This window comes from Coptis chinensis, chromosome 6 (assembly GCF_015680905.1).
Source record: "Coptis chinensis isolate HL-2020 chromosome 6, ASM1568090v1, whole genome shotgun sequence".
Taxonomy (NCBI): domain Eukaryota; kingdom Viridiplantae; phylum Streptophyta; class Magnoliopsida; order Ranunculales; family Ranunculaceae; genus Coptis; species Coptis chinensis.
The window spans coordinates 5220917-5282211 of NC_141461.1; the positions used below are offsets into that span (position 1 = coordinate 5220917).

The 61295-nt window shown below is 35.0% G+C and overlaps 3 protein-coding genes, 2 long non-coding RNA genes and 1 pseudogene across 5 annotated transcripts; 3 read left to right on the forward strand and 3 right to left on the reverse strand.

Annotated features, from left to right (window-relative positions):
- Nucleotides 1–13120: 13120 nt before the first annotated feature.
- On the reverse strand, nt 13121–14465 carry LOC147490983 (uncharacterized). Its single transcript, XR_015199623.1, has 4 exons — nt 14397–14465; nt 13754–13842; nt 13603–13677; nt 13121–13379 (listed from the first exon to the last, which is right to left on the reverse strand). It is a non-coding gene; the product is annotated as an uncharacterized LOC147490983 (long non-coding RNA).
- Nucleotides 14466–24005: 9540 nt separating this feature from the next.
- Nucleotides 24006–26693, reverse strand: LOC147490984 (caffeic acid 3-O-methyltransferase-like). The gene is made up of 4 exons (XM_086568738.1): nt 25671–26693; nt 25249–25553; nt 25023–25087; nt 24006–24510 (listed from the first exon to the last, which is right to left on the reverse strand). Exons 1-4 carry the CDS (start codon nt 26099–26101, stop codon nt 24214–24216), a joined length of 1098 nt encoding a protein of 365 aa, XP_086424864.1. The 5' UTR covers nt 26102–26693; the 3' UTR covers nt 24006–24213.
- A 4314-nt stretch (nt 26694–31007) lies between these two features.
- On the reverse strand, nt 31008–31464 carry LOC147490985 (uncharacterized). Its single transcript, XR_015198054.1, has 2 exons — nt 31298–31464; nt 31008–31196 (listed from the first exon to the last, which is right to left on the reverse strand). It is a non-coding gene; the product is annotated as an uncharacterized LOC147490985 (long non-coding RNA).
- Nucleotides 31465–35122: 3658 nt separating this feature from the next.
- LOC147490986 (18.2 kDa class I heat shock protein-like) lies at nt 35123–35598 on the forward strand (annotated as a pseudogene).
- Nucleotides 35599–44213: 8615 nt separating this feature from the next.
- Nucleotides 44214–44690, forward strand: LOC147490987 (uncharacterized). The gene has a single exon (XM_086567154.1). It carries the CDS (start codon nt 44214–44216, stop codon nt 44688–44690), a length of 477 nt encoding a protein of 158 aa, XP_086423280.1.
- A 1818-nt stretch (nt 44691–46508) lies between these two features.
- On the forward strand, nt 46509–47292 carry LOC147490988 (uncharacterized). Its single transcript, XM_086567155.1, has 2 exons — nt 46509–46813; nt 46965–47292. Exons 1-2 carry the CDS (start codon nt 46509–46511, stop codon nt 47290–47292), a joined length of 633 nt encoding a protein of 210 aa, XP_086423281.1.
- Nucleotides 47293–61295: the final 14003 nt, after the last annotated feature.

Genomic DNA, 61295 nt, shown 5'->3' on the forward strand with positions numbered 1-61295 from the left:
TTGAAGGAGTTACACCCTTCGGAAGTTGGCACGTCATAATTTTCTGACTATAGAAATCCGGTCTGTGTCTGGTTTGGAATCGAGTTTTTATATAGTTAGGATCAGATTCAAACTCTCACAAAACATGAATAAGTGAGTGTTTTGAGTCTTCTTTCCAACCCAATTGGCCTCGTCACATTCTGAGGTCTGTGGAGATAGATATAATGTCTGGAAGTTTGGTTGACAGAAAATAGTGCGTCGTCAGAAATCAGTTTATGTGCACTATGTTCAAGTCCAATTTTAAAATAGTCAGGGTGAGAGTTAGAATTTTTATAAAACATAAAAGAGTAAGATCTAGAAGTATGCTTTCTATTCCAATTGGCCTCATCACATTTGAAGGCCTGTGGAATTAATTATGACGTCTGGAAGTTTGACTAGCATAAAACAGTGCATCAGAAATCAGTTTCTGTGCAATGTGTTCTAACCTAGTTTTCATACACTTAGAATGAGATTGAGTATTTTTGTAAAACATAAAAAAAGTAAGTTCTGTGTGTTATCTTTTCAACACAAAAAGTCTCGATGTATTTGGAGACTTGTGGAAAGAGTTGTGTCATTCGGAAGATAGTCCATTAGAAATCCAATTTGCTAAAAGTATGATTTTTACCGTTTTCAACCTAAGTTTTATTTTAGATGGGCTGAGGTTGGGACTTCGAGTTCTACATGAAAAAGTATGTCTACATACCCTAGTTTCTAAATAATTAATTTACATGTCATTTGAATGAATATAGGAAAAACTATAGCATTGACAACTTGGCTAGAAAACCTACAGTGTTATTCTTTATGTGTATAAACCTATTTTGGGAAATATGTCTAGTAATGAACTAAGAGTCTCTTAAACTCTTCTTGGGTGTTTTATATAGTGTTTGTAGTCTCCTTTTAGACTGTGGTTTTATTTGGAACCGACATGGTTCATAAGATCGTTTTTTCTAGAATCAAAAGTAGAAAAATATCCATTTGTGAGTTTTTGGATTTAAAAGTTCATTGTGTATCTCTAGGCATGAAAGTTTACGTATATGATAGTGGGAGTATTTGAAAATTATTGTATGTGATTCTATATAGTATAAATTGTTGTTTTCCTTAAAGGTACATACACGAATGTTGATATTTATTGGTTAAGAGCTATGTAAGACTTGATTCTAATCTTGAAAGATTGGATACGTAGGCAGCCTTATGTACAGGTGCAGCCACTATATTATATATTATATATTATATATTATTTTTGTGATAACTATATGTGTATATTGTTATCATTTAATTGTGTATGTGATTGTGGCTGTTTGAATTGTATTTGATTGATGACCATTCGTGTTGCGTTCCATGATATTTAAATATGTGATTGATTTGCATTGATGCATGAAAATAACTATGCACGTGTGATCAATTGTTGTGTATGATTAATGCTAGTACAATGATAAGTGAGCTGAGAATAATATTTTCAACGAGTCGACCACACCTTTAGAACTCTCCACGCCTCAGGATTTGGTAATGATATATTATGACTTGAGATGTCATGTGATAGGAAGGTATTCATTGAATGTGCCATAAATGACCTGTTAGTGTTATGATGGGTATTCCTTGAATATGGCGGGAATGACCCAAGGTATTCATTGAATGTGCTATAAATGACCCAAGGTATTCATTAAATGTGTCATGAATAACCTGTTAATGTATGATGGGTATTCCTTGAATGTGGCAGGAATGACCCAAGGTATTCATTGAATGTGCCATGAATGACCTGAGATATTGATGCCCATAAGAGGCTGTGTTTATGCAAATGGAAAGCCCAGAGATGGTTGTGACTCACAAGTTACGAGTTTGCAAGATATAAATATGTTCTGGAGGCGATATCCCCGCTTGGGACATATGTCTTGTAGTGGTACTCGGTGTGAGAGAGGCACACGGGTATGTGTGATTTGGCAAATGTGTGAAGTACAAATCGTGGAGTATGAACTAAAGGTGAGATCAGTAAATAAGTGATTAATAAACAAGATACATTGTGGAATTGAATGAACTAAAAGTATGTGAATTTGTGTGATGTTATGGATGTGAAGTGTGACTGTGAATAATATTAGTGAATGATGGTGATCTTTTATGTGATTGCGAAATGACTATAACTTGATATGTTATTATGAAAATATTAATGACTTGTGATAGTCTGAGATCTATGGTTATGCACGCAGAAACTTTATGATATAATGATATCATGTGAATGACTACCCTTGATATAAGTATTATGATAAGTGGTATTCCCCGAATATGCGGGACGAACCAAGTTGTATCAATTAGACTTAAATGTCTTAAATGAGGTTTGGTTATGAATGGAAGTTTGACTGACTGAGATAAATCATTTTATTGTGATGTCTAACTCTGTTTTGCAGGAAGGTAGGATCTATTAATCTTTTATGCAGGGACATAAATATCCTACCCTAAGACGACGTGTTGGCTTAAAGATAAGGTGTATCAAACTCATATTTAATTAGGTTATTATATGTACATTTAATAAGTGGAATGTAAGTGGTAATTTAGTTATGAGTTATTTTGGAAAATGAGAATGATGAGTACTGTTATATGAGATTATTGGAATTTTATATTGGGGGTGAAATCTTACTTGGGAAGAAACTACATGCCGTTTTGAGAAAACGGAACTAACTTGTCTTCCAAGTTGAAATGATTGTAATAGTATATTCCTTTATTTGAAATATTGAACATATTGTTTTTATATTTTTAGTCTTACTCATACCAGCAAATTCAATTTGTTGACCCATGTTTGCTTTGTTTTGCAATGTGGGTGTGTTCTTGGAAACATAGATGGTGGAGTGCAGTGGATGAGGACACGTGATTTGGATTTGTTTTTGGAGTCTTCTGGTTTAAGTTTTTCTGAAGTGTACGGTTTTGTTTTGAGACAGATGTAATAAAGTTAGTTAGTTTCTTTGTAGTTTAGTAATGTGATTGAAGGATTGTTCCTTTTGGTTTTAAATTTGATCTCATATTTTAATATCGTGGTTGATAATATGTTATTAGGGTTTCGTTTCATCCTGGGTTTTCAGATAATTGAATAGGGTGACGATTGAGATAATTATATCTTGGATAATTCCCTATTTTAAATTTTTCTGGAAATTTGGGATGTCACATACAAGTTGAAGACGAAGACCCTATTGTCTATTACCATCTAACACCACTCATAAAGGGAAAATAGGTCGCCACTAGTATCTAAACTTGTGCTACGAATTCAAGTTTAAAAAGTGTATTCTGGATTAATTGACATGTTTCATGAAAATGCTCAAAGTTTTAAGAGTCTTTAAAAAGCTTAACCTTTGAAAAGACTCGCTCATTTCTACACTACATATATAGTAAGCTTCATCGCCAAGTTTTGAAAACTGAAGTCGTCATTGTTAGAGAATAGAGACTTAATAGAGGAAGAAAATCCACTCTCAACCATTTAAAAAAGATGTTCTTGATCATGAAATGAAACTGCATGGATGTGTTTATAATTTTATAAAAAATAAAAGAAAACAAATTATTGTTGTGCAGTTGAGACATTCACAATAGATACAAGTGTGTGTGGAATCTCCAGCCATGATATATTGTAGAGTTTTGGCACTTACGATAAACATGATAATAATGAAATTTTATTATTGCTAATGGAGAAGAAAGTTGAGAGAGAAGATAGTTCGGCTTAGTTAATCTTCAACCTCCTAACACTTTTCTTATATAAGAAAATAGTATGTTTACAATATTAAAAACCTAAAAAAATCCGATTCGTGGGGATTAAGGATAGCGAAGTGTCCCACCTGTCACGACTTAATTACAAAAACTCTAACAATAATAATAATAAATAAATAACAATAACCGTAATAAGAATAACATTAATACTAATCAAATCAAACACTCATTTTAAAAGTGGTGAAATCAAACAAGTGATGAGTCGTATGTTTTGTTTGTTTGTTTTCCTAGCTTCCGGAGGTTGATTTTTTCTTTTTTCAATGAACAACATGCTTTCTAAAAAATTTGTTTACCGACAATGTGAAAATGGCGCTCAACTCAACCACATGCCTCATCAACAAGTTCTACTATTTAAGTTAAGATATATATATGTAGCTATATACAATGTATATACCATTCAATCTAGTAATTGTACGTAGACACCTTGTTCTGACTTTCGAGTACTCCGTAATGGTATAACGTCAATTTGCATTGCAATACACGCATTAACATATAAATCTATACGAGTAATAAGTAGTTATCAGCTAGGGAAGCTGGTTTTTAATGTATTGGTAAGTGCACTCTTTGTTGGAATTTTGAGTAGATTCATTATGTGAATGAAAACTCACTTGATTCCAAGGGCTGCACCCTTCGGCTCCCACGTGTCTTTTGGTGGTTAGACTTAAAAGATTTGTCTTTTGGGTTGTACCTTTTGGAAAAGTCCTATTTGAAAAGGTGTGATGCCTTTTCATAGAGACACCTTTGGGAAAGTGTGGTGACTCTTTGAAGAGACACTATTCTTCTAAACTTGCATTTTGCACTTAAGAAGGAAGAGAATTAGAAAGCAATCATCATACACAATGTCATCTTTCTCGTGTCAAGTTCATTAAATTTCTATAAGTTTTCCAAAGTGTGTGAGAGCACAATAATGGAGAGTTCGCCGAGACATGTAACTTGGAGTACCCCTTTGACATGTGAGATTGTTTTATCCTAGGAGGTGGACGCCTGACGAATCTGTGGTACCGTAGCAGGGGACAAAATTCACTTTAAGGAGAGCGTGTCAAACACGTGACTCAATCTACAATTGATAAGTTTTCTAACTTTTCCTTTTCATTGTTTTTGTGAATTGGTTAAATGTGATTTCGCATCTTCAATGAAACCGATCCCTTAAATTTATCTAACACTCTTTGTATCTTTAACATACAACCAAAGTGGTACAATTTTTGGAAAGCCAGGAAAAGAATATTTTTGAGAACGCAGCAGTCAACAAGGGTAAGCATTTCATCAAGAATCAACTACTCTTATGAGTTGATCCTGCTGCATAAGCTGAATGTCAGGTACCATGCTCGAGCTGCACATCAAATCAAACAGGTATCGTGGATACCACCTGATGGGGTTCGGAGGTGGTGAAAATCAACACAGATGGCTCCTCAAATAAGGTTGTTGGTGTCTTAGCCCATGGGTTTGGGATTGTGACGACCAACTTTGAATAAGCTAAGCCATCTTACGTACTAGTAGTTGAAGTCGCAGTCCAACTGGCATAAGATATGGATAGAGTCTAAGATCAGGCGCAATAGTGGCAGAAAGTATTGTAGTACCTGATGCAAAGATGGAGTGTTATAATACCATGAGGCACCCAAGAGCATGGGCAAAAGTACACAACTCAGAATGGCGTGAAGTATGATACTGTTTGTGGCATATACAATAGTATTTTTGTTCATCTCAATGACACCGAACAGAGGAAGATGTTTTCAGAGCTTCAAGAGGTCGGCCGAAATATGTCATCAGAAGTGGCATAACATATAAGTATGACATCGAAAGTGTCATATTGACCCATAAGTTTGCAACCCACTATACAAGGGACTTAGGGTTGGACAAAATATATTCTTGGAAATCCTTTCATTCTTGTAAAGAGAGAGAGACCCTTTACCTTGTAAAGAGAGAGAGAGAGAGAGAGAGAGAGAGAGAGAGAGAGAGAGAGAGAGAGAGAGAGAGAGATCCTAGTGAGTTTGAGAGACAAGAGACAAGAGCACTATAATCCTCCTCTATCCCTTTCTCATAAGATTATTGCTCTTGTGGATGCAGACACAATTGGCCGAACCACATATATTGTTTGTGTTGTGGTATGCTTTACTTTATTTGCTTTATTATTACTTGTTTGTGATAGTTGTTGATTGCTTAGAAAGTTGGTTTAGTTTGTTTGATTGGTGGTAGTGAAAGGTTAGACTTTTATTGGAGTTAGAGTGTCCAATAAGTATAAGCTATCTTAGTGGAGATCAATTTGTATTGTTTATCTCAACATTGAGAAGGGCCATTAGGTAGCTGCCCTTGGTTAGAAACTTAGAATAACACAAATATACCTTTAGGTAGCTGCCCTTGGTTAGAAACTTAGAATAACACAAATATACCTTCAGGGAACTCAACTTTGTTGTAGAAAAGAGAGGTGCAAAGTTGGCTAAGAATGTCTCTCTTTGGAGTTGTTGTAGGCCCGACTGAGTTTGTAGCTCAATTAGAATGTCCACATGGGGTCCACTTTAGGTTTTCCCAATGTGCTTGATGTTTTAAAGGAATCTTACCTTCTCCATGTAACTTTTCTTCCATACCATTGCCTGAATCGGCCATGATAAATCCACATTGTTCTCCAACCGGCCATGCCTTCTAATTTTGACTTTTTTAACGGGTTTTTGACCCTTTTGCCCTTCCATACAACACTCTCTTTCCTCTACCACACTCTCTCTCCTCTGCAACACACTCTCTCTCCTCTTGTATTTCTGATGTTGACATGCACAGTGATAATTATCCGTTAGATTCTCTTAGTGATACGTGCTAGCAATTAATGACCGTTGGATTTCAACCCAACAAAAATGAAAACAGACTTTAGCTATTATGGGATCAGGAACCAGCAACTTATGGATCTAATATCAGCAACTTTTACGTTGTTTTTGTAATTCAAAGACGAGACAATATTTACCTTGTTTTTTGTGCCAACCTCAAAAAGTTTTTACAAAGCTCCAAAGCTACACTTTTTTCTCTGGGTTCTTCTTTTTTAATCCTCTACTCTGTCTTCTCCTTTTCGATTTTTCTAAGGATTGTGATGGATGAAAAGAACTCAAACCTCGATAATTGTCAGTTTTGATGTTTATTTAGTTGTCTTTAGTGTTGGTTTTGTTTCTATGTAGGTTTATGTTTCGGTTTGCTTCTTTGTAGTTTTACGTAGAAGTGTGAGTGTTTTTTTATAAGGTTTCCATGGTGGTTTACCATCCAAGTTGATTTTGTTGTCATAGTTATAGTATTTATACAAGGGTTATACAATGTCATAAATGTAGAACAATAAATGAAAGAAATTTACTGTCATTTTATGAAAAGCTCCTACTTTTTATTGTGCTAACTTTGTATTTTTTTCAGGTTCATTCGATATGCTTATTTATTTTGATGGCGAGATGAAATCTGACAAGCATGGTGTGATGAAGTATCTAGGGGGTGAGGTGAAATTGAGAGTGTTTGATATGGATACTCCCTTTGAAGGATTCATGTGTCTTGTTGAAGCTGTGTCATCACGCATTAAATTGGGTTTTTCTGTTAGGTATTTGATGAACAAGTCCCCTTGTAGAATCAATGAAGAAACCGACTACTTGAACATGATTAAAAAGCAGAAGAAGACTCCAACGAAAGCAATGAAAGTTTGGGTTATCAATGAAGCAATCGTCATCACACCATGTGGTATAGGAGCAAGACAAATTATAAGATCAAGTCTTAGACAACCTACTGTGAAGAACAAAAAAGTTCGTACTGAGCGGTTTAAAGTAGATAGTGTTACTCCTGGAAAAGGTGGTGGACAACCTAGAGGGGAGAATAAACCAGTTAGTAGTGAGCTATTTAAACAAGAAATGGTTAAAAGTGCAAGTCCTGGATCAAGTTATGGAATTCCTAGTACGAAGAAGAAACAAGTTTGTAGTGAGCCGTTTAAACCTTCTCTGCCAAAGAGTGCTTGTCCTGGATCAAGTGGTAGAGAACATTTTATTAAGAAGAAACTCAATGAAGAAATTCCAATTATTGGTTCTCTAAGGAAACAATCTTTTTTGAAAGAAAAAGTGCTAGCTCGACAGAAATATTCTTTCAATCAATTTAAACTTGTGGACGAACCAATAGTAAATCACTAATTTTATTTTAGTTATTCTTAGTTCCAATAAATGGTTTGGTTGCTGATGGTTATAAATGTTGTGTTGCAACTCGTCAATTGCAAGATGTGGAAAATGAAAATATCGTTGAAAATGTCCCACACAGCTTGGAGACGTTCGAAAAGGTCATGGCAGGTGAGGGATGGTGAACAAGTAGTACACCTGTAAATATGTTAGTTACGCATAAATGTCTGTTCAATTACTCACATTTAGTAAACGTTTTAGATTTGTTCCCAAAGGGAAGCTCAAGTGCAGTTGGTAGTTGCAAATCAATAGAAGAAAGGATACCTCTTGCAATTGTCATTGAAGGTGAGCAGTATAAACATTACAGGGGATAATTATAGTTTGAGTCACTGATAGTCCGTGCACTAATGGTTGACCTATTATAATGTAAAGGATGATCCCACCGGTATTGAAGAGGCTGATCAACCAGACTATGAAGAGTTTGATTCTCAAAATCCATATAGAGATCAGCTGACATTCCTAAAGAACACATAATTGCCAGTCCTCGAAGTAATGAGGAGGTTGAATTTCAAAATGAAGATGAAATTCAAATACTAAATGATTTAGTTGATGCACCTGACATTCCTAAAGAAAACATAATCGGCAGTTCTCGAAGTAATGAGGAGGTTGAATTTCAAAATTAATATGAAGATGAAGTTCAAATACTAAATGATTTAGTTGATACAGATGACATTCCTCAAGAAAACATAATCGGCAGTTCTCGAAGTAATGAGGATGTTGAATTTCAAAATAAATATGAAGATGCTGCTGCGGGTGAAGTTGTGGTAGTTGAAGATGATGAAGATGATCAAGTTGAAGAATACGATAGTGATTATGGAGATATATGGTCGACTCCAAATCGAAGTCAAGAGTATTTGTGGGGGGACACACTTATGACAGTTGTGAATGATGGCGATGAGGAAGGTGAGATTGATTTCAAATTGGAGGGAATGGTTGATGCTAGGGTTATTGGTGCTAAAGATCTGAATTCTGAAGACCTTCGTCAACGATATGATCCTTTGTGTGGTTCTCATAGTCCAAAAACCACTATGAACCAAAGTGAGGTTGTAAATCCTTGTAATGAGGGATTGAAGTTTGTACCCCCTAAAGTAGGTTGGCATTACGCCACTCGAGATGATCTTGTGAAGGACATGAAATCTTATGCAATTGCACATATGTTTGATTTACGTCGTTGCAATACTACCTCCCAAAAGTTGGTAATCAAGTGTAAGGCAACTAACTGTCCATTTCATTTGTATGCAAAACCTGCAACTGGGTCTGATATGTGGGTGGTTATAACTTTTAGAGATGCACACACTTGTGCACAAGATAAGGCTGTTTCAAAAAATTCACAAGCAAAAGCAAAGTGGGTTTCAAAAATTTTTATGTCCAAGCATAAGGACAATGAAGAACTTACTGCAAAGAACCTTCAGTTGGAGGTGAAACAATCACAACTAACTAATGTGACATATAAAGTTGCGTGGAGGGCCAAAGAAATTGCGTTAGAAAAGGTCAGAGTACTATTGTAACTGTCAGCAACTATGAGGATAACTAGTAGCAATATGTAAAGTCTTAGTACAATTCTCTTTTTAGGGTATACTATGAAGAACATCTAGATGTACACCGAATTATTCTTTATAGTATGCTATGAAGAACATGTATCATCTTTTCGATTAACTTGTATCTGTCATGGCGTGTAATTGGTAGGCATATGTAACCTGAGCTGGTGTATTTTGTTTCGATGTAGATAAGGGGCAGCTTTAGTCAATCATACTAGATGCTGCCAGTTTATTTTAAAGAACTGAAGAAAATTGATCCAGATTGCCACACTGATATAATAACAGCAAGCGAGCACAAGTTTGAGTGTTTGTTTCTGAGCTATGGCGTAAATGTTCGTGCCTACAGAAGGTGCCTTCGTCCGTTGATTATGATCGATGGAACTTTCATAAAGGGTAGATACAAGTCTGTCATCCTAACTGCTCTTTCTGTTGATGGAGATAGTCATTGGTTTCCAATTGTAGTTGGTGTAGTCCCAAAAGAGAATAATGAACATTGGGATTGGTTTCTTCAAAAACTCAAAGATGTTGTAGTTGGTCCTATAGATAAGTTTGTTCTATTATTAGATAGGCATACAAGAATTATCCAGTCAATGCCAAAAATCCTTCCAAATGCGTACCATTGCTTTTGTGCACAACATATCTCCAACAATGTTAGCAAAGAAGACGCCAAAGGGAGAGTTAAGGCCGCAACATAAACTTATGATAAAGCTGACTTTGTGAGAATCATGTGTCGCATTTGGTGTAATGATAGTAAAGGTTATGCAAAAATAATAAAGATTTCGAAGGAACAGTGGTCATTTGCCTATACTGAAATGAGAAGGTATGGAATTTGTTATACAAATCATATCGAGAGTTGGAATACGATGATTATGCCTGAGCGAGCTATGCCAATTATATCTCTGCTAAATGGTATTCGAATGAACATTATGAGGCACTTTTATGACTCTCGGGTCATGGCTTCAAAGCTGAAAACAAAGCTGACGAAATCAACTGAGGATGTAATCATTTCCTCTCATTATGTTAGTCGGCCGTTCACTACAATAAGAGCTAGTGAGTACGTATACTCGGTTACCAGCGTAAGGCGCACAAATATAATTGACCTACTAAAAAAAATTTGTACATGTGGTTTTTTCAACAAGTTGGTATTCCTTGCAGCCATGCAATGAAGGCCATTGACGATGGTCGGTTCTGTGTATATGACTTCTGCCTGACGTGCTACTCAAAGGAAACGATGATGGATACCTATCATGAGAATTGGACACCAATGAAGGGCAAAGAACAGTGGCATTGGGGAAGTTACAACATCATGGTTCGTCCTCCCATAGATGAGGTAATGCCTGGCAGTCCCCAAAAGAAGAGGAAACGTTCTAAAGGGGAGGGTATGTCTGTGCAAAAGAGAAGGTGCAGCCGTTGTGGTGCCCTTGGACATAACAGAGCAACCTGCCCTAATGCGACAGATGATGCTGCTTGGATTGACTTTTCAGCTGGGGTTCCGGCTGATTTTACCAACGAAGACAACATTTGAGTCAACCATCAGCGACGAATATAAGTACTGTCAGCAACTAAGCTTGTAATGTTATTTGGATTTTCTTTGGCCTTTCAATGACTATGTATGTTATTTGGGAATCAATGTAATGGTATTTTGTTGTTTATACTTGCAGGTGTTTTGTCTATTGAAGTTATCAATATGTAAGGTAGCAAAAAAAGCAAATACTATAAAAAATACTATAAAATTAACGCCACAATTGAAACACTTAAGATTGTAACTTGAAAATTAGAGACGTTATCTAAACCAACCACTGACTTCAAAATATTATGTTTGTCAAAATGGAGTACTGCAAAATTAGACACATAAGTTCCAAAATAATAACAAACATCTGAAAATGAGAGCATTTCGATGTCCCTTAGTTCTTGTCTTCAGCTATTTTCTCTTGCTGGTCAGCATCCTTAGCTTTGTTGTTTTTTGCATCTTTTAGCTGTACCTGGCTTCCAGCTGTATCATCATGAGTGTCTTCATCTGGGTCAATGTGGAGTTGGTCCTCAATAGTAGCTTCAGCATCCTCCTTGACTTGGTCACTTCCAGATGCATCTGCTACACTCTGTTGGCATTGGTTAGCCTCAACTTGGACCAACTCATTAGCAGGTTCAACATCCTCCTTCACTTGGTCACTTTCTGCTGCATCTGTTTCACTTTGTTGGCATTGCTCAATCTCCACTTGGACCAACTCAGTAGCAGGTTCAACATCCTCCTTCACTTGGTCACTTGCAGTACATCATCTATCCCTTTGTTGGCATTCCCTTTGTTGGCATTGCTCAACATCCTTGTTCACTTGGTTTCCAGTGGCAGGTTCAACATCCTTGTTCACTTGGTCACTTCCAGCTTCAACATCCATTATCACTTGACTTTGTTGGCATTGGTCAATGTCCACTTAGTTCTCAATAGCTGCTTCAGCATCCTTGGGCTCTTTGTCAATCCCAGCTAAATCTTCTTCACTCTGTACCTCTATGCCAATGTCAACTTGCTTCAATGCCTCTGTCCCAATAGCTGCTACATCCTGGGACACTTGGTTCTCTGCTTGCAGACTTACTTCTGTCAACTTCTCTTCAAATTCTTTTCTCTTCTTAGCAACTTCATCTGGATTTAATCCACAGGATATAATGTCCATTCCAATCCTCAGCCACATTCTAAATGGTTGCATGTCAATATGGTTTACCCTAGCCTCTCAGGAACACCTCTAAGAAGACTATCAATAAAGGCAAGGCAATATAACCCACAACTGTTGGAATCTGGTTGTTGTGTGAACTAACAAATTCACGAGCCCATGATGTGTTCAAATCAACAGTAGAGCTTGGATCAACACACCTGAGCACATAAGGAATAATTCTCTCCAAAGCTAGTTGTTCATCAGAAATTTGGTTTCCACCAAGAGAATCATAGGTGCACACTTTAATCTCTTTAAGTTAAAGACATCAATAATCCATGAACTTGAAAAGGTACAATTACTCCCTTATCCTGTACTGGGTATGGTTGATTTCTAATCCTTCTTTCAAAGGGGTCCAAATACTCTTTCACAATTTCATCTGTATGGTACAAACTATTAACTTAACCATTCTCTCCTCTGGGCTTGCAGCTCGAAAACTTGGGGTCTTGTAGCTTATTCTTGAATATCCCATACTATCTTCACTACACCATAACAGGCTATTTGTAACGGCAAAAAAGCGTTGCTAATAATTTTCGCAACGCTTTTTAAGCGTTGCAAATATGGCGTCGGTAAAATGTTGGAAATATTTAAGCAGTTGCAAACAGAAATTTCCAACGCTTAAAAAGCGTTGCAAATAGAAATTCAAAGCGTTGCAAACAGAAATTTCCAACGCTTATTATAACTATTTCGTACACATATTTAAAACCTTTGCAACGGTTTTTTATTTCACAAACGTTTTTTAAGCGTTGGTAATTTGTTAAAATTTTTACCAACGGTTTGTAACCGTTACAAAGTTGTTAGTTAATTTTTAAAAAAATAATTTAAAATTCATTTGTAACGGTTATAAACCGTTGCTGATGGGTTGCTAATAAAAAAATAATAATTTCTCATATTTTGTAGCGAGACCAGCTAAATCTACAATAATCCAATGAATACAAGAATGGTTTAGACAAATATATATATAGCTACAAACTCACTCCAAACTGAAGCAAACAAAATTAAGGACAGAAAGCAAACTTCCCACGAACAAACCACCCTTGCTTTCAAAATCTTCCCTTCACTCTAAGAAGTCCTTGGCATCTTCAAACCCAAAAAGCTCAACGCCTTCGCATTCCCCTTCCACGGCCACAGAAACCTGCCCCGCCATGCCCTCAACCCATCGCTCTAGCAGTAGCATCTCCTTGTGCACTCTCCGACTGGATTATCAATACAATGAATAGCCATTAGAAAATAACAATGCAAAGAAAAATTAAAAACACTGTGACTACCAAGGATGACACAGTGGAATGAAAAAAGAAATAACAGAAGGCTGAACAACTGAACTCTTGGGATATGAAGACACCAACTTTTTGGCCGAAAGTGTAACATGTTTGATAGATAACACTACAAACGCCATACAACTAGCCGAGAAAACCTTACCTTTGGGTTCTTCACGGTCTCGTCCACACTTAGAATTAGGCAAGCTGCCTCTGTTGTCGCATTTATAGCATTTATCTGAGACATTTGCAATCACGACCAATGTAGGTAAAAAGAAACTGAACAAAGCAACATGGGAAAGAACATTGAATACCTTAACAACAGCAGGTTCCCATACAAAGTTGGCAAATGTATCTATGATTCCACCAGTGTTTATATCGACCCCGTAGCGGGCACTCTCACCTAATGACATGACATGTGATTAAAAAATCGGCACTTCAGCCTTTCATAAACAATTTAAACCGCAAACGAACAAAGACATACACAATCGAAACCATAACACAACTGGCAAGTGTCAACCAAGCTAGGATGTTAAAAAGTAAAGAAAATAGTGCAATAGTGCAAAGTCCATTCTAATAAAATCTATTTATCCAAAAAAAAATACGGACACATGGATACGTATCCGACACGGATTATTTTTGAAATATGGCGTGTCCATGTAACATAGGATTAAACTATTCAAACAAGTTTTGTTCTTTGAACTGATTGATTTTCCACTTCTCTTATAGAAATACGTTTATCTAACGAGTAGTGGATCAAAAGCTATAGCAATTAATATTTATAATAGAAAGTAAAAAAAAAACTCTAGTAGTAACCGCAAGTACGTCATCTATCTACACAGATGCATAAATTTGTACTAAACAACTACATCAATTGAGTGCAAAACTGAATTTCGATATAACGTTAATTATAAATATATGTATCATACTATCAGAGAGAGAGAGAGCATCATACACCTTCAACATTTGATCATGTGAAATACTGCCCAAGAACTTTCTATCATGTGAATAAGCTGCAAGATATAACACTGATACATATAAGTCCACTAACAATCACTGCGGCAAAGGCAGGCTGTAGTCTGTACTAACCTAGTACAAGTAATGAACAAGAAACCTTCTCCATAACAATGTATTACAATAAATTTTCAAGTTTTTAATTTGTAACACTTCTCCAAGACTTTTTAAGCGTTAGCAATTAATTCCGGAAATTCACTCAAATAAACTAACGCTTTACAACATTGCCAACACTTATTTAGCGTTGGAAACTTACTAACAGTAAATAACCGTTTGCAAATCAAAAAAAGTGCGTGTTGCAAATATCCTATTATGGTGTAGTGCTAGCATCCCCCCCCCCCCCCCTGTCTCCTCTAAGTCAGTGATGTGTCCTCCCCCATATTCTTGAATTGATGTTCCCAAAAAAATCCCAACATGAAATCCAACTCCTATTTTTACTTAAGTTGGTGTTGTCCAACAAGACTTAATACTTGTCACTTAAAGTATTAGTCGTCATATGCTAAAACAACATAAAGATGAGTAATCATCAACACCGGCCACTTATCTATATGTAGAATTAATAAACTGGATATAATATTCTCAAGATCTTAAACCAAGTAAAACAATACCTCGGGATTTAGTGGTCCTAGCTATAAAGTGTAAAGCTATAATGTGCTCACTAAGCTTAGGCACCACCAGCTTATACTCAAGGTTTTCCCAACATCCAGAATTTAAGACACCGCCTACTTCCTTGCATACATCCATGGCCACCTCCTACTAATGTACTAGAATGAAGTGTTCGACACACCACGACCCGCACCCATATCACCATATCTAGGTTATCCATTTCCATGTCATTCTCATTTTCCACTAACACCAGATTATTTACGTAAAATAAAATTTTAAAAGGTACGCGGTAAAAGAGAGATGAAGAAACACACACACACACACACACACCTTGCTTGCTAACAACGGAGAACTTCCATTTGCCGAAGTTCTCAATCTTCGTGGAATTGAGTTTGCGCAGACACTCGCTTTTAATGACTCCTTGAGTCACCTTCGAAGTTTAACCATTGTATGCTCAAAAAGTCCCCCCCGACTACTTCCTTATATGATATTGAAGCAAACCGACCCGATTGTGGACTGCAAACGGTACAAATAGAATTACTAAACTTCTCAAAGCCAAAATAATGGTTCTTAAGGATAACACAGCCATGGGGATCATCGGAAATCCTTTTTTTTAGTAACTACAAAAAAATATGATGAATGGATAAAAGTTTACAATGTCCAAAATTTCAATCCTCAATTTTAACTATGTGATTTTGTCTATATGCGGTGACGAGACTGCCCCACACAAAAGATCACTCTTATCAACATTTCCAAAAATCAATTGAGGGGTATCACGAAATACACTTTACTACATACCTATATGAACGTGTGAATACTAAAGATACAATGAAACTTGTGAGCAGACTTTGAACTAAGAAAAATAACAAGGGAAATCCATGCAATAAATACATCTATCTCAATGAAGCGGGTAACAAGCATATGCAAATACCGCACACATCCACCACTATATCGGTTGTTGATTTCATGAAGACGCCCGGATAATACCGATAAAAATTCATGAAAGCGACTAACTTCAAGCATTCAAATTCTCGGCTGCAACTTGAGGGGTATAAATTGCTTTAGCTCTTTGTACAAGAATGCTTATGTCATCATTGAAAGCGGATCATTTTTTTCTTCCAACAAACTTTTGTTACGTTGAATGAGAATCAGAGACTCGAACAGTTATGCCACGACATCGCTCATCACGGCGCATCATCACAATCCTTTCTTCGGATCCTTGAAACTACTAGCGGTGTCTAAAGGATAATTACAAAAGGCAGGTAACAAGGACCATAGAGGGTATATAAGTGCATCCGCACTCCTTGAAAAATAAATCATTCCCTCTTTGCTCAAGGTACATCAAGCATCATGATGCATACAATTAGGCCACATAAAAGAAAGAAAACGAATCAATCTAAAATGATAAGGTTCATACCATCCGAGACTTTTGTCTTAACTCTCCAACCTTGCCCAAGATGGACTTCCCAAAGAAGCTTAAACTAGCACCAACAAGATATTGCTTCAAGATAGGAAACAACCACACATTGGCTTTAGATGGGTCTTTAGCTTCCAAGTTAAGGGGTAGAAGAACTAAGAAACGCTTCGTCCCATCGCACCAAGAGTGAACCAAAGCATTCATGAAGTCAGAAAAACAAAACGTGATGAGGTCAACACCACTAAATCAAGCGACCACAATACTACAAGGGTGATTTAATGACAGAGTTGAAACTTGGAAGAACAAAACAACAATGTACAACTTCAAATAGAAAGTAGAAATTCAAGTAACTCATCACGGGGGTATTTACTTTTACAGATTTAATAGTCAGCCACCTTAGAGTTACCTATTTGGAGTCGCAGGAGTAAACAAGTAAATTCATTTGGGACTCGGAAAGAAACTTGACAGGGGCTGAAAGTCACTCCTCAAATTTCACCCTATCTACAAGTTCTCTCATAAACCCTTAGCCTATCGCCCCATCTATAAACACAGTTTTCGCAAGAGATTTTCAAATGCAAGCATGACTGGTTTTTGAAAAAAGAAGGGGGTGATATTATTAGAGATGATGACTTCGAGGAAGACATATATATTGATATACAAGAATGTTGAAAGATAACGAGAATATCCCGATGTTCAATGTTGATTTTTTTTCTAATATATGTCCACTAATCTTTACAAACTATTTTGCATTTTCCTTGATATCAAAATACCATACTATATAACCTATATGTCGGTAAAATATATAGAAAATCAAGGGTTTGATATTTATCACTTTGTTTCAACAAAGTGCATTCTTGAAATCTGAAATTGCACCATAGATCTCTGAATCTATCAAAATAATGAAATGGATGAACTTAAAATGGTATCATCACATGTAGTTGGCTAAATGCAAAACAATAGTGAAATTTAAAGGATGTGAGGAACTGAGGAAGTGATAAACCATGATGAGACAAAAGAGTAAGTGAAAGAAAAGGTACATTGTGGAAGTTAAAGACCAAATCTAGCTCACAGAAGTAGTTGCTGAAGAAATGATCCAAAATCTCGACAAATAAAGCGAGCTCATTATCAGTAATGTCAACACACATGGAGAAGAAGAAAGTCTAGCATATCTCCGGTAGATAACCTTGTGTGTGCGAAACTAGCAAGGCCATGACATGAATTAATAAATAATAAACAATAATAAAAATTGAAAGTAATAAGTCGATAGAAAGAAACCTCGACAAAGTTTGTGAACTTGGGATCGCGATTAACAACCAGACGATGAACCTCAGATTCGACTTTGTGCTTTTCAAAAAGAGAGGAGGAGGGGTTGAAGGACGAAAAGAGGGACAAGGGTCACCAAAGAAAGATAAGAAAACCCTAACCTAACCCGAGTAATGTGAGAGAGAAATAGAGGTTTTCTATTTTGACATACCGACGGCGATTTCTTTTTTGTTTCCCTATTTTTGAAATTTCGAAGTTGTTTTGGTTTTTTGGATTTGTAACACTTCTCCAACGCTTTTTAAGCGTTAGCAATTAATTCCAGAAATTCACTCAAATAAACCAACGCTTTACAACATTGCCAACGCTTATTTAGCGTTGCAAAGCAAAAAAATGTGCGTGTTGCAAATATCCTATTATGGTGTAGTGCTTATCATGAATTTCTACATCCACAAAGTGATGATTAAGCTTATCAAACTTAAGTAAGAATAGTGAGTAAGCTTCAATAGAAACTAAGTATTAAAGTATAAAGAACTCACAGCAAAGTAAACATCCTCCACAACAGTATACACTTCATCTTCCGGAATAGCATGTTCCTTACAGTGTTGCTTATACCACCTTATCAATAGCTTGACATATAAGATGAGAATCTAGAAAATAATCAAATAGGAATTAGTAATAATTAACTTTCTGTAGTAGTTTACTTTGCACATTAATACCAAGTTACTGATAGTTTTAGAGCAAATTACTAATGGTAGATTCATTACCTCACCATCCACCCATTGCCTTCCATGTAAAGAATGAAAATTATGCACTGAAATAACTTGATCATACCCAAAAACTCTCATATCTAGAGAGCTCTGTTGATCCTTCTTCCTACTGAACTTTTTCCAGTAATAATTGACAACATTTACCTCACATCTGGTAGTTGTTTTCTTGTAAAAGGTTGATGACAGAGCAACCTTGATTAATGAGTCACAGTCCTTTCCCATCTTCTCTTCCCATAAACTAGTACTTTCTTTTCCCAATTTTTTCTCCCTCCTCCTTCTTCTACGGCCACTCTCTTCAATTTTCTTATCCATTTCCTTCTCTATTTGAGTGTGAATGAGTACCACATCAGGTTCCTCCACATCACCAGCATCATGCTGACCCACAGTGTTCTGATCTTCATCTAAAGCTACCACAACATGTTCAGTGCTTGCTCCTTCTGATGGTGATAGGGCTGGCAATACAGTTATGTTAAGGAGCTTTGCACTTCTAGCCAATAGAAAAACAAAACTGAATTTTTCCATTTCTCTATTTAGGACTGCTTCCCCATCAAGATCACCAGGAGGAAGAACTAAAACAGAAGCCAAAGGATATGCTTCCTCATCAAGATCCCCAGGAGGAGGGACTAAAGCAGAAGACAAAGGAGAGTAAAAGGGAACATGATCAAGCATTGAAGATTCAGCATAAGGTACTATAGTAATCTGAACCCCCACCAGGTCCTCCTCCAGCTCCACACTATGTTCTTGGTATGTCCCCTTGGGTATGACCTCACTAATCTCTTGCAAAGCACTTGCAGCAACTGACTCCAAATCATTTTACCCTCTTTGTTGTTGTGCAACATCTTCATCTTCATCTGACTCAACCTGGATCAACTTCCTTCTTTGTTTGGGTGTCTCAGCTTCCTTAAGCTTCATCTCCCTTTCCCTTGTTCTCTCACTGATTTGATACTTTTTCTTCAAGTTTTGCCTCTCACTAGCCTTTATAGCCTCATTTTTGCTTGCCCTAGATGGCTGAACTCGAGTACCACAAACTTTGACCACTTTCCTTTTCTTTCTTTCATACTGAGCAGGTATTGAAGTATCTCCCACAACTTCAAGGCTTTGATCCTTGTCCAATGCTCTTTTTGGGTTTTATATGAGGAACTAGGAGAAACCTCAAAGGTAACTTTCTTAGAAGTAGATGAACTCCCTTTCTTAGGTTCTGAGTGAACCTTCTTCTAGGAAGACTTCTTCGGGGTCAACTTCTTCTGGGAAGACCTTGTTGGTGTTCTCAGTTTAGCATCAGCACCTACATTGTTTGGCTTCTTTGGGCTTGGGATTCTAGTTGTAGCTCGTTTGATAACCTTAACCTCTAAACTTCTGCTCCTTGTTCTACTCCTACTCATTGTTCTACTCCTTGTTCTACCCCTTGTTCCAAGCCCCTTTCACAACCTCAACCTCTGAACTTTCCATACCTTTCAACCCACCATGAGCAATCTCTTGAATTATTGTTTCCATGTCAGTCCTTATTTCACTCTGGAATATATCCCCAACAACCCTAACCTCCTTACTGACGTGTTTTAGATTAATCAGAGCACATAACAAAGAATATAAGTAAGATCCCACTTCACTATTTGTAAACCACTACAGATACGTTGTAGTGGCTGACATATCATGTTTAACAATAGCTCGCCCATGGTACATCAACATATTACTGCCTCATATATGAAACAATGTTGCAACATGCAGTTCCATAACAACACATTATCAGTGCTTCATATAACAACATGGGTCCTAACAACATTTGCAATTCCAATTCAAGACTATATAATAGGGTACACATATCATATTACAACTTTCTATAACATTATAAGATTATATAAGTACTTCAAATGTCAAAAACTGGTTACCCATATATTATTATCATGGGTACCCTATTATCATTCTGGGATCAACATGCAAGATCCAACTTCACTATTTGTAAACCACTACAGATACATTGTAGTGGCTGACATATCATGTTTCACAATAGCTCACTCATATATGAAACAATGCTACAACATGCAGTTCCATAACAACACATTATCAGTGCTTCATATAACAACATGGGTCCTAACAACATTTACAATTCCAATTCAAGACTATATAATAGGGTACCCATATCATATTACAACTATCTATAACATTTTAAGATTATATGAGTACTTCAAATGTCAAAAACTGGTTACACATATATTATCATGGGTACCCTATTATCATTCTGGGTTCAACATGCAAGATCCCACTTCACTATTTATACATTGTAGTTGCTGACGTATCTTGTTTAACAATAGCTCACTCATGGTACCATAACATATTACTGCCTCATATATGAAACAATGCTGCAACATGCAGTTCAATAACAACACATTATCAGTGCTTCATATAACAACATGGGTCCTAACAACATTTGCAATTCCATTATCATATTACAACTTCTATAACATTATAAGATTATATGAATACTTCAAATGTCAAAAACTGGTTACCCATATATTATCATGGGTACCCTATTATCATTCTGGGATACAACATGCAACATTATTGAACACAGTAAAGAAAACAAGTTACTTACAAGGCCTTTAATTACTTTTGCCTGCCTTTGAAAAAGTTCCTCATTATTGTATGTCCCCTAAACCTGCAGCACCACTTTGCATGGGCTGTTGCCCCAAAGCATCCTTTTTAGCACTTCTTCATTCAGTTCTCCTTCAGAAAGATCTAGACTTTCCAACACCACTGCCTTCCCCTTAAGAGGCTGAAGCTTTTTCTTATAAGTATGTAGATGTATGTTTCTAGAAGGCAAGTCTACCCAATCTAGTATTCTGGGGAACCTACCATCAACTTGTCTCCGATCCCCAAGAGATGGGATGTGAAGATATACCCAAATAACAAAACAAATTAAACAACCATAAACTGCGAAAGAATCCTTTCCAACACTCACCAGGTTAGAAATGTCTTCCAAAGACTCTTCCAATATTTCAAACAGAGGTGTGCCCCAAGGAAAGCTGTCAAATGCATTTAAATTCTCGTCCAGATCAATATACCTCCCATCAACTGTCCTAGCAGATCCTGGAAGCACAACCTGCAACAATATATACAACCTATTCAGCCTAAACACATCATTCTGAAATTCTTCACCAACACTTGATTTTGCCAAGTTTCTAACTTCCAATATTTCTGTTTCAGAAACCGTGGTTCCTTTAAAAAAACCTCGCACGAAATTGGGATAGGATCTTGATGTCTACCGTGTAGAATGAATTGGAAACCGGCTTCACACTAAGACTCATTATAAGAGCAACATCACTTTTTTTAAACACCAAATCCTTCTTACTGATTCGGTAGCAAAGTTTATCTACTTGGTGTCCCAAAATAGCATACACTAGCGTAGTAGTGGTGTGCATTCTCTCGTTAATGCTTAAAACTTCCCAAAGCAAGACTTCTCAAAATCTTTCCTCTCTTCAATAGTGAATGTCTTGAACAATTTATGCATTTTATTGAGTGACATACGAACAGTCAAATTAAGCTTTCTCATTTTTGAAAGATTGGAAATGGTTGGAAAATTAGGGATTCAAGGTATTCAATTTGGACGGTTTTTTTTGTCCGAAAATGAACACTGAACAGTCCTTATAGCTCAAACATATTACTACAGACACGTGCCAATTAAAGGTTAAAAAACCATCATTTCTTCAACAGTTCAGCGAATAATTAATGCTATCGTATCGTTCCTAACATGTGTCAAAGATTTTTCCCGCCCAAACTAGATTCTTCATCTCACCAGTTTATCTTAGTACAGACATATTCTAATGTACGAACTATCAGCAACTTCTGAGTTTGGTCATTTTACAAAGAGTGGGACTTCCTAACATTTTGGCTATTTATATAAGAAAATTTTTTAAATATTGAACTACGGACAAGCTTGTAACTGAGTTGGGTGGGAACAATGGTGAAATATAGCACTGAGATGCTAGTTACTACTTCTTAACTTCAGTATGTGTTATTAAATGCTACACTTTTGCTTTACTTGATATTGAATAAAGGGTTGAATAAACTTATCAAAGTTAATATTTGTTTAACTTGTTATTGGATAATACTATCTTGTACATAAGTTATAGGTGTCTATTAAAGTCAACCTGTACAAAATACCATTACATCGATTCAAGCCCAAACCTATACAGTGAAACATACTTCCAAAACTCCATAAGGTAATCTGTGAAGTGGAAGTGGGGTTTCAAAAGAAACCCAAGTTGTTGACGGTACATGTAAGTGTCGCTTATGGTGACATCCAAAGAGTCTTCATTGTTAAAACCTGACGGAACCGCGACTGAAAAGGCAATCCAAGCTCACCACAATGACTGCTCAGTTGTTTTCTTCTGCTTTTGAATCATGCCTTGAATCATATTCAAGTAGTCAATTTTTTCATCGATCTAGAAAGGGACTTGTTCATCAAGTACATCATACAAAAACTCAATTTTATGCGCTTGGACAAACCTTCCACAAGACACATGAATCCTTCTAAGAAAATATACACATCAAACACTCTCAATTTCACCTCACCTGTTACATACTTCTTCACTCCATGCAACAAGAACAAAATCAACATGGAAATAGTAAACACAACTATGGAAATCTTAAAAAACTCTATACACTACTACGTAAAAACAAACCCAAGATGACCTAGAAAGAAACCAACACTGAAGACAACAAACCAAAGTTCAAAACATATCAATAAACATTGAGAACCGTAGAGGGAGAGGATAATCAAGAAGATGAACCTTAGAAAAATTCATTATCAAGATTTGTGTTCTTGCCCTCCATGAAAAACTTTACCAAAATCACGAAGGAGAGAATAACCAAGAAGATGAAGTAAAAAAACTAGAAGCTTTGGATGTTTGTAAACACTTTTATAGTTTGGCACAAAAATCGAGGTGAACGTTGTTTCATGTCCGCACAACAAAAACAAACCAGAAATTGTTGATAGTAAGTCCATAAGTTGCTGGTTCCTGATTCCCACAATAGCTAAAGTCTGTTTTCATTTTTGCTGGGTTGAAATCCAACGGTCATTAATCGCTAGTACGTATCGCTAAAAGAATCTAACGGATAATTACCACTGTGCATGTCAATATCAGAAATACAGGAGGAGAAAGAGTGTGTTGCATAGGAGAGAGTGTGTGGCAGAGGAAAGAGAGTATTGTAAAGAAAAACAAAAGGGTCAAAACCCCGTTGAAAAAATCAAAATTAGAATGCATGGCCGGTTGGAGAACAATGTGGATTTATCATGGCCGATTCAGGCAATTACCCTTTATAAAATGCCTTGTATATTGTGTGCAAAATATATATATATATATATATATATATATATATATATATATATATATATATATATATATATATATATATATATATATAATACAACCAAAGCTTCAAACACTGAACTTATCGAATTTAAAAAACAGGGTTGCCCTCACACATTGGAGGACAAGAAGATTCTTATTGAACTGGTGATCTATTACGTGCCTATCTAATGATAAACTTGATAGTTCCATAGTTGATTACATAAAATTAGCCAAACAAATTTATGGAAATGGACTTCTCCAAAACATTTCTTTGGGAAAACAATCGTAACGTGAAGAATCGCCACAGTGGACTTAATATTCCAACAACTTCAACAGCCCTTTCTCTACTTCTTCTGAACTCATTTTATGAACTCCATAACCCAGTTGTCAATAGAACTGCACATACGTTTTAAAGAAGCAAAACCAGCTTCCTTTGCTATGTTCTCAAAATCTTGTTCTGTTCTTTCTTTTCCACCATGGTATTGTGTCATCATAATAACATCAAGTTGGAAGAATTGTTTAGTAGAACCAGTACTATCAATTGATGATGGAGCAATCATCTCTACACATATCACCTTTCCATGGTCAGGCAATGCTTCATAACAATTCTTTAACAGCTTCAAGCACTGTTCGTCCCCCCAATTATGTAGTATCAGCTGCATATTTGACAGCTCTTATTATCGATCAAAATTTGCGACAAAATTGATAATGGAGTGTCTTGACCCTATACCAGTTGGCAATTCAGCATACAGCAAGGTAAAACTATGAGTTTAAATTGGATATTTCACTCACAAGTTTCAATTTCGACAACATAATAACAACCGCAATATAATATTTTAAACCAAATAAATAATTAAAAACAAATGATTGCAAACATTAACAAGTCACTAAAACGACAATTTGATGGACAATTAACTCAATGAAACAGTTTTTCTGTAGTGATGCATTAACAGGTGATAAGTAGGCCGGATAAGATTAATTTTCAACCAAACTCATGTTACCACTAACTAGGGCCTTGACAGTTGACATGCCGCTCCAATTTTATGGTGTTGATCATTTGTGGAACATATACATGTTATAAATTAAAAATAAAACAACAGTTATACAAAAATATAATCTCAACAAAATAAAATGAATGCATATATAGCACGTGGAAGTTGGAACTTACTTTCATGAAAATAGTTTCGGCTTTGGGAACGCTTGCAAATATATCTCCTCCGACATGAGTGATCCCTGCAATAAACAGATCGACATATATGTTTTTGGATCAACTTAACTCTAATTCTCTAAGTAAAATGAATATATAATAAATTGCTTAAATCAAATTTTCTTTTTCTTTCATCAGAACCAAAAGCTTGACAAGAATTTGGGGCACGTTCGAAGTTAAAACATACCAGGGTAGCTTGGGGCTTGTTCAACCACGTGAGGCAAGTCATAGTTGATACCCTTAATTGAAGGGTACTTGGAGGTGATGATACTAAGTGCGGTTCCAATCCCACCACCGACATCAACGAGTTCTTTCACACCCTCAAATCCTTTGTATATCTCCATAACCTTCTTCATCATTATGAAACTGTAATCGGACATGGACTTATTAAAAAGACCAATAAATTTCTTGTCTGGGTGTTGATAAAATTTCACATTGTGCGCCTTTTCAAAGGCCATTCCCCCATCAAGCACACTATCTGCTAAGTGGTACCTATATGACATGTTCAATATAAATTAAGGGGAAAAAATGTGCACTGCATTTTTTGTAAAATGTATAAATTTAGATTTAGACAAGCACTACTAAAGCACAAGAAAGATTATCACTGACCAAGTTTGCCACGAAACAGAATGAGTTGCCATTAACAACATAGGACACATAGAAGCACCATCTTTGTCTTGAAGATAGATTTGGCAGAAAGGTGTTAAACCATATAACCTCTCAACTTGGCCATCTTGATTCGTAGCAGTTGAATAAGTGAGAACAGAATAGCTAGCAAGAAGGCGCAACATTCTATCCAACATCATTGGAGTTTTTTCTGGATTTTGAGTAGGAAGCTGGGAAGCAATTTGTGTTGGAGAGAGTTGTGCACTTGGACCAGCTTTTGCAATAATTTCCAGCACTTTCAACTCTACCACTGCTCTCATTACCATCGGAAACACTTGAAGTGAGGTCAAGTACATCATCTTTGAGATATGATCATCGTCCAGTGGAGCTTCATTGGTGATACTCATGGTCACTTCCTTGCCATTGGAACTCATGTTAAATGACAATGTATTACTAATATGAAATGAGGAGAATCGAGTATAGCCACCCAAACATAGAGGATGCAGTAAATCTACTTGATTTATAACTAGACTAGAGTCTAGCTGGAATGGGGAACTAATTGCAGCGACCAAAAAGATATATACATCGGTTAATGTTGGTCTGACTTTGATGTGAGGTTTTCTGACCTTTGAGAAAATGGCACCACTTACTATTGATTTGGTACGTAGAGTGAGTACGAATAACAACCACTAAATTCGTGGTGCACAACGTCTAAAGTTAGAAAAAGATTGAAGTAGTGAAATCAAACAACTATCCCTGGTTAATTAGTGTATCTTCTGATTTTAAAGTTCAATTCGGCGGAGGTATGTGTTTGTGAGCGGGTTCGAAGCACCCCAACAGTCTCTTAATGCTAAGTCCATTGGTTTGGGCGCCATCCTACCAAATCAAAATAGAATAGTGTATAAAGTTAGTGGGATAGCATTTGAAGACCCAATCGTTTTCTCCCATGGCGTACCGAAAAAAAAAAACAAAAACACATTCCTAGCTGCTACGCCCAAAAGTGTATGGGAAATAATTTTTTTTTTTTTTTCTATTTTGCCATTTTCTTTAGTGTATAAATACAAAATAATAAAGATACAAAAGTAATTCACTAAAACTAAAGATTTTGGAAATAAATTTGGTCAAACATATGTTATATCATTAAAACTAGCGGTATAGATAGATAAATTTATACCGATTGTGTTGGCGGGTTAGCGTTTTGACGCACCATTGGATCACAATTTCCATCATATTTAGTGTTTTGCTACACCATTGAACTTAGCCTAAATCAAGAGACTTGATCCCTTGAGGAAAAATGTCCATTAGTGGCCCAGTCAAACGCCGCGACCCTATAAAATGAGTGACCCCTCAAGTTCAACCCCCCCCTAAGACTGAGCTCAATTTATTGTATGGCGGGTAACCCCCCCCCCCCCAAGACTGAGCTCAATTTATTGTATGGCGGGTAAGGGCAGGGGTAAAATTAAACCCCCAAGACTCGAACAACAAAGTAGAAGATGGCCGATGCCAGTGCAGGTTTCCCAATTTACCTGGCATCCAATTATTACAATTGATATTTTGCAAAATCTAAGGTACGCCTGCTGTACCTGTGCTGTAGCATCTGGGCCCTCCAATAACCAAAGGGTGCGTGTGTACTGCTCCACGAAGTCTATAACCAATGTACGAGATGACTGCGCACCATACATTCCACCTACTGTAGCATTGCTATTGATATTTTAGGAACAAATTGTAATTGTTTAAATAATGGGAGGGTAAAAACATCCCATCAATAGAACTTTCCCTAGATATTTCATTTTCCTGTTTTACCCCCACCCAACTATTGATATTATAATACATAAACACTATAAAATGAATAAATAGAATTTTAAATATAATATACTTTTCTTTCTACACGTGGACCAAAAAATTTGTCATCATTAGCCAACTTTGTTGACTTTTGCACAACATGTGTCGACAAAACGAAAAAAATAAAAATAAAAAAAATCTTTTTTCCATTTTCCACTTTTGTCCTTATTTTTTTCACTGTATTACACTACTCAATACACAACATACTTGATAAAACAAATTAAAATCAAGGGTCAAACCGTAATTATAAATTTTGGTTCCTAAAATATTCTTATTCAAGTGCATAAATTACTCAAGAAATTGGGCTAGAGAGTCTTATTTAAAAAAAAAAAACTCAAAAGCCCTACCAATAATTTTTTTGGGTTTTAATACCCTTGCATTATTTTTATCTGTCGTAAGTGTTTTTTTTATAGAAAATTTTAAAAAACTCTTGAAGACCAAACCGTACCAATATAATTTATTTTCTTTTTTCACCCTTCCAAAATAACTTTTTGAATAAAATAACTACCGTAGATAAGATAACTTCTGAACAACAAAAGAGAGTTGATTTTGGGTTTGAATAGAATTTAGATTTATAAAAGAAAGGGGCCATTTGTTTTTTTTTATATAAGACCTTGAGGTCTTTATAACCTCTTATAAGATGTGGCAAAATGATTTTGGGCATTTTTTGGTTTGTTTTTTTTTATAAATGATTCTACTAAATGTCTTATAAGAGGCTCCAATTCAAACCAAAATCGGATCTTTTTTATAACTTTTAATTTATTTTTCATTTTCTTTTTCTTCCTTTCCAAATAACTCCATTACCCTAACCACCACCACCACCACCAACCACTACCACCATCACCACCACTACCACCACCATCACCACCCACCATCATTACCTCCACCACCACTACCACACCGATTTATTAAGATAACCACCACCACCGCATTTTTTAATATCATCACCTACCACCGCATTTAGATTATTAAGACATCCACCACTTCTACTACCACCACCATCACCGCTTTATTAAAACCAATATCATCACCTCCACTACCACCACTTGCCATTAAAGGTAGTTTCCTATAATCGATATTTTAATTATTAAAATTGATTTGAAACCAAAAATCAAACTATCGTTTGTTTCAAATTAATATATTCAAGTTAAATGTGATGTAAAGTAGGGTTATATTTGTCAAATAACCATCTATAAGATGTCATGTTTTGTTTTTTCTATTTTTGGTGTTTTTATAAGATCTTATAACACATGGTCTTATAAGACCTTCTTATAACTTAACACAAAAAAACAAATAGCCCCTAAAGCTACTGTGCGCAGGAGAGAGAGAGTGGTGTATTTAATCTAGGCCACTCAACAGCAAAAAGTAATAGTGTATTGCTCTACAAAGTACTATCCAAAGGCCTAGAAGCCTGGAGTAAATAACTTAAATATATGTTTTAAAATGTTGAGTTTCAAAATAACTTAAATACATTTAAAATTTATGAATTTTTTAAGAGATTATGAGAGAGGAAATCTGGTTGTTTCACATATTGTAAAAATAGTTGCAAATAATTAAATAGGGTATTTTTGTCCATTGCTTCAAAAAGTGGTTAAACATGTGTCAAATTCTGGTTTTGGTCAAACTTGGGTATAAAAACTATAAATATTATGTCTCTGTCTTAGGAGTCCAAAAAATTATTAACAGCCTCCCTTAAACTAATTTTTTGATAAATTACTATACGAGACAATTTTTTATTTTTCAATTTTACCCCACCCAAATATTGATATTACGCCTTCCAAGTACACATTATAATTGAAAATTCAAAATAAATACAAGAGTGAAAATTACATATTTTTCTTCTCTTTTTGCATATGATGTAATGAACCCATCTAAATAAAATTTTATTATTTAGTTTAAATACATAAATTCATATATGCATTTGTATGTATCATAGTCATATTGGCTACTCTCGTTTTTTCCGATAATTTGGTCATATTGTCTACAATTTAGCTCGAAGCAATTTTTTTATGTCTGCTAGACTTTTTTTTTTGGATAAAAAAATATATTTATTGATATGAAAAATAAATCAAACAAATTATTTAGAGGGATTTAGGGGTCAAACGCGCTATAATTGTTTTTAATATTAAATAAAAATATATATTTATTAATATGAAAAATAAATCAAACAAATGATTTAGAGGTCAAACATGCTTCAAATTGTGACACTAGCCCCTTCTGAATATAAAAAACAATCATTCTAAATATATATTCGTGAGAACCAGCTGTCACCACATTGCTGACTAACATTTGTTTTTTTTTAATAGAGAAACATGTGCAGCATACAAGTGTGAATTATCATGGTCATCGGCTATGCACAGATTACTAGTCTTTACTACGTAATAAAGAGGCTTTGCCGAGCCAACCGGATAAGTTGTCATGGTGTCTGTACTTTTTGTCTTTTTCTGCTTCGCTTTTTTGTTATTTTTTTGTCTTTTTCAGTTTTAATATTGGTTTTGTCTCTTTGGCCCACGTGTGTAATATGTGCTCAATGCTAGTAATTATAAAACTCTGAGAGGGACCTCAAACATTAATTATTTCATTATTGTTGAGGCATTGGGATCCTAAGTCCTAACCGCATACTTGCAAAAATGATTACATAAATGTAGCCAAAGATATAAAACCGGAGATGGAAACGGTTAACCACCCAAGACAGCCCTGGGCACAGGCGAGATAGGCTGTCTGCTGGGGCCCCCAAAGTTTGACACAAAATTAGGGTAAATTATTACACCATTGGTATCATTTTTCCATTCAAACATCCTTTCCACTCATCTAAACCACATTTTTCTCAAATATATTTTGCCAAAATCAATTAATTATACCTATTAAAGCTATCATATTAGGGGCCGCTTGTGGAGTTTGTCTTGGGCCCCAAAACTTTAGGGCCACCCCTGTAACAACCTAAGTTACTACTTCAATAATTTGGTGGACTCCATAACCCAGTTATCAAAAGAGTGGCAAACAAGTTTCAAGCAAAACCCAGCTTCCTTTGCAATGTTCTCAAAGTCTTTTTTCTATTCTTTCCTTTCCACCATGCATGGTACTGTGACATCATAATGAGATCCAGCTGGAAGAAGCATTTCGTAGGACCGGTATTTTCAATTGAAGATGGAGTAATCATCTCTATACAGGGGCAGCTCAAGGCTATTCGGGGCCCTAAGCGAAGTTCGAATAAGAGGCCTTCTACAATTAATACCAATAAAAATTGTTTACAACTTATTGCTTTATTTATGTTATTTCATCATATGAGTGCAATTGTTCATTTACTACATTATCACTTAAACTAACCGATTCACTTTGTTTATAATTTTTTATAAATTTAAAAATAGCTCCTCTTTGAGATTCAATCGCCTCATCTACTTTTCTCTTTTCTTGACGTTTTTTTTATTACCGGATTTATACTTTCGGTTCATGTCAAAACAGTAAAATAATATGCAAGCAGCAAGCAATAAGCAATAAGTCCTCACATAGTCACATAACATACCAAAAAATAAAATAAAATGGAAACAATCACCGTGAGACGAAGCTTAATTGATAGGCGAAGTCGCGTTTGAAGTATAGGGTAAAAAAGTAGACAATCCACGAGACCACGACAATCACTTTGGCTAAGCAAGTAAGCAACTAGTCCAATTATACCTATTAAAACCACTATCCATTATCCAAAAAAGAAAATAATGAGTTTGAGTGGAATTAAATTAGAATTTAGAATATAACAATTTAACAATTAAAGTAAAAAAAAAAACACCAACCTTTTCTTTTCTTTTATCTTTCTTGAAAATAGAGAGAAGAAGAAGAATATAGAGAGTCAGAAAGAATGAGGGATTATAAAACCAAAGAAAGCAAAAAAAAAGATGATAGAGGTAAGAGTGTATTGTTGGTTTTATAAAGAGATGAAGAAGAACGTTGATTAGTTATGGAGGTGTGCATTATTTTGCTTGAGAATTGAAGGGGTGGGAAATGGTGGAGAAGCCAAGGCTGAGAGAAAAAAAGGGTCCGTTTTCTCAGTATACCGTTTTTTTTTTTTTTTCTTTTCCAATGTAAAAACGTTTTTTTTTTCTCTTACCGATAGTGGATTGGATAGTGGATTGGACTGGAATATATTGGGGGCCCCTTGAGCTGCGGGGCCCTAAGCCGTTGGTTATTTTGCTACATGGATGAGCCGGCCCTGTCTCTATATATATCACCTTCCCATGATCAGGCAATGCTTCATAACAATTCTTTAACAGCTTTAAGCAATGTTCGTCCCCCAGTTATGAAGTATTCCTGCATATATATATATATATATATATATATATATATATATATATATATATATATATATATATATATATATATATATATAGTTCTTAGTATAAATCTTAATTTGAGACAACATTTATAAATTAATAACAAGTGTATGTAGTGACATGGCCGACTCAAACCAAAATGTGGCCTTAGGCGAGGTCTTTATTTGCAAGGCCTTTATTTCCTAGGCCATCTATAATCACCCAAAAAATTCACTGTATATTCACAATTTTATTATAAATTAAAAGCAAAAATCTAGTATCATGACTCAAATCAAACGAAAAAATGACAAATACGTAACCAAATAAACATCAAAACTATAAATAAATAAAATAATAGATTCATATTGAAATAATAATAAAAAAATCAAATTTCACAAAAACTATGAATATTAGATGATAAATTGATGATTAACTGTTTAGAACTCAAAAGTGAAATTGATAAATGATTAAACTTGAAATTGGTGAAATATAACACGTGAGAGAAAGATTTAATGAGAGAAGTGTAATGACAAATTTTTTCATTTAGAGTTTAAGACAATTTAATTAAGAGAGAGAAGAAAAAAATGCATAGAATATAGAGATTTTTTCACTAAACGTGGGATTTCTCATTTGTGTTTATTTTTCCAATGAAACAATTTGATTAAATGAGCACACCTACAAAAACTGAAATTACTACGCACTTATAGCCATTGGATTCATATTAATACATCGAGATGTTATTCGTGCGGTGGACTATTGGATTGTATACACTCAACATTAAGGCTCTGTTTGGCTGCAAGAGATATTGTATTACTTAACTATGATTAGGTGATACAAGTCATGAGATGGAGTACTTGTGTGTCTGCCTCTTATCCTATCACATGTTTTACTTTGGCTACTTGTTTGGTTGACATTCACACCTATATACTCATTTTTTTATATCATACAAAAAAGAAAAAACTAAAAAAAAAAAAATCATATACAAAATTTGCAAATAAAAACTTAAAAACAAATAAAAACTAATAAACAAATAAAAGGGAAAAAAAAACTCTAATTAAATATTGAATACATAAGCACCCAATTGATTTATACAAAAAACATCCAAAAAAAAAAATCCCAATTTGATTAATAATGTGAAGATTTAAACACTACTTTTTTTGGAGGAAAAAAAAAAAAGTTTTTTAATGTGAGAAAAAAAAAAGGTGGAGAGAAAAAAAAAATACATAAAATTTATAGTTCCATTAATAAGATTCCCAAAAAAGAGAGAGGGAGGAGGAGAAAGAGATAGGGAAAACATTCTTTATGTGTTTTTATTATTTTTATTTTTTTCTTTTCATGGATAAAACACGTTTTAGTGAATCCTGGACTTTTCCTTTGGATTTGCTTATCCACACTTTTGTGTTCCTGCAATTCAAGGGGCTTACTAAGTATCCACGCGTTTTAGGCAGGACCAAACACCTATACAAGATAAACATGACTGCCACGTCACCAATTCCTGAATATGGACTCTCTATTCACACTGCCAAACAGAGCCTAATTCACTCTGAAATTTAGTGCGTGGATAGAAACCCATAAACAAATTTACTATCACGTCCTTTTTTGGTGTTTTTTTCTTTATAAAATTAAATAATAATAAATAAATATGTGGATAAATTAGGAAATATGAGGCCTTCCAAATTTGAGGCCTTTAGGTGGCCGCGCCTAACTCACCCCAAAGATTGAGCCGGCACTGAGTAATGATTCGAAGTGACTGCGTGGGTGGTTTGCCTTGACCATATTTGGTAATTAAGCAATACGTCAAGGTAAATTTAACTTAAAGTAGCATATAGTCACTTAAAATTTCAATTTCCGCAAATTAACAAAAACGATACATTTACCTACATGTCACTAAAACAGTAAAACGACATTTCAGATATTTTACTCAGTGAAACATTTTTTCTGTAGTGATAAGTAAGATTAGAGATTGATTTGTAATAGATGGAATTCATCATAGAGCAAACTAGGTCGTTGACATGCTCTATTAAAAATGGGTAAAAGGAATAGTTATACTAAGAACATCCGACTCAATTTCATGAAAATAGTTTTTCCTTTGGGAACACTTGCAAACGCACCTCCTCCTACATGCTCAATCCCTACAATAAACAAACATGTATTTGGAACAATTTACCTCTAGCGTAGTCAGGCAGAACCCCAGACCAGCAAATACTGCTCAAGGCACCCTTTACAATTTTCAATTTCCTATTATCTCTTGTCCTAACGATAGGATTAGTGCTTCAATAGTTCAATCAGTCGCTCACATTTTTTCAATGATAGTTCAATAATTTTGTTTTTCTCTTTACTTTGTCGAATTCCATACAGATAGAAGGAGCACTTAAGTTTATTTTTAGATTCAAAATTTTGCGCAATTTAGATGGGTAGTTTTGAGTTTCCAAAACGCATGTCCACCTCATCTGCTGGCTAGTAATAATTTTTTTTTTTTGCTAAGTAGTAATAATAAATTGCTTATAATATGAAAAAAAAAAAATATATCTTTAATTTTGGCAAGAACATGGGTGAAACATATACCAGAGTAGGCTGGGGCATCTTCAACCATAATATAAAATATCGCGATATATCACGATATATTGCGATATATATCTATATTTCAGTAAAAGATAAGTAAATATCGTGATATGTTTAGAGATATTTACAACTACAAATATCAGTGATATTTCAATGTTATTATCGATATTTTAGGATATATTGCGATATTTTGTGTATGTAACAATTTTATTTAATATTTACTATTATATTTCAAATAAATATAAATTATATATCATGATATATCAAAAAATATCCACAATATCTATAATATTTGTCGATATTTTGGATATATCCACGATATTTGCATATGAAACAATGTCAAATATCCAAGAAATGTGGCTCACACCCCTGCCTTCCTAACCCATTACTCAAAACCTCCCCCGTGTCGACCTAACCCATTAAACCCCCCTATTTTTAAGCTTTTATGAAATAAACTCCCTGTTTTTGCTAAAGTAATAAAATTTCGGTCTACTTTTAAATTCCAAACAAAATCTATTTCCTTTTTTATCCTTTTTCTTTTCCAGCACACAACTCTGTTTTGGGGTTTTTATTTTCGCCATTTTTAACCAACAATGACACAAATAACACACCAATTTCTAATTGAACTACTCCTCACAACTTCACAACTCTCTATAAAAACCCCACCTCAAATCCCATTAATTCATCGTCAAGTAATCTCAATTCAAACACTCTTTATATCCAAAACAAAGTTCCTTGCAAGCCTAAAAACCCACAATATCTCTAATTCCAAGCTTCTTTGGTGGTCGAAGAAACGATCCATTCTCACTTGATGTTTGGGACCCCTTCCAAAACTTCCCATTCAACTCATCATCACTATCATTTCCTCGCTCAAACAAGACAACCCGGTTTGCGAACACTCAGATTGATTGGGAAAGAAACTCCGATATATTCAAAGCAGATCTTTCCGGATTCAAGAAAGAAGAAGTGAAAGTGGAAGTAGAAGAAGGAAGGGTGTTACTGAGATAAGTAGAGAGAAATAAAGAGAAAGAAGAAAAAATGACACTTGGCATCGCTACGAAAGGAAAAGTGGAAGTTTCTTGAGGAGGTTTAGGTTGCCTGAAAATGCTAAGGTTGATGAAGTGAAAGCTAGTATGGAAAATGGAGTTTTAATCATTTCGCTTCCCAAGGAAGAAGTCAAGAAGTCCGATGAAATCTTGAAATTTCCGGGTCGAGAATGTTAATGTGTGAAGATATTTCTCGCAGTATTGGTTATGACTTGTAGTTGTGTTTGTATCAATGTGTCGTGTGTTATGTCTTTTGATGGGCGGGTATGGACTATGAATGGAGTCTAGTGTGAGTTTTGGTGGGGTGCAATGTGTGATGCCTAAGGTTTTAATTGAACAGAAGTTTTACATAATGCAAATATATGTAAAACTATATTTGCATAGTCACTAAAGCTATGAAAACTTAAATTTACATAGTAACTTTTGAAATTAAATTAGCTCGTGACACCCTTTATATGTAAATGTATGTTTACATAGTCATTATATATGTAAATCTATATTTACATAGTAATTTTTTTAACTTTCTCATTACTCCCATTCGAAACTATGTAAATGTATTTTTACATAGACAATATATATAAATCAAACACTAGTTAAATTTACATAGCATCAACTAGTAGATGTTTAAGCTAGCTTTGCTATCCAATTTAGCGATAGAGGATGAAATGGTGATCGTTGTTTGGAGATTATGTGTTTGATAAAATTACAATAAATAGCTTCTTAATAACTACCATAATGAAGTATGTTATTATGACAAAAGTGATTTTTCAAGTAATCTTGGATTCACAAATATAGATAATTATATTAGTGTTTAACCCGATAGAGAAAGGGACTCTGACACATAATATTTCCGAAAAGCTATAAACATTTCATCCATCATAATAAAATGTTTTGGCAAAGTAATTATACAAAAAAGTATAATCCAAAGAAAGACCTGAATATGCATAACATGAATACTAAACAACTCCAACACATTAACAAGTAGTACATCATAATCTAACACTCCCAAGTTAGAATGGTTCTAATATTTTACCACAAATAAACACAACGTAATCAACTAGAAATACGGAAAATCAGCTCTTCATTTCTTGCATTCTTCTTTTGGATCCCATTTTTCTTGTTGGCTGATACAATCTCATATGTCAGGTCAACCCTCAATTGTCTCGCGTCTTCTACCGTTATATCTTGCATAGCTTTTCCACATTATAGTATTCACGAACATAATGATGAATAATCCACAATCTGAACTGAAAATGCCAAAAAAGAAGTTTCAAATAAGAGATAAGAGATTAAAAAGACATTTAAGTTCGGGAAGTGAAGTTCTTACGATGCTCCTTGTTGTGGGCATGCTCCAACTTTGATATTTTTCATCAAATCCACATCTAGCAACCTTAGCTCCTGACGCCTACATCTAATAGATTCCACCACCCTCTCTTGCTGCATTCAATTGAACAAAAAAAAAACCAAAACCATGTAAATGTATAAGAATGCAGAGTAACCACATACTACATCTTCATAGATTTTGTAAATTTAGTTTGCAAATATAAGAATGCAGACTAACCACAGACTACACATTCAACTTCAAGACTAAAATTACTATGCAAATATAAGAATGCAGAGTAACCACACTACACATCCAACTTCAAGACTAAAACTACTACGCAAATATAAGAATGCAGAGTAACCACGGCACTACATCTTGGTGTGAATTTAGTTTGCAAATATAAGAATGCAGACTAACCACAGACTACCCATTCAACTTCAGTAATTAAATTACATGGAAGATGCTTACCCATGCAAATGATAGGAAATATAGACACTTTGGTGGAGAACATCCAATTAGCTTCACCACTTCCTTGGGGAGGTGGAAGAACACGCACCAATCAATAATCTACCATAAAACAAAAGAAAGAAAAATAAGTAAATTGCAAGTTTTTTCATTTGAAAAGATTTGAGTAATCTTTTGTTGGGAAATAAAAAGAGAGTAAATAGAGTTTATGGTGGTGTCGGAAAATAGAGAGAGAGAGTAAAGAGAGGCGAGGGTTTATGGTGGTGTCGGGAAATAGAGAGAGAGTAAAGGACTTCATAGTATTTCATTCCAAGACTTCTACAAACACCGAAAACTAAACTTGAAATTGTGGACTTCATAGTACCCCTCCCAAAAAGAGAACTCGCTTTTGGTGGATATCTCACTAGAAATTGGAGTAGACAAGGCTTGAAATTGTAGGTTCTCGCTCGATCGATCGATTGAGAGAGAGAGAGGATTTTGACTGAACATAGTGGATCGGAGTTTCGCTTTGTAGCCTTACTAGTCTAAGACCTAAGTCATTGCTAGCCTACTAGTGTCCACTAACATGAAAATGCAAAGTAAAGTTACTATGCAAATTTAAGAATGCATAGTAAAACTACTACGCAAATTTAAAAATACAAAGTAAAACTACAACACAAACATGAAAATGCAGAATAAAGCTACTATGTAAATTTAAGAATGCATAGTAAAACTACTACTAAATTTAAAAAATACAGAGTAAAAAACTATCACCACACATTACACAAACATGAAAAAACAAACACAAGAAAAATTAAGAATGCAGAGTAAAAACTATTACTTAAAATATAAAAAATGCATAGTACAACTACTACACAAACATAAAATGCATAATGAAATTGCAAAACTATGAAAACTAGAAAATACATAGTAAAATCACTAAACAAACGTGAAATTGATTTACAAGCATATGAAAATTTATTTTTTCATACAAATTTATAGAAATATGATTAAAGGTTGAAGATTCTCACCGGATTTGGTTTTGTTCAACAAGTTTTTGGGCAGTCATCTTCTCAATTTCATCTCCATCTCTTCTAGAACTTGAAAGTTTGATTTTTTTTTTTTTTTTTTTTTTTTTCAGCTTTTTTCGAGATTGTAGAGTTATTCATTTTCTCTTTTGTTGCTTTCATAGTTTTTGTTGGTGATTCAACCATTTATTTCTTTTGTTTTGCCATCTTAACTATGTGAATTTAGATTTGTAGGAGAAGAAATTTTAGATCTAAAAAGCTAAAGAGAAGGAAGAGAGAAAATAGAAGGATTCACGTGTTCATGGGTCTTTAAGTAATATTTTTGTCAGCTTATTATTTTAAAAAAAACATGGAGGTTTTGTGAGTGGTTAGGATTTGAGGGGGTTTTAATGTACCAGTTTTTTAAGCAAGGAGATTAAACGCAATCTCTCGTCAAATATCCCCAAAGAAGAAAATATATCCATGACACATATCCATAAATCAGAGATCGATATTTTGTCATATCCTGATATTTTGTACTATATCTTCAACCACAGGAGGCAAATAATAATTGATACCCTTAATTGTGGGGTACTTGGACGTGATGATATGATATTAAGGGTGGTTCCGATTCCACCGCATCAATAAGTTCTTTTATGGACTCAAACCCTTTGTATGTCTCCACAACCTTCTTCATCATTATGAAAGTGTATTTAGACATTGATTTATTAAACAGACCAATAAATTTCCTGTCTGGGTGTTGATAAAATCGCACATTGTGCGCCTTTTCAAAAGCCATTCCCCCATCGAGAACTCTGTCTGCTAAGTGGTACCTAATACAAAAAAAAATGTGCACGTACTATATTATCACTGTATTCGTTCATAAAATGTATAAATCCAAATGTGGAGAAGCGCATGAAAGATTATATCACTGACCAAGTTTGCATTGAAATAGCTAGTATCAGTAGCCATTAGTAACATAGGAAACATGGAAGCACCATCTTGAGAAGGAAGAAGGATTTGGCAGAAAGGCGTCAAACCATATGACCTTTCCGTTTGGTCATCTTGATTAGCAGGGGTGGATCCAAGATTTCCATTCAAGGGGGCTGCTACAACTAACACACTAAATATATTATTTTGGGTGAATTATACACTATTATTATAACTAGTATTTTTTTTTTTTTCGAAAGTTGTGTGTGCTGCAACACACCCCGCCCCCTAGATCTGCCCCTGTTGATTAGTACAGGGTGAGCAAGTAATGGTTAGAAAAGTTGATTTACACAAATCCATTGAGATATGAATGAGTAATTTGTCTCCCAAGTTACCCCACTTGAGATGAAATAGGTTTCTCTTAAAACAGTATGTAAAGTGAGAAAAACCTTTTCGAAATGGTGCACTGGTTCAAAACAGTGCATTATGCCGAAAAGGTGCAATCTTTTGAAATGTGCACTGGTTCGAAACAGTACATCATACTAAAAATGTGTGACCTTTCGAAATAGGCACTGGTTCGAAACAATGTTTTATGCCGAAATGGTGTATCTTTTTGAAACATGTGATTTTTCAAAGAGTTGCTTTACTTTTTCCAAGAGTCATTATGTTGTTTCGAAGAGACATCACGTCCCACTCACCTATAAATAGAGAAGGACACCAGATTACACAGAGTTCTGATCTTTCTCTTCTCCCTCTGTTCTTAGTCAAATACTATGTTATGTTCGCTGATTCTATAGAATTGAAGTGCTAGCTTTCTATAGAAGGAAATCCGTTCTATCTTGGGAGACAGTTTCCCATCAACCTTCAAGCACCGTGAGGAGGAAAATCTGTCTTAAGGACATAGTGTATCTACTTCCATTTACACTGTACATTGAAGGAAATATAGCTATAGTTACAAATACAGAAGGCGAAAGAAGATTCGTTTATCGTGTTTTTGTTATTGGGCAATTTGACAATGGCTTATTTGGTGAACTTGACAAATTTTCTGGTTACGAAACATACTAGTGCATATATTGACATTGCAAGTTCTTGGCAATGCGAAATTTGCAGTGGCGGCAGTTGTCTCGGTGTTGATTTTCAAGAATCCGATGAATAATGGGAATGATTGGATTTGGAGTTACAATTATGGGTCTAGTATTGTACAGTTAAGCAAAGAAAGGATCGAAGATCACCTTATATTAATATTTTGGATTCGATGAATTATTAGACAGGTAAGACATGGGCATTTTCTATATTTATTTTAGATTCAACTTCTTTTGACAAAAGAAAAAAGAAATGTGATATCATACCATCAATTATCAAATGAATTGAGTGTATATTGTTGAACCAAAAAAAGGGTTCTCTTTATTACTCGATCTTGTTTATTTTTGTAAAAGAACAAGTTTTCTCTACATATATCCCCCTCTTTATTTCTCATCATAGCTGTGATTCTATATATGTTGCTTAATAGAATTAATACAGAGGATACTGATTGGGAAATTTTGGTTATTCATGTGAATGCTTTGACAATTCCCTCCACTTTTAATTTAATCCTATTATTATCTGAGTGGTCCCATTTTAGGCAATTTGATCACTATATTGATTATACGTGATAAGGATGTGTTTGTTGGCACTCTCTTTATTTAATAACACTTTGTATAATGTCGCTTATTTATCTTCCTTTTTGGACTAGAAATTTGGTTCCATATTACTTTACTCCTCAGCCATGAATGCAGGCTTATAAAAAGTACTTTAGTGCAAAGGAGCTGAGAGGTCCAAATCCTTGACGTAATGTTAAATTTCTTTTGTTAGAGCATCACCAATGGGTTGTGTAAATTTACACAGCCATATAGGCTCCACATAGGAGCCACATGTGTTTTTAAAACGATTTACACAATGAGTTTAATTGGTTAAAAAACACATTCAATAGTGACCAATGTAACTTTTTGCAAAATGTGTCAAAAGAAGTGGTGTTGGCTTCCTATTTGAAAGTTTAATGGGTTAAAAAACACATTCAATATTTGAAAGTTCCATTGAAACCCGTCTTGTTTTGTTTTGTCGTCCCGACCTCTTAATATTTGAAACTCTCTCTAATTGATTATGTTTCGTTCCGTATTCGTTTTATCGATGAAGCTTGTTTTCATATTATTAGATTGAAACTTTTAGTTACTAATACTTGTTTATGATTTTGTTTTGTAGCGAAAATCATCTACACAGGTGCGAAGAAATTGTTTAATGGCGGAGTAGTAGCTCGGGTCGGAGACCACCCGCCTGAGAAAAAAAAGGAAGGGGAACCTCGGCATCTAGAGGGGATCGACACGACAAGCGGATTATGCCAATTAGAGTAATGTAGTAGGTGTAGGTGATTTAGAGATAGTAGAGAAAAATAAAAGAAGAAGTGGGAAAGAAATGAATGCTCCTATTTGTATATGGATTATGGTTTTGGTTTTGGTGTAAATTTGATGTATACGAATGTATGGGTGTAAATTTGATGTATACGAATGTATGGAATTTGAAGTTATGTATACATCATAGGAGTTGGAATTTGAAATTTGTAGAAATTTGGAATTTGGAATTTGAAGTCTTCTTTCGATCGAGACTCCTAAGAGTTGGGAGACATCATCCAAAGTGATAGTCATCTCCCCAAACGGCATATGAAATGTGTTGGTCTCCAATGCCACCTCCCCAGAAACGCAGAGACCAACACTGAATCCTGATACTCATATACTCCCATCATGAGATCATACAAACCCGTCCTTATGAGCTCGTTTTCAAATTTAGGAAAGTTTTTAAATTCTGACTCCATATTCCATTGATTTAACTTGGTTAGGTGCTGACCACACTTCAAAACTCTGTGCTCCTAAAACAATAAAGATAACAAAGAGTCAATGAGAAGAAGATTTAATTTCGTAAAAAAAATAAAATTAAAGTACTAATTAATATTAATATTAATATTACCTGCCCCTCCCAAACATTGCAAGCAACGTGCACAGCATAGTCATACAACCGTTGGTCCTTGACACAACCTACCACTCTAGTCGGGCCACCACCATATGTGCCTAGTTGGTACTCTTTGTCTTTCTTCGATTTTCTCACAAAAGTTTGAACAGGACGTACCACCGGTGCCTCCATTATTTCCTCTACCGCTTCCTCCTCATCATCATCCTCTTTCTCATTGTCATCTTACTCCAAATTGTCGTCAACCTCCTCCAGATCGTCATCCTTTTCGTCCCCCTCCTCATTGTCGTCACCAAACTTTTCACCTTCCTCCTCTTCCCCTTCCCCATCCCTTTCCTCTTCACCATCAGCATCCTCCTCTTTCCCTTCCCCTTCCTCATCATCATCATCCTCCTCCTCTTTACTATCACCACCATCTAAATTCTCAGGAATAACTACATCGACATCTTCATCCTTATCTATATATCCTCATCTAAATCTAAATCTAAATCTAAATCATCATCATCTACAATAGGAGCCCTTATTCCTTTCTTCATTTTTCTTTTATTTTTTTCTACTACCTCTAAATCACCTACACCTACTATATTACTCGGATTAGTGGCTTCTTGATCCCCTCTATGGGTGGATGCCGACGTGGCCCTTCTTCTTTTTTTTCAAGCGGGTCAGCATGGCTCGAACTACTACTGCCGTCACTAAGCAATTTCTTCACACCTGTGTAGATGGTTTTTTTTACATTCTTTGATCGATGAGCAATTATTACTACAAAAAATAGTAATAAACAAATATTAGTAACAAGGTAATTTAAAAAATAGTTGTTGTCTTCGGAAAATAACAACAAACAAAAACGAACATAACCACTCCAAATCGAAGAACAAATAAACATAATCACTCCAAATTTAAAAAAAAAAAAAAAAAAAACGAAAATGGCTTAATAACCATGAATATGGAGACCAGTTTCATGATCCATAGTACAGCTGTAAGTGGGATGAACACAAATAACTGATAGAGTTGGCCAGTCTAGGAATTGAATTAGATCTTCAAAAGACGGTGAGGGGGGACTCTAATTTAATTTTTGGTTGACAAAAAAATATTAAATACTCGCATCAAGGATCCAAGTTCAACCTTGACCTTTCACAATCTCTGAGTCTATAGAAGATTGCTAAAGCTAGCTACCCTACTTACAAGACATGTTACAAGTCCCAGGCCTCTCGCTCTAAAAGGAGTAAACTCTTCTCTCTCTTTCTCCCTCTCCTAGTTTGAGATCACCAACTCTATAACCAAATTTAAGAATACAACATCGTATGTTGAGAAAACTAATAAGCTATCTTGTCAAAGGTGCCAGTACCACTTAGGTGCCTTATAAAGTGAAAAATGTTGTAGATTGTTGTCAAAGGCGTTTCCATGACGTTGCCAAGGAGCTTAATACCTAGCTCCTCCCTCGCCCTTTACAAACATAGCTTATAAGATCTGGTGAGTGGTGCCTCTTCGGTAGCATTATACGGAATTACCATGCCACACTTCCCACACTCCTGCACAACATTAAACAGAACAAGATATATGTGCATGGTATGCGAATGTACATAAATAGGTATGCACACTGATGATTGTGCACACATGTTGTTTGTGGTATGCACATAGATTACCTATTTTAGGTATTCAAACTAATTATTGTACATACCGCAGTAGGTATGCACACATGTTACTTTGTCGATTGTCCTTTTACAAGGGCCCTTTGGTTTGGTATGAAACTCCATTCTATTGTTTATAGTGTATCATCCTTATCCTTCAAGGAGTCGCTGGAAAATGCCCTTTGCAAATGTAGTAGACATCAAGAAGGACAAGAACTTCTACAAAAATTGGCGATATCACTTTGGTGTATTTAGTTGGAGTGAATAACCGCCAGGTTTTGAATCTACTTCTATCAATCATGTCGGTTTTCTCTTTAAAGCTAAGAATCTTTTACCCTCTCTTTGAATGCAAATGAGAATAATATAAACAACAAAGGCACAAGATAAGGTACCTATCCGCTTTGTTTGTCTCTACCACCGGTTGGTTGGTATAAGTTGAATACGAGATGGCTCGCTTTTAGGATGTCCCGACCAAGTGGTGCTAGTGTTATTGTTAGAAATGATTATGGTGGTTTTGTATGTGGTTTATCTGTTCCTTTTAAGCGCGCAAGTGCCATGTTTATGGAGTTTTACGCATTGAGATTGGGTCTCAGGGTGGCCAAGAGTCTGAAATTTGAACATTTAATTATGGAAGTAGACTCCTCCTATCTTTGTTCTGCCGTATTGAATGAGCTGGAAGACATACCAATGGAGGTTGTGGTGTTACTAGATGATATTAAACATTTAATGAGTGTAATTCCTGAAGTTAAGATGACGTGGAATTACAGAGAAGGGAATCGGGCGGCTGATGCATTTGCTAGATATGCCTCCAACCAAGCTACTTATGAAGTATGGATGGGGCGGCTGATGCATTTGCTAGATATGCCTCCAACCAAGCTACTGATGAAGTATGAAGGGGGTGTATTGAATTTCCTAAGGAATCCTTTTATGGATTTTTAACATTTCTTGGATCCATTAAACTGATTTTTTGTACGTATTATAATTATGATTAAAAAAAAAGTTTTGGTAATTTGTTCATTTTGCAGTAAACAAGGTTTAATCACTTCTTATTTAGTTATGTGTGCACCGAAACACCAATGATATAATGGACATCTCTTCTTCAATATGGTTTTTCTCTATTTTTTGATGAATCGACTATTTTAAGACACCTCATCTTATTGTTGTTTGAACTCAAATAAACAGATGTAGTACTTGATTTCTCAAGGTGCATGTGGGGTGGTTGTTTGATATAGGCAAACATAGAAATTGAAATCAATTTTTTCCCCTAATAGTGGGTGGGATTAGGTTATTTAATTTTTGTAGATAGCGCCCGTAAACCTAAATACAGTTGATGTTTATGATTATCCGAGCGCAATGACTCGACTTTTCTTCCAACAAAAAATGTCATTCTTAACTTTGTTACGTTGTTTGCATGCTTTTTATAATCATTTGGTGGCATTCTTTTTCTTTTTTATCATTATTATGAGAAGGACAAAAGCTGAGCTACTTCCAGTTTCTTTATAATCACTAACATAAGATCATGGGTACTTCATTAATTGGCAGACCCCCTGGCAGTAAGAACAGAAAGTACGTCAGCACTGGTGAGCATTGCACTAGAGCTAAAGTATAGGTACCAAATACTTCATTAATTCCTTATGAAGATAATATATTGGAACGTGAGGGGAATTAGGAAGGAGCGAGTTTTAATAAGAATAAAGGACATGATTCAGAAGGTGGGTCCAGATGTCTTTTGTGTAGCAGAACCCAAGACTAAGCCTACTAGTAGTACTCTGCTAAGTCTTGGGCTAGCATATTTTGACTATCAGTTTTTCCACAATGACTCTGATAGTAGAATAGGAAATATTTGGTTCTTATGGAGACGGGGCATCAATGCAGCTCTGATTTAGGCATCCTCCCAGCACATTACAGTTATGGTAAACAATTGTGTTATTTCAGCTGTCCATGCCAATTGTCTGATGGTTAACAGAAGAGCTTTATGGCAGGACCTCTCATCTCTAAACCCTCTCATCCTTGGGTTGTGGTAGGCTTACTTTAATGTGGTCCTACAATACACGGAAAAAAGAAAGGGGATTGATTCCAAGAAGAGTCTGCAATGTCGAATTTTATGATTGGTACAATGTTTGTAATCTTCGTGAAGTTCTTTTGTGGGTTCGAGGTATACATGGTGCAACAATCAGCATGGACAGGGAAGAATCGTGTCTAAGTTGGACAGAATCTTCTTTAACCAAGCATGGCTACAAAAGTTCCCAGAGTGGAGATACAGGGTGGATAGTAGGGCAGGGTCAGATCACGCACCATTAATTGGAGGTATGGCAAATATTCCAAGACCGAGTAATGTGCCCTTCGATTTTTAACAAGGCGTGGATCAGTCATGAAAGTTTTCTAGATCTGATGAAGACGAGTTGGCCGCACTATATAGCAGGTACACCTATCTTCAGGGTAGGTAAGAAGCTTAAGATGCTTAAAGAGGTTCTTAAAGGCTGGAATACTAACGTTTTTGGGAATATAGAGGATAACATCAAGAAAGCTAAAGACAACCTTGCGCTAGCCCAAGAAGCAGCTGATACTAACCCTACATATTTGAATATTCTGAATGATATGGGAAGTAAGGAACAAGCTTTGGATCAAGCCTATAAGGCAAAGAGCATTCATTAGAAGCTGAAAAGTAAAGTTTCATGGCTCTCTGATAGTGAAAGGAACTCGACTTATTTTCACAGGGTATGCAACATCAAGCAAGCTAAGTCTATGATAACAGAGATGAAAACAGAAGATGGAAATGTCTTGTTCACCCAGCAGGAGATAGCCCAGCACATTGTTCAATATTACACAGAGAAGTTCCAATACAAAGAAGTAAAGATCGATGATGCCTTAACGAATCTCATTCCTAAGAGAGTCACTTCTGATATGAACGAGATGCTATGTTCGATCCCCTGCGATATAGAGATCTTCGAAGCCATTAAGAGTAGTAATGCAGACAGCTCCCCAGGCCCAGATGGTTACCAAGGCTGTTTTTATGTGCAATGCTGGGATATCATAAGAAAGGATGTTTGTATGGCAGTCAAGTCCTTCTTCAGAGAGGCCATCATACCAAAGGGCGCGAACGCAAGTTTCATTGCCCTCATTCCAAAAGATAAAAATGCAAGTAAGCTGTCCCAATATCGGCCTATATGCATGAGTAACTTCCTCATAAAAATCTTTTCAAAGATTCTGCAGATTAAATTTGAACAACTTCATTGAGGTTTTGGTTTCAAAGGAGCAAAGTGGTTTCATCAAGGGGAGAGAGCCACAAACCAGTATTGGTTTTGCTTCTGAGATGATGAATGTGTTAGACAAGAAAGTCTACGGTGGGAGTTTTGCTTTGAAAGTCGACATATCCCAAGCCTATGATACCCTAAGTTGGGAGTTCTTAGTTGTCGTGCTTGAGAGATTTGGATTTGCAGAGAAATGGATAAAGATGGTGATGGCTTTGTTAAAACTGCTAGACTATCCGGCCCTTCTAAATGGTGGGCGGTTGGGTATATACCGGTTGGTAGGGGCTTGAGACAAGGGGATCCCTTATCCCCTCTCCTATTTGTGTTAGCGGAGGATACACTAAGTCAGGGTTTGAACAAACTCAGAGAAATAAGGGAAACTATGCCTCTAACTAGTGCAAAAGGAGTGAGTGCACCAACACACTTATCAGATGCAGATGATATCATTATTTTTCAAGAGGGATTATAGAAGTGTGGCTTAACATAGCGAATTCTTGGAAAGATACCAAGTATCTTCGTGACGATAATCAACAAGACAAAAAGTAAGATGTTTCTAGGTGGTATGGCTCAAGAAAGGCGGGATCATCTCCATCACATTTTAAACATTCAAATAGGTGCTTTACCTGAAAAGTACTTGGGGGTGCCTTTGATAGCAGGTAGAATCACTAGGGTAGCAGTGACTCCGTTACTGGACAAAATCAGGAAAAGGATTACTGCATGGAAAGGCAAGCTTCTCTCCTTTCAAGGGAGACGTGTGCTTATACAGTCGGTTCTTTCTAGCATCCCAGTATACAATATGGGGGTTTACAAGTGGCCATCTAGCGTCATTAAAGAAGCAGAGTCTATATTCAGAAACTTTCTATGGTCGGGTAATCCTGCGATCAAGAAATGTGTAACAGTCTCTTGGGATAAAGTTTGCAAACCGAAGGAGGAAGGGGGGCTGGGCATTAGAAGGTTACGGGAGCTCAATATGGCATTGTTGATGAAATTGGCTTGGCATGTCAAATATAAAGAAGATGACTTTGCTATGTTTATGCGAAGTAAATACTTTACTAGAGACAATGAACCCATCGAATACTACACAAAGTCATCGCTATGGCCAGGCATCGGATGGGCTCTACACGAAGTTACTTCAAGATCCCAGTGGCTTATAGGTGATGGGAACAAAGTGGACCTCTGGAGAGATGTCTGGGTTGGTGAGCAATCGATCCAACAGGCTTTACAGCTTTCTACAACCCAGCTGAAGAATTGCAGGTCAAAACTCAGTTCGATAATTCATAATGGTGTATGGAATATACCTCCTCCACTTTTGGTGTTGTTGCAACATATGGGAGTGGACACAGAGAACCTTCCGGTCATAAGGCAAGATGAAAGGGATTGTAGTGTCTGGAAGGAGGACCTTAAGGGAAACTTTTCAGTCTCTTGAAAGATTTCAAGCCATCCAAGAAAAAAAACGACATGATGGATTGGCAAAGAACAAGTGTGGAATGAGTATGTGCATCCTCGAATCTGCGCAGGGACAAATTTTGAAACTTTGCCAAAAGTGTGCGGCAACAGACGCTGCCATGCAACGCAGAGGCCTTCAGATGGCGTCCAAATGCTACTTGGGTTGTCAGGCGGAAGAAAATCTCCAGCACATCATATGGGACTGCAGATTCGCAAAGGACCTATGGGAGTGGGTGGCATGGCAGTTTGGTTTCCGAGGCTTTACAAATCTAAAAGAGGCAATATCGAGATGTAATCACAGAAGTACAATCATTGTACATTTGTGGACTGCAGCCGTAATGGAAGGTATGGTTCTCCTTTGGAAGCACAGAACAAGATAAAGACAACAAACGACCTTATACCAAAGCCTAAACCCCTTATACCTAATGCCTACTCCCTCTTTAAAGGAAGTATGCATGGTGCGGCGATATGAGGATTCGGAAAAATGGGGTTTACTGGCAAGACATCCGAGAGCCCAAAAAATCGAAACGTAAATGGTACCCACCGATCTCGACATCATTAAGATCAACACGGATGGTGCGTCCAAAGGTAATCCCGTGAAACAAGTTATGGTGCAATCTTTAGGAATTGAATTGTGAAATCTTACAAGTTACGTGTAGAAATATTGGTTTTAACACTTGCTACATAGCTGAAATCCGGGGTATTCTTGAGGGTATTGAGGAGGCGAAGAAGCAAGGGGTGGAATAAAGTTTGGGTGGAATCGGATTCTACAAACCCCTTAGATCATGGCCTTCTGAGAGGACCAACTCCCATGGTTCTTAAAACAAAGGTGGAAGAGAGTTCAAAGAAGGTTGTCTTATTGCCGATTACAAGCATTTGGCGGGAGGCAAACTTTGCGGTGATTTAGCCGCCAAATCATGCGCTTTCACTTTCGGTTACCTCGGATCACGCTTTTGTATGAGGGAAGACCCGAATGGCTTACTAGATGGAAATCTCCCTCGGTGACCTACTATAGGTTTGTTTAAAGGTGGTTCGGGACTGTACAAACCCAAACCAACTACTACATGTAACTTGTACCCCCTTTTTTCCCATTCTAATACAATTTTGCTAACTTAGAAAAAAAAAATAAGATCATGGGTACTTTGAATATTTGCCTAAGTATTCAGTGTAGCACTATCACTAACTTTTCCATGTATATTTTTATAGAAGACACAACATACTTTAAAATTCATCGGGCAAGGGTTGGAGATCGAATTGTGGCAGATATCCAAGTATGTCTATAACTAAACTCAAATTTGAAAAATTGTTACCGCGCATTCATTATACAAATGCGCTTTTGCAGTAAGTACATCAACCAAAATACTTTAGCCTGAAAATTAACATGCCCAGACAAAATAAGTTTTAAAATAGTAGGCCGACCACAGATCAGGCTGCATGGCTAGTATATTTTTTAATTGACAAAGTAACAAAGTTATGTTTGCCACTTGGACCCCTATAAACTCAAACCAATGCTTATGAGTTGCATAAACTAATGTGCCGAAGAGTATTGGAAAATATGCCCCATTTGAAGTTATTTTGAAATGGAAATACGTGGTGCTAGTCTCCTTTAGAAAACCCATTTTTTCACTTCAGAGCGAGTTCAGAGAACAGAAAAGCCACAAATTTATGAATACATTATAGCGAAGCAAGGATGTTCACCCATGATTGGCTTAATTGGTATCTATGACATTGAAAGGAAAGTGCACGGTCTTAAACCGTCGAAACGCGGTTTTAGAGCGGGCCAAGTGAACGGTTTGGGTGACTAAGGCTGTGATCCTGTCTACGCGTCCAGTTGTGCACAATAATTGAAGAGAAAAAAAGATGGTCATAATTCCGACAATTCTAGAAGACTACAGACCAAGCACAAACCACGCCATAAATTGTCTTTGTGGCAGGACTCTGCACTCTGTACAGTCTCTACTGTTCTTTAGCAAAAAACAAAATACCTGTACTGTTTGTTGCCTTTGCCATGCATTCCACACACGTCAAGATTGCGTTACTTTCAACTTGAAAGACTACTTTATGGTATATTTAAAATACGATAATGGTCCACGTCTCCAGGCCAAAATAAATAATAGTGACAGTCTACGGAGATCATACTGTCCAAGTATCAAACCTACCATCCAATCACCCATCAATCAATAAATCCTGATTTAACTGCGATCACAGTGTCCAAGTATCAAACCTACCGCCCAAACCCAATCACCCACCAACTCATCAATCATTATATATTCTTCATTTGATTGAGCCATTAAAAAGACTTGACATTGACATAAAGTCTTCTAATTAAGTTCTAAAAGACAAAATAATCATGTTAGATAGTCATGAAAATTATTGGTGGTATAAATGCTTCTTGAGCCATATGGCAGATTGGCAGATATGACACTTTGGTTTCTAGAATAATCAATTTGTTGGGTTTTTCTCTATATTCCTTTTTTGTTCTAGGTTTTTTTCCTTTCATTTTTTTTAAAACAAATATTTCGATTTATCATTTTCATTTTCATTTTCTTTTCAATTTTGTTTTCTTTTCTCCCCCTTTTACTTTTATTATTATTATAGGCTCCTTTCTAAAACCAGTTAATATTGTGAAATTTTCTTCTATAGCCGAATGTCAACTTTGATGCACTGGCTCACTCCGAGTGGTATCATGGAAATAAATGCAAATGTGGAAAGTTTTAATTTGGGGATAGTTTCTCTGGGAAATTTTCAAAAACAAAATGTTCCATAATTTAGCAAGTAATTAAATTTTAGAAAATCTAGTGTGCACAGGAGAAAAAGTGTTGTAGTTAATGTAGGTCACTCATCACACCAAAAAGTACAGGTGTATTACATCACGAAGTACTATGCAAGGGTCCAGATTCATGCATACCAGTGCAGCCTAAGTACTCTAGAACTGCTAATTAAATTTAGTTGTTGAAAAGGAAAAACAATCGAGACGATAGGTTTTCATTTTGGGAAAACATTTGTCGACCACTTTAAATTGATAAAAGTTTAGTACGTTTTTTTATCTTTTTGTCAAAACTTTCCATACGGGCCCACCAACAAATGACTAAACCAAACACGCTTAAAATGGAATATGGTGGAAAGATTTGTCCTCTTTTCTGGAGTGACCAAACGTGCCCCCGCATGCAAAAGATTTGTTCTTGGGATATCTGTTTTGTTTGGGAACTCTCGATCTAGACTTTTTATTTTTGGGCTTTTTACACGCTAGTGCTATAATTCCAATGAGTTTAAGCCCATAGGCTTGCTAGATGGTCGGGCTAGAGACCATGGTCCGCAACTTTTTGTAATTATCTAGGAATTTTTGCCCTATGTCAGTACTGCTTCGGTGTGAAGCCTTGTTAGCAATTCGGGATACGGTAAAAAAATAATCCGGGAATAATTCAAGAATTATTTAGTGACCCAAAAAAACGGTACGGTCAAATATTTGGTTAAAAATTCATGATACGGTAATTATGCGGTGTTTAATTTACACTGTTTTAAACGTTTGGTTGCAAAAATTCAGAAGCCAAAAATTCAGAATATTCTAAATAGAAGTTAGTAGATATAATAAAAGTTGTTATTTCTCTCGAATATAACCAACATATCCTAAAAACATAGCAAATATATCAAAAGCAAGTTTAACTATAACCCAATCGAAATTGCAAGTTGCCATTTTTACTCTTATTAGATCCACCAACATCTCCAATTATTGCAATAACAGCTAAAGCTTGGACATCCTCAGGCACGCTTTGTACATGGAGTAGTAATGTCATGCCCTATCTGCCTAGACAAATGCGACTTCAACCGAGACGCTCCACCAGGAAATTCTTAATTTCTTACAAAATTTGCAAAGAAAATGTTTATTCTTGTCTTGGGCATACTTCTAGAAAGGATCTTTCTTTCTCGCCATCTGACAAAAAATTATACATAACCACAAGTACAAACTAAATTAAATTGATTTCCTTTTAAACTAGGCTTGACATAGAATATATTAATCACATAGTACAAACATGGCATGACTATTTAATATTCACCAAAATGTATAAAGTATTAGCTTTGAGATTAATTTATTGCATGCATGAAGTGCATAAAAGATAACAAAAAGAAATAAAGAACAGTACTATAAGACAAATAAATAGTGGTAAATGGTGAATCTAAGATGAGAAAGTACCTCTATTGCTTTTGAGAGGTGAAACCGTGAGATTTTAGAAGGAAGAAGCAGGGGTGGAAGATTAAGAAGCAAACAAAAAAAAATATATATATATATATATATATATATATATATATATATATATATATATATATATATATATATATATATATATATATATATCACCCCTTTTCGAAACCCCAATGAATTATTCTACCTAAATTTTAAAATATTCGTAAAATACCTTATTATATTTTTCAGGACAAAAAATCGCGAATTATTCTGAATCTTTCAAAACTACAGAAATATTAGACGTTTGGGGATTCAAATATTCGGTTCGCGAATAATTCACCGAATTGCTAACAAGGGTGTGAAGTGCATGTAATATTCCATTTCATTATATCACTTGATCAGCTCTCAAATGTGCATTTTATTACCTGTATATTGCTGCATTACAACTCTTCTTACGCTTAACGAAAAGACAACTCATATTTTTTATTGATTTTTTAAGGTTGTGGAGTATTTTAGACCACTTATCATAAAAATTGTGTCTTAACACCAAAAGGAGCCTTAATCATGTTTATTATGAAGACCAAAAACTGCTATGAAAAAGTGCTAAAAATGTCAAAGTCAACGGTCAAAGTCAAAAGTCAAGGTCAAACTTCAAAACCCTCAATTTAGAAGACCAGAGATGGAGACCCTTATCTCAAAATATGATATTCTCCTAAACCTACATTGGTCAATAAGAAATCAAAAAGCAAAAGCAAAAGTGAAGTGTGAGGTGTCTGATTTGTAATAGAAATGGCAAATCTGAAAAACGAAAAAGTAGGGGTATATAATCCAAAAGTAAGGGAGAGAGAAACCATATATTGTCTTAGGATCCAAACCATTTGGTTTGTTAAATTTCTTGTATAATTTTTCAATTCAAGTTTTTATTTTATTGTTTGTTTTATTTCCTTTCAATCAAAACTTGTTATTTTACTTGTTCTTATTTCAATCTTTAATCAACCTTTCTTTCAATATTTTCAAGTCATTTCAATACCAAGAACTAAAGCTTTTATGTTTTCATTAGCTTAAAATCAATCTAATATATACAAAAGTCTACATTTCTTATTCACAACTCCCACACTCAAACTTTAAACAATTTAGGACGAACCTCACTTCTAAAACAAACTCTTTTGAAGTTACTACTACTAGCTAAAGCTTCATCACTCATCTAAATATTCAGCATCTTTCATCATGTTGCTTCATGGCCGGATAACTAAGTGAAAAATATTTTTACTATTACCACTTTACAATTGAGGCTATGTTAGGTATTAGTGCAAATTAATACAATTCTGTTTTAGTTAAAAATTGAACTGAAGCTCAAGTAAATCACAGTAGTCATATTTTGTTCGTTCATTCGTTTATTATATAGTTACCGGCCTTCATGTTTCTTAACAGCCTTCTTCTTAATATTTGTCACAAAACATTCTCAATGCAGGGTTTTTTACTTTTCTTCTCACCTTATTTCTTTAAGTGCCAAAAGTGTAAAGACAAAATTGTCATTGTTTCCAAACTTTAATGAACAATTGAAGAAAAAGTGTTAAAAATGAGAAAATAAATAAAAATAAAAAGATTAATATCAACGATTTTTATTGTTTTTCGTTAGAATCTAAAGTCTAAAGTGATTGTGTTAAATGGGGAAAATATCCAATTTTGAAGAGGCGAGATAGGAAGAAAACTAATTTGGCGGGGTAATGCAAAAAAAAGAGAGAGGAACATTAAATGGCGAAGATTTAAAATTATTTGTGTGGATTTGGTTTATAATGTTAAGGTTCTTAACTTAAATTAAGAAGAACCCTATGTTGATCCTTTGATTGGAGATCAAAACCACCTTATGATTCTTTGATTGGAGATCAATAAACCACCAAAAAGTTCTTAATACTATTAGTTGAATGAATACCAGTCCAATTACAGATGACCTCCTTATATAGGAGAGCAATTAACTTTATTTCAACATACTTCCTAAATTAAGCAAAACAATTTAGAAACAAAGGTTTTCTTATATAAATAAATACTAATAGCAGTATCGGTTTCCTAACATCCCATCCCCCTTGAAATGCAACTTGTCCTCAAGCTGGAAAATCAGGATAGCGAGCACAAAATTCATAACACTCCTCCCATGTAGCTTCATCCACAAAGTGATCCTTCTATTGAATAAGCCAACGAGTGATTGCTTGATTATTCTTCTTGAAAATACCTCATTCTAGAAGTCGCTTAGGCACCCATTCAGAAGTATTAGCAAGAGCTGGTAAATGAGGGTCTGGAGTAACAGTGTTACCCAGCTTTTTCTTCAATGCAGAAACATGGAAAACAGGATGGATATGACAACCTATTGGAAGGTCCAATTTATAAGCGACAGAACCAATCTTCTTAGTTACTTGGAAAGGACCATAGTAACGGGGAGAGAGCTTAGAATAAGTTTGGGACGCCGCGGTGGATTTTCGATAAGGTTGCAACCTTAAATATACCTAATCATCCACCTCAAAATTGCGCTTAGAGCGCTTAGCATCAGCGTATTGTTTCATTCGAGCTTAAGCAGATTGTAAATGGTCCTTTAAAAGGTGAAAAGTTCTATCACGATCCCGCAGTGCAACATCCACATCATGAACAGCAGTAGAACCAGGCAAGTAAGCAGAAATGGAGGGTGGAGGACGACTATACACAACTTGAAAAGGAGTCATTTGAATAGCAGAGTTATAAGTAGTGTTATACCACCATTCGGCCCATGGTAAGCAGCAAGTCCAATCATGAGGATTTTAACCCACAAAACAATGTAAATATCACTCCAAGGTGCGATTAGTGACTTCAGTTTGACCATCACTTTGAGGATGATAAGCGGAACTCTAACATAACTGTGTACCTTGTAGAGAGAAGAAGGCTTCCCAAAAAGCACTGAGAAATATAGGATCCCGATCACTAACAATTGTACGAGGCATACCATGCAAACAAGCAATATCTCAAACAAAAACTTCATCAATAGAAGTAGTGGTATAAGGATGGGTCAGAGAACTTAAATGAGCATATTTAGATAACCGGTCCATAACCACCAAAATGACAATTTTTCAATTGGAAGAAGGTAGCCCCTCAATAAAATATCAATCCAAACATCATTAGGAATAGGCAAGGGATTAAGATGACTAGGGGGTGAGATCTCTGCCTTATTGCGCTGCCACACATCACAATGAGCAACAAATGTCTTTGTGTCTCGCTTCATACCAGGCTAGTAAAAATTGACTTGGAGACGTTTATAAATGTGGAAAAATCCAAAATGCCCACCTGCTGTAGTGGCATGAAATTCATGTAACAATTTAGAACACCAAGAAGAAGATGGAACAACCACAATGCGACCCTTATATCGAAGAATGTCGTCGACATAAGAATAGTGCTTCTTTGGAGAAGATGAGTGTTGAATCGTATGAATAATAGCATGCATAGAATCAGTGGAGTTACACTCGCGAGTAATATCATCAATACTAGAAAATATAGGTGAAGAGATAGTAAAAAGAGTTGACGACTCGTGAACACGAGATAAAGCATCAGCAACCTGATTTTCACTCCCTCGGTGATAAATAATCTCATAATCATATCCCAAGATTTTAGACAACCATTTTTGTTGCTCAGTAGAAGAAAGTCTTTGCTCTAATAAATATTTAAGACTTTGATGATTTGTATAAATCTTGAAATGTCGGCCTAGAAAATAAGGGCGCTATCTTTGTACAACAAAAACAATAGCAAGCATTTCTTTATTATAAATGGACATGCTCAAATTTTTACCAGAGATAGTCTTACTGAAATCAGCAAGAGGATGACCATCTTGCATGAGAATAGCACCCAACCCATTGCCGGAAGCATTACACTCAAGAGCGACCCTTTAGAAAAATTAGGAAGCGACAAAACTGGTGCAGTAGTCAAAGAAGACTTTAAGTGAGAAAAGGCATCAGTTGCATTAGCATCCCAAACAAAAGAGTCCTTCTTTAATAATTGAGTCAATGGTGCACTTAATTTGCTATAATCTTTAACAAACTTGCAGTAGTAACCTATCAGCCCTAAAAAACCATGAAGGTCCTTGATAGTCTTCGGAACAGGCCAATGTACAACAGAAGAGATCTTGTCAGGATCAACTGAAACCCCTTTAGCAAAGGTAACATGACCAAGATATGCAACCGAACTTTGAGCAAAAGAACACTTCAACTCCTTAACAAATAAAACATTAGTGCGCAAAATATTGAAAACAATAGATAAGTGTTCAATATGATCAGAGAGATAACCACTATACACCAAGATATCATCAAAGAAAACCAACACGAACTTGCGCAAGAACGGGCAAAATAAGTAATTCACCAAGATTTGAAACGTAGCAGGAGCATTAGAGAGACCAAATGGCATGACCAAAAATTCATAATGACCATCAAGAGTTCGAAAAGCAGTTTTCAAAATGTTAGGCTCATGCATCAGTATCTAATAAAATCCAAGACAGAGATTGAGCTTGGTAAAAATAACAGCACCATGCAACTTGTCTAATAACTCATCAACCACAGGAATAGGAAAATGATCCTTGATCGTAATATTATTCAAAGCACGAAATTCAACACACATACGCCAAAACCCATCTTTTTTGCGAACCAAGAGAACTGGAGAAGAGTAATTTAAGGACTGGAACTAGCTCGAATTAGTCCAACATCTTGTAATTCCTTAACAACCTTGTCGATTTCAGCTTCTTAAAAGTGGGAATACCTATAAGGACGCACATTCACAGGTGAAGAGCCAGCAACCAAAGGAATTCGGTGATCATGAGAGCGAACTGGTGGAAGACTAGTTGGAGAACCAAAAAGATCTGAAAAATGAGAAAGAAGAGTGGTGATCTCGAGTGGAATTGATTTAGTGACTAATGAAGAATCAGTGGTCAATTGGAAAAGAACACCCTATTTTTTGCGGCGTAAAAGATGATGCACTGAATAACAATCCATAAGCATGACAGTAGGAGAACCATCACCAATCAATGTAAAATCTTTATTATCCACTGTAAATGTCATAAGTAAATCACTGAAATTCCAAGCAATGGAGCCTAAGGAATTTAACCATTGGGTACCCAAAACCATGTCACATCCACTTATAGCCAAAAGGAAAAAATTAGTGGTGAAAGCATAGCCTTGCAAACTAAGGTGAACATCTTGACATTTACCAATACTATTCAAAAACCTACCATCAGCCACCATTACACGCAAATTGTTGTCACACTGAATGGAGTAACCACATTGTTTAGCAATAGTCGGGTGGAGAAAATTGTGGGTATAACCTGAATCAATGAGAATTGTAATGGGCTGCCACTAACATTCTCGATTTCTGATTCAAGAGATGTAATGTCCTCAACCATTATCTCACCTTCTAAGAGAGACAATTGAGGCTTTTGACACCGATGACCCGGCTTGTAAACGTCATGACAATTGAAACACAAACCTTTCTCTCGTTGTTCTTTTTGTTTAGCCCATGCATGATAACATTTTAACACCAGAAGAGCTAGCAGGCAACTGTATATAGGGGTTTTGAATAACTAGCAGACACCGTAGAAGGCGGAGAAGATGACACCCGAGAAGCAGTCGCCTTTGTTGCATTAAAAGCAACAGTTGCAATAATTGCTTATTTTTGGCAAAGAGATAACTCAAAAGTATCAGTTAAAGTGAAAGGACGAAGCATGCGAACGCCAGCACTTATATCAGCATAGAGACCAGAAAGAAACATACTAACTTGATGTGATTCCAACAAATTAGGAACCAGATTTACTAAGCACTCAAACTCAACAATAAATTCTCTAACAGTACTAGTTTGTGAAAGCTTAGCTAAGGAGCTACACAAATTAATATTCTTACGCGAACCAAAACGAGAACATAACGCAAGAGAAAATTGTTGCCAAGTCAACATACCTAAAGATTGTTTAATCCGACGATACCAAGAAATAGCATCACCTTGAAGGTATAAAGTTGCCAAGGAAACAATCTGCGCAATTAAAATTTTATTAAGATCTTGATATTGTTCAACTTGAAACAACCATCCTTCAGGGTCTTTTCCATCGAACTTAGGAAAATCAATATGAAGAGTACGACCCTGAATAACCACTCCATTATTATAACACCTCTATTTTTATTAATGTCCAAAATTAATTATTTCACAAAATTTAATATATTATTGACTGTCTTAAGTTGACTATTAAATTTAAGTGAATATGTATGTTTGACTTTTTGAAAAAAAAAAAAAAAAAAAAAAATAGTTTGTTTAGTTTGAAAATGGTTTAATAGGAAAGTTTTTAAGTTTTAAAATAATGTGTAGAGAATTTGTAAATATGGAAATGTCTTGAGTTTGTTTTAGATCTAAAAGAAAGAAGAAGAAAACAAAATAGAGAAAGAAAAACAAAAAAAAAAAAAAAAGAAGAAGAAGAAGAATAAAGAATGAATAAATGAAGTATTTGTATTACTTGGTGATATAGATTTTACATGGCGTTGATTCTTTTCTATGATTGTTCTTTCGATAGCAACAACAAAAGGGTGAGTAGACATATTTTTATCAATTTATATATATATATATATATATATATATATATATATATATATATATATATATATATATATTTGTTTTTTTTTGTGATTTTTATCTTGTTTGCTTCATAAATGCTTCATTATCGTTTTATAAAAGTTTCATATTTAATTATGAATATTTGATATTTGTTTTGAAATTTTAATTGTCGTTTGGAACGATGATATGTTTGCAGAATTCTGCACAAGTACTGACTTGTGACTTGAATTTGACTAATTAGATGACGTAAATAGTTTTTTGACAAAACTAAACAATTTTAGTTCTCTGAATCATCTTTCATTTCCAATTATCCTTGACTAATTCCAGTTTATATTCTATTTGATGTGAATTTTACAAGAAAGTGCGTCAGAAAATTGAATAGCAGAATTTAAGTTGTTGGGTCTGTTCCATCACATAGTTTAGGGTACATACTAAACGAATTAGTGTTTAGGAATTTTTGTATTGAAATGGATTTTCTGTCTAATTTTCATAATGGTATAATTGATTTAAAACTTTGATTATATGAATTATCTATAATTTTTTAGAATGGACAAAGGTCAAACTGTCCTAACCAATTTCTCATGCATAGAACAATATACATAATTTATTAGTGTAGGTTTTAGTTGTACAAGAAAAACAGTAATAATCATGCAATTTGTATCGTATTAATATTTCAAATAAATGTATATTGATTGGAAGATTAATTATTTTATTTGTCTAAAGAGTTCTATTATATGTATTGGAATAAGAGTTGCATGCATAATTGTTTGATGAATATTATATGCATAGAGCGTATATTGATACCATAATAAATTAAAGATTTTCGGATGATGACAGTATATGTATTAAATATTGGTTTCGTATGAGTATAATTATATATAGATTTTATTTGCATGTGATATACGTAACAAATTGGAAATGTTTTAATTGGGAAATTTATTTGTTGTTAAGACATGTTTGATGGCTAAATGGGGTTCGGATGTATTAATTAGAAATTTTGTAATATAAATCAAAGTGTATGTATGATTTCAGTGTGACATGACATTCCTGAAATGCTATAAAAAAATATTATGTAGTATGTTTGGAGCAATGGTGACATTATGTGGTATTTTATCATTGTTGTTCTGTTAAAGGCTTAAATACAGAAATATGCAACGTACTTAGGTCCTATTAACACTTGTATCAACATAGAATTTTTTTTCACAAACGTATCAATGTACTATGCCCGATTTAACAAAAATAGCAATCCGTTAAGTTCCGTCAGTTAAGTGATGATGATGATCTGTCATTATTTTTTCAATTTCGTTTTATTTGTATTTTCCACTTGGCATGCCACATCAGCATTTTCTACCAACTCAGCATTTCCACCTCAGCATTGCCAACTCAACACTGCCAACTCAGTATTTTTTTGAAGTTTTTTAAGGACTGAAAAAATTAAATTTTTTTTTTTTTAATTAATAAATATATATATATATATATATATATATATATATATATATATATATATAAATTAATAATTATATAATAATAATAAAATAATTATATAAAAAATAAAGAAATATATAAATAATTTATTATTTTATTTATTATATATATTTGAAAATTACAAAAAAAAACTATAAATTATAAAAAAAAGATTATAATATATAAAAAAAAAAAAAAAAATATAAATAAAGAAATATATAAATAATATTTTTATTATATATATATATATATATTATATTTATATTTATATATTTATATTTATATTTATATTTATATTATAATCTTTTTTTTTCTTTATAGTTTTTTTATAATTTTCAAATATATATAATAAATAAAATAATATATTTTTTTATTATAAAATAATATATTTTTATATAATAATATTTTTTTATAATATTTTTTTTGATTTGTAGTTTTTTATAATTTTCAAATATATATAATAAATAAAATAATATATTATTTATATATTTCTTTATTTTTTATATAATTATTTTATTATTATTATATAATTATTAATTTATTTTTATATATATATTTATTAATTCAAAAAAATTAATTTATTTTTCAGTCACTTAAAAA

What these genes read in the sequence shown, in the direction of transcription:
- LOC147490988 (XM_086567155.1), top strand. Translation starts at nt 46,509, where the DNA reads ATGAAAACAGAAGATGGAAATGTCTTGTTCACCCAGCAGGAGATAGCC. An exon ending in GATGTTTGTATGGCAGTCAA is followed by an intron (nt 46,814 to 46,964) that starts GTCCTTCTTCAG and finishes AAGATTCTGCAG; the next exon opens with ATTAAATTTGAACAACTTCA.
- LOC147490987 (XM_086567154.1), top strand. Translation starts at nt 44,214, where the DNA reads ATGTCCCGACCAAGTGGTGCTAGTGTTATTGTTAGAAATGATTATGGT.
- LOC147490984 (XM_086568738.1), bottom strand. Translation starts at nt 26,101, where the DNA reads ATGAGTTCCAATGGCAAGGAAGTGACCATGAGTATCACCAATGAAGCT. An exon ending in TCTGTTTCGTGGCAAACTTG is followed by an intron (nt 25,554 to 25,670) that starts GTCAGTGATAAT and finishes CATGTCATATAG; the next exon opens with GTACCACTTAGCAGATAGTG. An exon ending in CCGAAACTATTTTCATGAAA is followed by an intron (nt 24,511 to 25,022) that starts GTAAGTTCCAAC and finishes TCAAATATGCAG; the next exon opens with CTGATACTACATAATTGGGG.